General features: G+C 45.1%; 1 protein-coding gene across 1 annotated transcript; it reads left to right on the forward strand.

Annotated features, from left to right (window-relative positions):
• Positions 1-17,000: 17,000 nt before the first annotated feature.
• Positions 17,001-60,425, forward strand: ONECUT2 (one cut homeobox 2). The gene is made up of 2 exons (XM_009192789.4): positions 17,001-18,251; positions 58,315-60,425. Exons 1-2 carry the CDS (start codon positions 17,024-17,026, stop codon positions 58,599-58,601), a joined length of 1,515 nt encoding a protein of 504 aa, XP_009191053.2. The 5' UTR covers positions 17,001-17,023; the 3' UTR covers positions 58,602-60,425.
• Positions 60,426-60,948: the final 523 nt, after the last annotated feature.

The raw sequence follows: 60,948 nt of genomic DNA on the forward strand, positions 1-60,948 counted from the left end.
CAATAAGGTCTTATATGACAGACCCACAACTAGTATTACACTGAATGGAGAAAAGCTGAAAGATTTTCCTCTAAAATCAGGAACAAGACAAGGATACTCACTTTCTCCTCTTCTATTCCACATAGCACTGGAAGCCTGGAAGTCTTAGCCAGAGTAGTTAGGCAAAAGAAAGAAATTAAAAGTATCCAAGTTGGAAAGGAAGAAGTTAAATTGTTCCTGTTTGCAGAAAACATGATCTTATATATATATTAAAAAAAAACCCTAAAGACTCCACTAAAAAACTATTAGAACTAATAAGCAAATTCACTAAAGTTTCAGGATACAAAGTCAACATACAAAGTTCAGTAGCATTTTCATACACTAACAGCAAAAGATCTGAAAAAGAAATTTAAAAATCCTATTTATAACAGCTACAAAAAATAAAATACTTAGAAATAAATGTAATCAAGGAGGTAAAAGATCTTTACACTGAAAACTATAAAACATTGATGAAAGAAATTGAAGAAGACATAAATGGAAAGATATTCCGTGCTTATGGATTGGAAGAACTAATATCGTTAAAATGGCCATGCTGAAAACCAAACACTGCATGTTCTCACTCATAAGTGGGAGTTGAACAATGAGAACACATGGACACATGGAGAAGAATATCACACACTAGGCCCTGTCAGCGGGGTGGGAGGCTAGGGGAGGGATAGCATTAGGGGAAATACTAATGTAGATGACAGGTTGATGGGTGTAGCAAACCACCATGGTACATGTATACCTATGTAACAAACATGCACATTCTGCACATGTACCCCAGAACTTAAAGTATCGTAATAATAAATTAAAAAATAAAAAAATAAAATTTTATTATAAGTTTGAATAAGGCAATAAATCAATTAAATCATCTTTAAGATATAATTTTTTTAAAAATGGCCTTGCTACCTGATATGGTTTGGATTTGTGTCCCGGCTCAAATCTCATGTCAAATTGGAGGAGGGGCCTGGTGGGAGGTGACTGGATCATGGGGGTGGATTTCCCCCTTGCTGTTCTCGTGATAGTGAGTTACCATGAGATCTGATGGTTTAAATGTGTGTGGCACTCCTCCCTTCTCTCTCTTCTTACTCCACCATGGTAAGATATGCTTGTCTCCCCTTCACCTTCTGCGTTGATTGTAAGTTGCCTAGACCTCCCAGCCACGCTTCCTGTATAGCCTGTGGAACTGTGAGTCAATTAAACCTCTTTTCTTAAAAAATTATACAGTCTGAGGTAGTTTTGTTTGTTTGTTTTGTTTTGTTTTTTTCTGAGACAAAGTCTCACTCTGTTGCCCAGGCTGGAGTGCAGTGGCACAATCTCAGCTCACTGCAACCTCTGCCTTCCAGGTTCAAGCGATTCTCCTGCCTCAGCCTCCTGAGGAGCTGGGATTACAGGCATGCACCACTACGCCCAGCTAATTTTTGTATTTTCAGTAGAGACAGGGTTTCTCCATGTCAGTCAGGCTGGTCTTGAACTCCCGATCTTAGGTGATCCACCCACCTCGACCTCCCAAAGTGCTGGGATTACAGGCATGAGCCACCACACCCAGCCCAGGTAGTTCTTTATAGAAGTATGAAAACGGACTAATAACTAATATACTATCCAAAATGATCTACACATTGGTTGCAATCCCTAGAAAAATACCAATGACATTCTTCACAGAAGTGGAAAAAACAATCCTAAAATTTGTACAGAACCACAAAAGACCCCAGATAGGCAAATCCATCTTAAGCAAAAAGAAGAAACTGGAAGGTATCCTACTAACTGACTTTAAAATATACAGCAAAGCTATAGTAACCAAAACAGTATAGTACTAACATAAAAACAGACACACAGACCAGTGGAATATAATTGAGAGCCTAGAAATAAATCCATGTATCTACAGCCAACTGATTTTCAACAAAGGCACCAAGAGCACATAAAACTGATATTCACATGCAGATTAATGAAATTAGACTCTATTCTTTTACCACATACAAAAATCAACTCAGAGTGAATTAAAGACTTAAATTTCAGACCTGAACTTATGAAGCTTCTGGAAGAGAACACAGGGGAAAATCTCCATGACACAGGTCTGGGCAAGGGCTTTTTGGATAAGACCTCAAAGCACAATCAACAAAAGTAAAAACAGACAAGTGGGATTACATCATACTAAAAAGGTTCTGCACAGCAAAGGAAACAATCAATAGAGTGAAGAGACAACTAACAGAACGGAAGAAAGTATTTGCAAATCAGATATCTGATAAAGAGCTAATATCCAAAATATATAAGGAACTCAAACTACGCAATAACAAGAAAATAAATAATCCTATTTTAAAATGGGCAAAAAACTTGAATAGACATTTCTCCAAAGAACACATACAAATGGCCAACAGATACATGAAAAAATGTTCAAAGCAAGCCAAAGCTCTCTAAACATCAGAAAAATGCAAATTAAAACCACAATGATACATCACTTCATGCCTGTTAGGTCGGCTATCAGCAAAAACATGGAAGAGAACAAGTGTTGCTAAGGATGTGGGGGAAAGGGAAACCTTATACACTGTTGGTAGTATTGTAAAGTTGTAAAGTAGTAAAGTAGTATAACCATTTTGAAACAACAGTATGGAGATTCCTCAAAAAACTAAATATAGAATTACCATGTGGTCCAGCAATCTCACTACTGGGTATACGCCCAAAGGAATTGAAATCAGTATGCTATAGAGATGTCTGCACTCCCATGCTCACTGCAGCACTATTCACAGATAGCTAAGATATGTAAACAACATAAGTGTTCATCAATGGATGAATGGATTTTAAAATGCAGTATACATATGAAATGCAATACTATTCCCCTATTTCAAAAAAATAGGAAATCCTGTCACTTGAGACAACATTGGTGAACCTAGAGGATGATATATTAAATGAAATAAGCCAGGCACAGAGGGACAAATACTATATAATCTCATTCATCTGTGGAAACTAAAAAAGTTGAACTCATAAGTATTATTCTTTTTAATGTTTTAATTATTCTTTTTAATGTTCAATTCAGCAAATCCTGGGATTCAACCAAAGAGATCATCTATTTCAACCTGCCGCCTAATTCAGCTGATTCCTACTAATAGCATCCTAGCCAGGTAGTCAGTTAGGCTTCGCTAAACAGTCATATGAGTGAAGAATTCACTCCTTCATGGGGCAAGCTGCTGTCCTCTAAAACAACTTTAATCATTGGAATCAAAATCAGCCCCTCTGTCACTTTTACCCTTTGGTCCTAACTCTCACTTAGAACAGGAAAAACTACCCCTTCTGCCACGTGACAGCTATGCAAATATTTGAAGTGGCAGCCATGCACCACATTATTGGCCTCTTCTCTAGGCTAAACATTTGCTCTAACTCTTCCACGTAAAGCATGGTTTCCTCTTCCCTCACATCCTAACGACCCATGTAAGCGTTAGTTTATTGATATCTATATTAAAATTAGGTACCTAGAGTTAGATTCATCTCCAGCCCAGAAGACAGGGAATTTGCTACCTTTCTTGCAAGTTGTATACCATATTTCTAGTAATGCAGCCTAAAAATGCATTATCTTTTTTTTCATGCTGCATAATACTGTTGAGTCATTTGCATTTATAGTAAATAAATGCTTCCATCTTTCTCACATGCATTCTTGTCACAATCCAGGAACCTCCCTTGATTTCTATTTTTCAGCTTAAATAAAGGGCTTTATATTGGTCCTTGTTAAATTACATGATGTTGGTTGTAATTCTAACATGCATATTCCATTTTGAATCTTGATTTTGTCTTTCAATATGTTAGCTATGGTTAAAATATTCTCTCTGTCATCTAAAAATCTGATGAGCATCCGTCTAACCTTCAGTAAAGACTTTGCTAAAAATATTGGACAAGATAGGGATCAAGAGCGTCACAGCATTCGACTAGAGACTTCCCCCCAGGATGGTATCCTCAAGTGCTTACTACCTAAAGAGCCAATAATCCACATAGATCAATAGCAGTACCAAGCTTTAGATAACATGTACCAAATGAGGAAGCAAAAACAAACCATAGACATAAAAAAAAAAAAGAAAAAAAAAATCCCACCACCATCAGAAAAGCTTCCATACTTTAGTAATTAATTTCAAACACAACTCTGGCTACAATAGGGTATTTAAAAAGATGTCTTCCCTTTCTCAAAGAATTAAAAACAAAACTGCCATATGATACAGCAATCCCACTACTGGGTATATATCCAAAAGAAATGAAATCAGTATGTTGAAGAGATATCTGTATTCCCATGTTCATTGCAGCATTATTCACAATAGCTACACATGAAATCAACCTAAGTGTCCATCAACAGATAAATGGATAAAGAAAATGTGTTGTTTGTGTATATATATACACACAGTGGAATACTATTCAGCCTTTAAAAAAGAGGAAATCCTTTCATTTGCAACAACATGGATGAACCTTCAGAATATTATATTAAGTGAAATAAGCATAGAAAGACAAATGCCGCCTGATCTCACTTACATGTGAAATCTAAAAAAGTCAAACTCATAGAAGCAGAGAGTAGAATGATGGTTACCAGGGGCTGGGAAGTGGGAGTGGGGGAAGGGAGACATTGGTCAAAGGATACAAAATTTTAGTTAGACAGGAGAAACAAGTTATAGTGATCTACTATACAACATGGTAACTCCAGTTAATAACAATGTACATATTGTATACTTGAAAATCACTAAGAGAGATTTTTTTAACATTCTTGACATAAAAAAAAATAAATATGTAAGGTGGTACAAATGATAATTAGCTCAATTTAGCCATTCCACAATATAGACAAATTTCAAAACATCATGTTGTAAACCACAAACGTATAAAATTTTTGTCAGTTAAAAATATGAGAAAAAATTCTTTCCTTCCTGAAATGTGTGTATATACACACATACATATACTGTGTATATATATATTACATGTATAACATGTATATACAAGATATATAACATAACATCTATATACACACACATACACTAGGATCACAACACAAAATGAATTTCCTACTATGGGTCTCACCCAGAAAGTTTACAAACACAGTATTAAAGTATGAGTGGGATTTGAAGTAGCACAGAGGAGAGGAGAAGCCAAGGAAAAATCTTACCCCATTAAGGATGAATAAATTCCTATAAAATGTAACTCCTTCACTGACCACTGTACTCACCCCACCCCAACTACCCACCACTGTAAGCCACCCCAATATGCAGAAATCAATATTTTAAGTATATATATTTTTAAATGATTGGTATTCCAAGGTATTTCTCACTTTTAAAATTGGTCATATGAGGGCTCAGTTACAAAGCAAGTAACTATGGTTTAATATGCGTTCATTTGATGGACACCCAGTTTTTTAAAAAAACCACCAAGAATACAAATATAAAATATCCAGGGTTTCTGCTGTTTGCTTATATTGTGTAACAAAACTAATGTTAAACATGACCCTCGAAACTATCCTGGCATCCTTCAGTCAGATACTATGATAAGTAATATGAGCCCATAGTAAATTTCACTATAGTTCCACTTGGAAGAAACAAGGTCTAAACAAGGATTTTACCCCATCAAATACTTTTTCCTAACTTCTTGGATGTGAATAACTTAAAATCTCTTCAGAAGAAATACCCACTCAAAAATCTATAGTAAATTTTAAAAAGTCACATAACTCTGAAGCAATTCTGGCTCAGTGATCACTTCAAATTATGACTGTTTCTGTTCCTCTCTCTGTCCTCAGTTTCTTTTGCCTTTCTTGGTCCAAAAATACAGAGAGGAACCAAAAATTCAGTATATAATTTGAAACTAAAAGCAACAAACCCACTCATTGAAGTATAATAGGTCATTTGGAAATAAAATTCATTTTTTAAAAAGAGAATCCTTGTTTGGAATCCATTTTTGGAATATGAAGTCAATCATTATACCTTTATCCCATCAGAAATAGCTTTTTAAGGCCATAACCCCCAAAACTATCTGGATTAAGAATTAAAATATCTAAAGAGCCCATAGGAAATTAACCCAATCATCATAAAAATCCCATTTTAATAAAAGGGGAACCATATCAAATCAGACTTTACATGTGGAAGGGACCTTGAAGAGCATCTACAGAAGCAAATGCAGGCTCTCGGTCACACAGCTAGACAATAATAAGATTGGGACCAGAATGCAGGCCCCGCCTCTTGATCCAGGACTTGTTTCCACTGCATCCTTGACCTTCAGAGGGTGATGGAATAGACCTAATTCCTCCTAAACCGTCATTTATAACTTCCTCTGACCAACATCCAACCATGTCAAAGAGAACAAGAAAAAACAAAAACAAAAACAAAACAAAACAAAAAACAGGTGGAAACTTAGTCCATTACTTTGAGATGGGATCTGAATATTTTTTCTCTTTATACAGAAAATGGAGTTATCATCACCACCTCACTAAAATGTAAGGTTCATGAGAACAGGGACCATATCTAACTTACTCATGGTTCTCTTGTGAGCACTTATGTGGTGACATATTTTTGGGTGCTTTTTATTTATTTGTTTTTGTTTTTACTGCCCACTATTCAAACACTCTATTTTGAGGTGACTCCCTAAAGTGTGCAATACAGGTGAAATGCAGTGCCCCCTTCTCAGTCCCTGGCGGCTAGGACTCTTGTATATGCTCTAGGAGAGGTCACACCCTAATTGGCTCTTATAGAAGTGACACAAAAACATAGGACAGTGTGGAAGTTACTCTTAGCTGCGGCAGCAGCAGCAGAGACAAGTGGGTCAGCAGAGGCTCCCTAACCAGTCTCCTGCAGGGCATGATCTTTGCTTTGTTCCTATTCCTAGTCTCCCTTGGAACTAGGAATTGGTTCCTGCTTGACTCTCCTGCCTTCCTATCACTTCTGTGAATTATTTGGTTTCTTTCTCAGACGTTCTTTCCTACTTGTTTGTCTAAGGCAGCTTCTGTTGCTTGCAACCAAAAATTCGAATAGGCACATAGTAAGCACTCAAATAAGTCTTAAATGAACATAAAATTAATGAATCATTATCATAATTTTTGTAGAACACTTCACAATTTCCAAGCACTCTCTCATATCCTAATTACTGCACCTGGTTACTGTCTCATTTGTCTTCCAGTTAAGTTATTAATATTTAACAAGGGCAAATCCTTCTTGATGCAAGAGTTAAGTTAAAGAAAATTTTAAAAATCTAAACCAGGCTTAGACATGATTTTTCCAAAGTATGCTATGCAATCTCATGGTATTAGGTACCACTATGAATGGTATCATTTAAGTAAAAAGGAAGCCTAAAAAATGAAATTTAGAATACAAGCTGGGGAGTAAGAACTGGAAAGTATAGGGCATGAAATAAAATTTAAAACTTTTTGAAGGAGGCTGGGTGGGGTAGCTCATGCCTGTAATTCCAGCACTTTGGGAGGCCAAGGTGGGTGGATCACCTGAGGTCAGGAGTTCGAGACCAGCCTGGCCAAGATGCTGAAACTCCCATCTCTACTAAAAATACAAAAAATTAGCCAGGCATGGTGGTGCGTGCCTGTAATCTCAGCTACTCAGGAGGCTAAGGTACGGGAGGCAGAAGTTGCAGTGAGCCAAGATTGCACCACTGCACTCCAGCCTGGGCAACAGAGTGAGACTCTGTCTCAAAAAAAAAAAAAAAAAAAAAAAAAAGCTTTTTGAAGGAAATTTGATATGCAAATAGTTGCACAGAAGAGATTTAGAAATGGTAACTGAAACTTCAAATATGAGCTGGCATTCACCAGGTACAGTGGAGGCAGAAGCGGTTCAGACACTGAAGGAGCAACAACATCTACAAAGGCAAAAACTATGTCCTTTCAAAACACAAAGAATTTTTGCTTTAATCATATAGCTCTAACCAAGGTGGGGAGGGTTGTGAATTCTTAAAAATGTCTCCACTCACCCCACCTCACTTCACTAGAAATTGAAGTCAACCATAACCCACACCCTTCTCCAAGAATTAAATGGGAAATTTTATAATTACAAATGGTATTTCAAAACTTGATGTTTCAGAATTCCATTAATAATTCCACTACCTTGTTATCAAATTATGTTGATAAAGTAAAGAATTTGACACGGTGCATCCTATTTGGTCTCTGTCAACACGAAGTCCCCACACCAGGTTTCCCCAGTCTGATAGTTGGAAAACCGTTACAAAATCCATTAGTCCATCTCAGTAAGGAAGACAGAAAAGGCCATTTTGCGTGCAGTGACCTATCCTAAGCCCCATGGATTATGAAGCAGGAGATGTAGTGGCGAGGCTCCCTTTTTACTCTTTGTATCTGATCTCCAAGGAGTCAGTGCTCAACTCTTTCCAGGATAAAGTCTGAAGAACACATTTCACCAACAAAAAAGATAGTAAATACTTGACTCGTTTCAGAGAGAGAAAAACATGAAACACTGAGGATGAAGCGTTTAAATCTTTCATGTTTTTGGACAACACAGTCTATATGTTTCCTGCATAATTTATGATTTCTTTAAACTATAGTATTAAAAATAATTTCAAATTGTAATGAAAAGTCATTTGGCTTTAAAACCACCCAGGAAGAGGATATCAAATGCATATACTAAAAGACTACGATGCGGCTTCCAGTGCTTTTCTGATATAGATCATAATAATTTAAAAAGGCTTTTGTCAGGCTGTCTGAATACATCAAATACTTCCTCATTTCTGTGTCTACTGTGAGACTCTAACTATAGTGGCTTCTCTAGCAGGTATTCTCCGCGCAACTGTGCCAAATCGCTCTGAGGACACCCAGATTCTCTTTCTCAAAACAGACATTCCGGACTGGGTCCTAGAACAGGGAGAGGGGCGTTGACCCCCCACTGCCCTCTGGTTCTCCGCGCACCAGGACTTGTTGCTCCGGCGGGAACTCGCGCGGATCCACCGGCTCGGCACATCCTGCCTACAAGGAGGGCGGTGTGTGCTGGGAGCTGGGCCCCGGGCCGAGTAGTCCGTGCCGCAGCGGAGAGCTCCGGCCAGCGCGGCCTCACCAGTAGCTGACCTTCGCCCGGCCCGGCCCGGCCCGGCCTAGAGCCCGGCCGCGGTCTCCCTAGGCCTCTCTAGACCGGGCGCCGCTTCAGCGAGGACCGGAAGCGCCTGCCGCCCTCCCTTCCGCCTCCAGGCCGCGGGCGCCAGGCCGGGAGCGGGCTGGGGATGCCCTGGGAGTGCGCTGGGGGCCGCCCTCTTCCCCGCAAGCCCGGAGGGGGCGTCCCTCCCGCCCCCACCTCGTCTTCAGTTCCCCAAGTGCTTCCGCCGCCGCGTGGGTAGGAGAACAGACCCGAGCCGGGAGCCAGGCCTGAGGCCCCTCGAGCACCAGCCACGTCTGGCCCGCCGGGCCTAGCGCGGAGAGAGGCCCTGGGGCTTGGCGGCCGGGGCCGGGAGAGGTCGCACGGCCGAGGACACCCGAGGGCCCGGGCTGCCTCCCCCCCCTTTCCCGCCCCTCCCCTCGGCCCTGGAATCAATAGTGGCCGCTGACTTTTCACGACAATTGCAGCTGTCTAATTCATCAGCGAATAATTAAATCAGAGGCCGCCGGGCCTGCCTGGAGTTGGAGACGAGGGGTCGCTCCTCTCAGATCCTCTCAAATTGGGGAGCCAGTGGGCAGCGCGGAGGGCGGACAGGCCTCGCCCTGCGCGGAGGCTGCGAGAGTCGCCTGGGCCCGGCACCATTCCGAGTGTGGGGGGAAGTAAGCCCCCAAGTGTGGGGAGCAAAAGGGAGTACGAGGGCACAGGCGGGGGCCCCGCCGAGGCTGGACTCCCTGGTCAGCCGGGCTCTCCTGACCGCTGCGTGGTCCGGGTGCCCGGCGTGGAGCTGCGGCCGTGGGGCCCGCAGACACCCTCCTCGCGCAGACTTCGCGAAGGGCGCGGAACTCCACCCTCGCGAGGCGCTTTGCCTTTGAGGAAGATGGAGACAGTCGGGAGAAGCGCCTAGAAACCGCATTGATTTAGACATCAATCCTGGCCGGCTCCCTCCGCCTCCTGAGCTGCGGGGCCGCGCCGCCCGGTCCCCGAGAAGCGGGCCTAGGGGCCGCCGGGCTCCGCCGAGCCGGCGACGGTAGCGGCCTGCGCCGCCACCCCGCGCCCGCAGCCTCGACGCCGCCGCCGCCACGCCAACAACGATTCCTCGAGGCCAACAGGTTACTCACAGTCCTCCGAGTCTGCAGCGCCGTCCGCGTCGCTCTCCCAACCCGGTCGGCGGGACGCCCTCTGAGCTCGTGATCTCTCGAGGCCGCCGAGTCCACTGAGCCCGGCCGGGGCGCTGGTTCGCGTGGACCGCGGGGAGCGGGTCCCGCTTCTCCAATGACCACGGCCCCGGCGGCTGCGAAACGGCCACCTCCGACCCTTGAGTCCGCCAGAGTCGCTTTCCGTTCCACGTTTGCAAGCAAAACATTCGTAATAATGACATCGAGGCACTTTTCCAAACTAAAATGATCCTAAAATAATCTGAATGTACTCTGTTACTTTTGATCGTGTTACCCCAAAAGGTCAGCTCAGATTCACTTGGTTCTTTAATTTCTTTGGGAGATGATACTCGAGGAATCTGAAAAAATATACGATTTTTAAAAACGATCTGATTCGCATACCTATTTCAACCTCTCGGTTGGCTTTGTTAGTTTCCAAATAGAAATATCCCCTTTTTGAAATCAGAGATATTTCTCAGATTTAAAATCTAGTCAAGTCTTTTTTTTTAATACTCCGTATGAAATTTTTTCCATGGTAGCTAGATAATTGAAATTATACACAAAGATTTTTTAACTCTTGGATTTTCATTGGAAGGGGAAGTAATAGTTTTTGTACTAATGCCTAAACAATACTGAATCTTCAATCAAAAATTATTCCCAGAGCAAATAAATGATAGTTTTTAAGAGGGCAATAAATAAAAGCAACACCCGTGCTTTTTGTCTCAGGGCAACTTGAAAACAGCTCCACTTTCAGGGAGTTAAATTTGTCCTTTTTACAATCAACTGCAACTTTTGCCTTCCTTTGGAAAGGACAACAAAAAGATTTCACGCACAACTTGACCGGAACAAAGGGACATCATGCCAGTTTTTCTTTTGTGGGGTGACAACTGGAGGAAAGGAAAAGTTTATTTTAACCATACTTGAGTCATACTTTTGGAACGCTCCTTTAAAAAGAAAATGTGACGGCAGATCTCACAACTTAAAAATCGAAGCTATGGGGCTTTGGGGCAGAAGGGACAAATAGCGGGAACAAAACTGAAAGTCGGTGAGGAGAAATTTTGTCTTCGTTCTCAAACTATGTTGCCTATTTAAAATGCAACTTTCTTCTAGAGCAAAATCCCCGTTCCCCTAAGAGCTGTGCTCCCCCCCTCCGCAAAAAGAAGCCCTTGGGTATTTGCAGGTTCGAATCCTCAACCTTCCCTCCTTTGAATTTCATCTTCCCAAAAGAGTAGAATTATTTCTCCCACCAGCTTCTGCAGCGTTAGCAGCCGAAAAATCGGGTGGGTGGGGCGTTTCAGAAAGGGTCTGCAGTTGGCCCCGAATTCGGAGGAAGGAAAGTCCCTGGAAGGGACCGCAGTTCCAGCCCCCGGTCCTGGGGACCGGTCCAGATCAGAGGCCCTGCCACCCACTTCCACCCAAACTGCTCACGGGAGGGGGCTGTGGAAACCCAGAAAGGGCAGGGAGCCGAAAAAGCAAAGAAATGTGTGTGTGTGTGTGTGTGTGTGCGCGCGCGCGCGTGTGTATGTGTGTGTGTGTGTCGGGGAAGTAAGCGGTTCCCGAAGACACAAAACTTCAACAGTCCCCTATCTATATGGGTAGAGGAGGGCGATCAAGGTCGGCCGCGCTGGTGTTCTTTAAAACTAGACAGGTGGACGCGCTAGCAGCTTAGCTAGGCAGAGCTGGGATTGCAGTTTCCCCTGCAGACTGACACTCCCTGGAGCAGGTGCCAGAGCTCTTTGGGGTGGGGTCTCCTCCCCTTTCCCCTCCCTCAAGCCTGCCCACTCCCGGTGTCTGGACTACGGAGGAAATTGTGGTTTGCTTCCCGCGGCCCTACTCTCCACCTTCTAATCCAGGTGCTGGGCTTGGGGCTCCGAGAGAACCTTCCCACAGCAGGCAGGGCTCCTGTAGCTTCTTTTTCCTTTCCCTAAGAGGCCGGATGAGGGTGAGAACAAGACTGACAACCCCACATCTGTCCCTGCCCCCACGCAAAGTATCTTTTGTCAACCAAAAAGTTAAGGGCAGTCCCCTGCCAGCTCTGCTAACCTGGCGTTTTGAATTTTAACAAGATTAACGGAGAAGCAGGAGACAAAAAAGGACGCGTTTGGCCTCACCACCCAGAAAAACAAACAAAAAACTTCCCAAGATCCAACTGCAAATTTGAAAAGTGACGGTGAATTTCTGAGCTGAGAGGCCAAAGAGAGTTAGTGGGGCCGGGCTTCGCTTAGTTTTATTCTCCCTAGGCTCAACCAGCCCGAGCTTTCAGACAGAAGAAAACTGAAGCTAATGAAGATCTCAAACGGCCACAATTCCGAGGGCCCCTTTTCCGCCACAAGCACCCACTGTCCCATCTGCACGTGTAATCACAGACACTTGCCGTGTCTTCATCACCAGGGGATCCCAGGAAAGGGGAGAAAATTCTCTGTCGTGAAAAGGAACCTTGAGTTATCACTACTATTATTTGTGTATAGCGACCTAAGAGTTTCCTTGTCCTCTTCAAATTCCCCTACAATATTGAAACAGCATTTGTTGTCCCATTCTTACAAATGCTTGAGGCCTTTCTGGAAAACCATTACCATTCAATGGCTAGAAAATTGCTCTCCTTCCTTTAAAAAAAAAAAAAAAAAAAAAAAGGCAGGCGCAGAAGCAGCTATAACAGACAACAAAAACTTTCTCCTGCATAATCCTCGCCCTCAGAATGACAAAGAAATGATATTGACTTACCCCCGAACGGATGATGTGTTTGATAAGGGGGGGGGACCTTTGTGTTTTTTTTTTTTTTTTTGAAGATTTCTGTTGAGGAGCTGCACAGACAGCTGCAATTCATGGGCGACGCTGATTGCCAGAAACGCTATGGATTGGCATGGGGTCTGCAGCTCACAGATCCCTGATCAATACCCCTACACTCACACGCCAGATGGTTTGGGGAGGGGCAAAAATAAAATAGTCCAAATCAACCCACCATTATGTTTTTGTGTGTGTGTATTGCTCTGATAAACCTAGTTGTAGCATAAATGTGTTCTACCCTGACACAAAACCTGACAAGATTTCAAGCATTGGGGTAGAAATTAGCAGCCCTCCTCTACCCTAGATTTGGGTCGTGGTTACTGTTTTATACTAAAAACAAAGCTATTGGGCCCCTTATGCAGATTGGGTTTACTTGTAGTCTGTTTATCTTTTTCTGTGAATAATTTATAAAGTCTCTCTTTTAATTGAATGTTCACCTCTCTGTGTGTGTCTCTCTGTACCTAAAAACAATTTTAATGTGGAAAACACATATGAAAAACTCCGATAGTAAATATTTTTATTTTCCTGCAATTGCTAACTCAAGTTCAGAATTTTTTTTTCTTTTACAGTGCAATAGCCTACAATAGCCTTGTTGTCGAAGCTGCATTTTATTTTCATGCTGCTTTTGACCCATTTAAGTTTCTGATCTTCAAGAAAATTGGACCTGTGAATGTGGCATGCTAAGTAAAATCCAGGTCCTGATATAATGCTTGGTATAACTGTTTGTCCAGATTCTAATAGCCATGAACTAGCACTTATCATACCACATTTCTATACAGTGTGTTTGGAAATCAATGCTGGTGGGGAGGGGGGAGAAGAGCAGTGTGACTTCAAATTAAAAGACAAAATTCCAAGTTGCAGAACTTCTGAAGGTTAAAGTATGGATGCTAAACAAGGGGCAGTTAGAAAGCAACTTTCCCTTATATTTTCTTAAAGAACTATAGAGAAAGAAACATCAAAAATATTTCAAAAAATACTTAAAATTGTATTAGTATTGATACAATTGTCTTGAAGTAGAAAATAAATATTGTTCTTTTTTAGAAAGAAAGGGAAAAGGGCATCCAAACCTAATTCAGTAAAAATTAGGGTGCTCACTAAACAAGCACATCCATTTTCCTTTTAAATGGATTTTGAGTTGAAACATAAAACCTCAAACCACCATTAGAAAAACAACGTGAAAAATCTGCCTTAATTCTAGCCCAATGAAATTATACACAAAGAAGCCAATACGATTTCATGATTTCCCTGAGATCGCCAATATTGATCGAGGGAAGGCGGAGGGATGGTGGGAGTGAGGGAGGAGGGAGGGAGGAAGGAAGGAAGCGAGGCAGAGAGAAAATGCAGCTCACCTTTCTGCTCCCAGGCACACCGAAATATAATTCCCAAGAGCAGGTTTATCTTGGTGTCCTGGCAAATAAGTTTAACATTTTGAAAATTTATTTAAATGGCAATTTATATACGTAGGTTTCTGTATGGAGGAAGCATCAGCTTAGGGTAACTGGCCACTCCTTGAGCCTGAAGCCAGCGTAACAGCAGAGGCTACCTTAGCACTGGGGCATATCAGACCCACTACTTCCCAGTTCTGCTTCTCTCCTGCTTCTCTCCCTGTGCACTCGTGGACCAAGAGCAGGTTGCACTCTCGTGAACTTTTGTTCGACTCAGTATTATATTTCAAACATTAACTAATTCAAATCATCCCAAGTGTCCAGCTGCCATATATAATAAGGTAGGGAGTGCGAAGAGAGACAGTAGGAGGGGTTGAGGAGGAGAGGAAAAACAGACAAACCAAAACCTGAGTTATTTTACCTGTCTCCTGTTGTGACACTAGAGATGTGAGCAACCAGAAAAGTATGTCTGGCAAACCAGGGGATCTGCCGCTTTCTTACTCAGGCTTTGATAACACAGAGAAGACGCTATTTGAAAGAATAATTGGCAGCGTATTGGCCAGAGCTCAATAAAGTTGATCTATGAATAACGTCACTGTAAATTCATGTGACAGGGTGGGGGTGGGGGTGTTGCTCTGAAGCTGGAAGAAAGAGGAGGGCGGCAGAAAAGGTCACTGAGACTAAGAACTGTTTTCCAAATGAATTAAATCTTTCTCTAGCACCAAGAAGGGACATACAGTATTCCGAGCTGTGCCCTTGTTTTCTTATCAAGTTTTCTCTAACAGCTGGAAGTGGTTGAAGGGGGCTGTCTTAAGGAGACCCCCTGCTCTTCTTTTGACAGCTGATCAAAAGAAAATAGGTCACGCTTCTCAAACTTATGTCCACCCTGTCCTTAATTACTGTCTCTTTAAACAAAGGCAACATCTGCGCAACCTCAGCTAGCTTGAATCTTCGGAGGCAAACAGAGCGCAACCTGCTTTGGAAGAATCTGTTACTTTTAAGGCTTTATGCCGGGGGGTTGGCCTCTCTGTCTTCAACCACCCCTCCACCCCCACTCGGGCTGCAGAAATCTCCAACTCCTCTGTCCCCCAGTTCCACTCCCACCTCCAGACCTGGGGTAGCTAAACAACGGAAATTCTAGAAAGACGTTGGTGCACTTTTTAAAGCCTTGGCTTGCGAGCGTGCTCCGGCTGGCCGGTTGCTGGCCTTTCCAGAAACAAGGTTTGAATATGCAGATGTCAGCCAGGACTCCTTTTCGTCTGCCCACCGCCGTTCCGCTCTCGGGATTGGAGAGAAGCGGGTGTGTGTGTGTGTATGTGTGTGTGTGTAGTGTGTATTAGGAGAAAGGTCCGCGGGTGCCGTCCCAGCTGGTTTGCTTACTCTCTGCCCCCGGGAGAAGTTTGCTCACTACGGACACCAGCGACCCTCCTCACCTCCACCCCGCTAGTTCTACACTCTCCCCACTTCTTTCCAAGTCGCTGATGCAGAAAGCACTTGGTCACCTTGAAACGGCAGCTCCCGGAATTCTAGTTTTGTTTTGCAATCTAGCAGGGCTCTTCGGAAGCCTCATAACTGAGATTTATGGGCTCACCGGGTAATTAAATGATGTTATTGTGTTACCTTTGCATGCGTTACGGCTGCCCGCGCCGCCCGTGGGCCGCCGGCCGGTCGCAGCTCGCTGGCGGCGAGGGCGCTACAGTTCCTCTGGCCCCATAGATTATGCACGCCCCGGCCTCGGGAATTTACCGTGCATTAGAATACATTAGCGCCTGCATTTTAAAAGGCTAAACTAGTGGCTCCCAGCTAGGGACTCTCGGGAAGTGGCTTGTTAGCGACGAGTGTTCGTCTACACTGGCACATAGCGGAGTCTTTTGCTCCCGGCTTACTCGCCTCCAGGGAAGCTTTGGGGTGAGGCGAAGGCGACTGAAGCAATGCCCCTTCACCCAGATCGCAGCTGCCCAGGGGGGACACAGCGCGGCATCTTTCACCGAATCTCTCTCGCTCGCACTCCAGCCTCCCTCTCTCCAGCGACCCCCCCTTCCCCTCCCTCCCTCTCCTTGACGTTTGATTCCAGTAGCAAAGGAGGAAAAAAGGCACCGAGCCGTCAGCCAAACCTGAAAAGCGCCGCCCCGCCCCCTTCACAGCCATTGGTAGCTTCCCGTAGAAGGCCCGCCTCCGGGGGTAGATGCGGCCTTGGAGTGGCTGCGCGTGGCGCCCGTCGGGCGTGGCCCCGCCCCAGGTCCGGGAGGGTAGGTTGGCTGCCCCGGCGAGCGGCAGAGCCCTTCTGGACAGCTCCCGCTCACCCAAACAGAAGACGTCGGCGCCGGAGCGGGCTCGGACATGGCGAGGCTGCGCGCCGGCCCAAGCAGCGGGGCCCGGTGATCCCTCCCTCCCTCCCCGTCCCCTCCCCTCTCCCGCACACACGCCCCGTCCGCCCCCACCCCGCCCCCACCCCGGGCGAGCCCGCCCGCAGCCCCGGGGCGCACACCCGCACGCGCGCTCCACTCCACTCCCTCCCGCACTCCCGCCCCCCCCCCCCGACTCCCGCGGCCGAGCCCCGCCACGCGCGCCTTGCCCGCCCGCCGGCCGCCCCCGCCGCCCCTGCAGCCCCAGGGCCCCGATGGACTGAATGAAGGCTGCCTACACCGCTTATCGATGCCTCACCAAAGACCTAGAAGGCTGCGCCATGAACCCGGAGCTGACAATGGAAAGTCTGGGCACTTTGCACGGGCCGGCCGGCGGCGGCAGTGGCGGGGGCGGCGGCGGGGGCGGCGGGGGCGGCGGCGGGGGCCCGGGCCATGAGCAGGAGCTGCTGGCCAGCCCCAGCCCCCACCACGCGGGCCGCGGCGCCGCTGGCTCGCTGCGGGGCCCTCCGCCGCCTCCGACCGCGCACCAGGAGCTGGGCACGGCGGCAGCGGCGGCAGCGGCGGCGTCGCGCTCGGCCATGGTCACCAGCATGGCCTCGATCCTGGACGGCGGCGACTACCGGCCCGAGCTCTCCATTCCGCTGCACCACGCCATGAGCATGTCCTGCGACTCGTCTCCGCCTGGCATGGGCATGAGCAACACCTACACCACGCTGACGCCGCTTCAGCCGCTGCCACCCATCTCCACCGTGTCTGACAAGTTCCACCACCCGCACCCGCACCACCATCCGCACCACCACCACCACCACCACCACCAGCGCCTGTCCGGCAACGTCAGCGGCAGCTTCACCCTCATGCGCGACGAGCGCGGGCTCCCGGCCATGAACAACCTCTACAGCCCCTACAAGGAGATGCCCGGCATGAGCCAGAGCCTGTCCCCGCTGGCCGCCACGCCGCTGGGCAACGGGCTAGGCGGCCTCCACAATGCGCAGCAGAGTCTGCCCAACTACGGTCCGCCGGGCCACGACAAAATGCTCAGCCCCAACTTCGACGCGCACCACACTGCCATGCTGACCCGCGGTGAGCAACACCTGTCCCGCGGCCTGGGCACCCCGCCTGCGGCCATGATGTCGCACCTCAACGGCCTGCACCACCCGGGCCACACTCAGTCTCACGGGCCGGTGCTGGCCCCCAGTCGCGAGCGGCCACCCTCATCCTCATCGGGCTCGCAGGTGGCCACGTCGGGCCAGCTGGAGGAGATCAACACCAAAGAGGTGGCCCAGCGCATCACCGCGGAGCTGAAGCGCTACAGTATCCCCCAGGCGATCTTCGCGCAGAGGGTGCTGTGCCGGTCTCAGGGGACTCTCTCCGACCTGCTCCGGAATCCAAAACCGTGGAGTAAACTCAAATCTGGCAGGGAGACCTTCCGCAGGATGTGGAAGTGGCTTCAGGAACCCGAGTTCCAGCGCATGTCCGCCTTACGCCTGGCAGGTAAGGCCGGGGCTCACCAGGGGCCAGGCTGCTAGGAAGAGGGCTCCTGGTCCGGTGCTTGTGGCCCAGGTCTGCGCCCCGAATCACTTATCTTGATTCTTTCCTTCTCTTTCCTATACACTTCCTCTTTCTTCTCGTTTTTAATTTCTTCTTCCATTTTCTCTTTCTCTTCTGCTCTTCCCCTACTTTCTCTTCTCCCTTTTCTTTTTCTTTCTTACTCTCTCCTTGGCCCTGAGCTTTCATTGACCGAGCCCGCCCCCGTTATATTCGCCCTCCTCTCAATGTGCCAACCTTTGCCCTCTGTCCGATCTTCCCAGGTACTGGAAGGCGGAATGGGCGTGTGCGTTTTCCTCTAGGAGGCCTGTCTTTCCAAGACTCACAAAAACCGGAACCTGCCCTTATTCAAAACCCTGTGCACTTCAAGTCTTTTTCAGACAACACATTTCAATTTTCCGGGCTGGCTAGTCTCCCTGTGCAGAGGCAGTTGAGAGGCTTTGCTCTGCAGAGGGAAGAGAGCTCTCTACTCTCCCACCCACCATATAGGCAAACTTATTTGGTCATTGGCCAAAGGCACAGCCTTGCCCGCGCGGGGAACCGGCGGCCAGGATACAACAGCGCTCCTGGAGACCATCTCTGGCCTTGGCGTTGGGGCAGGGACACTCTGACCGGGCTTGAGGGGCTCGGGCCAGCTCCAATGTCACTACCTACAGCGAGGGCAGGGTGTAAGGTTGAGATGGTCACATTCACCGCTTTAGGAGGACATGGGAGAAGAGACTGAGGTGGAAAGCGCTTTGCCTTGCTCACCGGCCGCCCTTGCCCCGGTCCCAGCGTTTGCTGGGATTTGCCGGGGCTACGAGAGACACTGGGTGCTCGCGGGAAGAGGTGCGGAGAAATTAAAAATTCAGATTAGTTAATGCAGCCCGACCACGGGCTCCAGGCTCCGCCTTTGCATTAAGCGGGTGCTGATTGTGCGCGCCAGGCGACCGCGGGGAGGGCTGGCGGCCCGCGGGAGAGGACGGGTAGAGGCGCGGGTTACATTGTTCTGGAGCCGGCTCGGTTCTTTGTGCCTCCTCTAGCGGCCAAGCTGCGAGGTACAGCCCTCTATTGTTCTAGGAGCACAGAAACCTCCTGTGTGGGCGGCGGGTGCGCGAGCTGGAGGGAAAGATGTGGTAGTTACTGCGACTGGCACGCAGTTGCGCGCTTTTGTGCGCACGGACCCCGCGCGGTGTGCGTGGCGACTGCGCTACCTCTAGGAGCCAGCCACTGGCCCAGAGGGGCAAAATGTCCAGACGCCCCTCACTGGGGAGGACACACTATACCCTATTACAGGCCAGGGTGGGGGGCTTCTCATGGACCGAGTGGAGGGGAGTATCTTTTAGGATTGGCGGGCAGTCTAGGGGAACAATTCGTGGTGGCGATGATTTGCATAGCACCGATCATGGGATGCGCGCGGTTTCGAGCCGACCTCGCACAGCTCGCTTCCGGAGCTGCGAGCTCAGGTTTCTACCCCGGATCCCCAGGGCTTTCCTCGCACCACTGAGCCCAGCTTGTGGGGTGCACTCGACCGATGCCCGACAGGGCTGGGGAATGTGACAGGCAGCAGGTTCACCCCGGCTTGGGGAAGAGGCGTTTCCGCTTTGACAGCATTTTCCTTTGCCGGCTGCTGGTGGATTCCGATTCCCAGTCGGTAATCGCCCCGCAGTGTAGATCTAAGAAGGTAAAGAAAACCTGGTTTCCCTGCAAAGAGCCTCCCCCAAATTGGCGGACTCCGGATACTTTGAGTGGATTTAGAAATGTATGTAATCTTTCTCCTTTAGTTTATTTTTCATTCTCTCCTATAGTTTTCTCTGATTTGCTGTTGATTCGGGGCAAGATAAAGCAGCCAGTAGAGAGTAATAATAATAGCGGCGGGAAATAAACTGGAGGCTTACTGTTAGTTCTTAACATTGTAGTACCCCTTTGTCATAGATCCCCCCAAATGTCCCAGGCCCTTTCCAGTGGGTTTTAGCACCCGCCGGCTTCTTGGCACTGCGAACCAGAAGGATGGTCTTAGACGGGTACAGTTAAAGGCAGGATGACAGCTATTCTACTCCTGCTCATCTCAGAGCGCTGCCGCCCCCTCATGCCTGTCGCGCAAAGAACACAGCTTTTAAAAAACACGTGCCTTCTGCCCATGTAGGTCTGAAAGTGATGTGGAAAGTAATGCTTCGCCTATTAGCGAGTTTCAGCTTTTAAAATGACCCCAAGCATTGCCGAGATGAGAAAGCGTGGCGGCATCCCGGGGGTCTTCAGCCCCACCCGCGCCCGTGGTGCAAGTCTCCAGGGGCAGGCCCGGGAGAGCACTGCCCACTCCGCTAGATTTTCCGCAGAGAAGCGCTGAAACCGCCTTCGTGGGAGACAGAATGCCTCCTCCAGCGAGTGAAAAAGGCCTGCTGAGGACCCCGCTTTGCTCGAGCATTCAAATGTGTGTCTGTTTTATTACCCTGGGTTGAAAAGGGACAAGAGCTTTAGCCTTTTTATCTGGCCATTTTATCAGCAACTACAAGTGTGTTGAGTGGTTATTATTACATAGGAGGCTTTTCAGTTTGGGGTCAGTAGATCAGTCTCTTCAGACACTGAGGCAGAAGCTGGGACTGGTAAGTAGGTATTATGTTCTCGGAGTGCTAGGGGACAGGAGCAAATGGAGAAGAAAAGCGGAGCCTTTATCCGCCGGGAATATCGATCGGAATCCCGCCGGGACGCCGCAGAGGGCCCTCGCCGTTGGGCCTCCGGGGTTTAACAAGCCCAGCGGCTCCGCAGGCGGCTCGGCCGGACTCCCGTGCCTGGAAGACACAGTCCTTGCCCCGCTACCGCCAAACCTGCCTCTTCTGTTTCTCTCTTATAGGTTATAGGTTCCCTTTCTTTCTCATTTTGGCCCCGTCCCCGGGTCCTGCCAAACGGCCAAGCAGGCTGGGGTTTAGGGGGCTCAGAATGAAGAGGTCTGATTTGACCAGCGCACCCTTAGGCGAGGTACTGCCGGTCACTACAGAGGGAGGTCCTTCCTCCCCAACCTGCCGGTGTAGTGACAGCCAAGGGTGGCACTTGAAAGGGGAAAAAACTTCGAAGAAACTCAGATTGCCCCAACATTAGATTTCAGAGAAATTGACTCCAAATGCCCGGATTCGTTCGGAAAGGGCGGCTAGGTGGCAAGTGGTTGCAACCCCGCCAGGTCGGGCCTTTGCAGAGGTTCCCCAAGACTAGCCCTTGCAGGGCGGTTTTCAGCAACCTGACAAGAGGCGGCCAGGACAAATTTCCGCGGGTTCGAGCACACACTGTCAGGCATTGGGCCCCAGAGACCTCTAAACCAAGCACAAACAAGAAGGGAGTGAGAGAACCCAGGCGAGAACTTGAACGGGCGTCCCACTGAGGAAAAGCGAGGCCTCTGTGGCAGGCATGGTTTCTTCTGACGTCCGAAAATCGAGGGGAGCGCCCGACTACATTTCCTGCAGAGGTTTCCGCCTCCAGTGAGCCCGGATCCCCCAGCGGCCTGCTGGAGGCTGGTCTCCAGTCCCCGCCATAGTCCGACGCACGGCCTTCTCCTGGCAGCAAGCTCCCAGCGGCCAGTCTGAAGCCAATTGTGTTCAGGCGGCCGAGGGCCCTTAGCCAACCCACCATGATGTCGCCTGGGCCACCTGACGCCCGCAGCGGTGGGACACGGCCTGGGCAGTGCTCAGTGGCTCCTGCTAGGGGCACCGCGTGCGTGCTTGTCTTCCGCTGCGCCGGGGACGTCCTTGGGTGACACGGGCCGCTGGGCACCTCCCAAGCCGAGGAAAGCGGACCCCCTTCGCAGAGTTTCGCGCCCACCCCCTAACCTCCCACCTCGTCTGTGGCTGCTCGGGCTCCCGACTCAGCCCACCTCTCCTGGCGGTTTAGTTAGGGATCCGAGCTGGAGAGGCTGAACTCAACCCTCGCCAGTACGGAACAGACGATGTGTTTGCCTGCTAGCTGCTTGGATGAATAATTGAAAAGTTCGCTGCAGTCTCTGCTTCGTCAAGTCCCGGGTGCCGGGAGAGCACCTTCCCAACACGCATCAGGGTGGGCGGGAGCGGGCAGAGGAGGCGGGACCCGAGGGAGGAGAGTGAACCCGAGCAGGAGAAGCAGCTGAGGCAACTAGGCGCCCTCGACGCGAGAGGCTGGGCATTTATTTTTATTCTAGGCTTTCCACTGTGTGGTTATGTCACTTTCTCTAACAAATGTGTATATGGAGGGAGATCGATGCTGATAATGTTTAGATGATTAAAAGAGCATTAATGCTGGCAACAATAACGTAAACGTGTGGACCCAGATTTCATTGATCTGGAACTTGATCCGGCGCGTTTCCAGTAAGCCCGACGGCGCGCTCTTCCCAGCAGAGCGCTCGCCAGCGCCACGGCCCCGCGGCTTTCCAGCTGACCCGCTTCGCCAGCTCTGCGCGGGTTCTCCCGTGTGACCGCAGCTCCTCCCACGCGAGGCCCCAGCCGGTCTCTACTTCCCCGAGGTTTTCTCCTCCTCTCGCGGGGCTCCAGTCCCTCTCCACGCCCGCCCCCCACCCCGCCCCTGTGCGCACTCGGCGCTGCTAGCGCTTCCGGCGGTCCCCCTGGGCGGCTGGGTCCGCGAAGCCAATGCGTGGAACGGTGCCCGAGGCTTCCTAACTATCCTGTGCTTGGCCGTTGCCACTGGGCCCTTGTGACCAAGCCCAGGTTTGAAAATGACGTGGCTAAAGCTGCCTGCTAACGGCAGACCTTAATCAGCCGCAGATCCCCTCCCATCCTCATCGGTTCTCGTACTAAAAAAGGCTCACGCGCAGACTTTTTACGCAGGTGCATTCGTTGGACAATTAAACGTGGCCCTAGTAACGAAAGCCTGAACTTCATCCCCCCGAATAGCAGGCTGTGCGCTGGGCTGGTCGGGTCTAACTGGCAGAATCTTGTGTCCTACCTTGGCTGGTACAGGAAGTAAGAGAAGCAAACTGGGGAACCCTTGCCCCACCCCTTCCCAACCCCTGGACCTCCTGGGCCGAGGCCTGGGTCACTGGCCCATCGCGGGTGAGGAGGTGTCCTGTGGGACACCTGCATTGACTGGAAAAGAAACAACTTTAAAGCTCTTCCTTCCTGCTTGTGAGGGACACCACCACACCCTGCCAACCACTCCCCTGGCCAAATGGTGGCTTGTTTTTCCAGAAGGAGCACTAAGGTGAATTTTATGGAAAAAAAAATAAAAGAGCAGGGACCAAAGTAGGGACAGAATGAGAACTAATCGTTCTGGTTTTTTTGAAATTATGAATCCCTCCTGTTGGAGAAGGCTGAGCTTTTCCAAGAGCGGATCTCAATCAGGAGGGAAAGCAGTGTTTTCCAGCCTTCTCCAAGAACAGTAATTAATAAGAGGAAGGAAAGGAGAGATGGGAAAGCAAATCGTGCATTGTTCTGCTTTGAGTTGAGGCAGAGGGTAGGCTGGTGTTTCTTCCTCATCTTCCCACCAGTGTTCCTCCTTAAAGAAGGGAGCTTTGGTACACCACCTTGGTTCCTAGTCAGAATGTGCCCTACCTGACCGTTTTAAACTACAGATTTGTAGTTAAAGATAGCTGGGTAATCAGATATGTAACTAAGGAGGAGGGTAGGTGATTTCCCTTTGGTCTGGCAGACAACTGGCTCCCTCCCCACAGCCCCCACTTGAAAGACTCCTAGGCTCTGGGAGGAGCAAGTGGACCTTTAGAGGATAGAATCATAGACTCTCTTCCACTCCCATCTTAGAATTTCAAGATTGGGCAGGATTCCTGTTGAATGGTGAGGGCCGGGCAAAGAATAAACTGATTACCCCAGATTCTGTGTCCCTACAAGGCACCAGCAACTGCTTCACTCTCCTCTAGAGCCAGGTCTGCCCTGAGCAATAGCACCCTAGGCCAGTTTTACCATCCCAAGCGCCAGACTTCAGCCCTGAGGGAAGGAGAGCCAGCCTCTCCTGCTGTCTTCAAACTGAGGCTTCATTTTACAGTCACCCCCTGATGTGGGAGAGAGCCTCCCCACCAGGTTTTCTGACCTTTAGACGCTTCTTCTCTTCAAAGAAGAGACCAGAGGAACAAGACTGAAGAACTCTCAGGAAGAAAGTCCTGGGCTTCATACTCTATGGCTACTGGCTGAATTTGGCAGAAAGTGTCTTCATGAAAAGTGGTATCATGAAGGGGGATCCCTGGAGCAAGGAAGACCTCAAGGGAGAAGCAGAGAGGTTTAGTTTCTGGGTTCTTGCCAAATGAAGGGAAATTAGGAGGGAATAAATAGAAATAATTGCCTGGATAAAGGGCCCTGAGGAGGAGGGTGAAGATGGAGGCACCCTAGGCCTTAAACTTCATCTAGACTCCCTGGGCTATGCTGACTTCCGACCCTTTTAGGGACCTTTGTTTTTCCTGACTTGGGAAAAGTTCCTTCTTCCGGGGAGACAACTCTTTACTTAGAGGGGAGAGTCCATGATGAGGAAGCCCTCTGGGGTGATTTATGCTGTCAGGTACAGAGCTTCATCAGGTTAACTCACCCTGTGGGGCCCTGTCATCCCCTCTTATCACCCAGGCTTTTTCCCTAACCGACCTCAGTGCCTTCAGGGGAAAGGCTTTTTGATTTCCCAGTCTCATTCAAGGCAATGGCTGAAAAATGTACATAGGTTTTTCTATGGGCAGGTGGGGAAGAGGTAGGGAAGTAGATTGGGTGACCCAGCCCATCTAATGTCTGACATGGTGCAGATGGGCAAGACTTGGAGTCTGGCTGTGAGCTGTGCAGATAGAGATGGCCTCACATTGGGAGCAGGATTCCTAGAAGCTGTGGATGTTTATTATGAAAAACTGTCCCACACAAATTGTCCCAGAGGACAGGGAGGCTCTGCATTCCACCTCGGCGCCTCTTTCACCATTTGAGGATCCCTTACGCTTCTGTAGAAAGCAGACTTTGTTTGGGTTGGAAGCACACCTCCAGTGTAATTTAATCAGCATTGGACTTTGGCTCTTGTAATCAAATATACATATACTTTCTCCTGCAGGAAGAAAAATAATTTCTCTGTAACTGGTATTGACTTGAAGTCATGTAATCTCTGGAAAGCATCACATTTTTAAAGGGAAAGGTAAAATTAAGGGGAAAAGAACCCACAGTGTTAGTGGTTTGCTTTGTCATTACTAAGAAGAGCCAGTTATCTCTTAAGAAAGGGCAGAAGAAGCATTCCTAGAGCACATTCCTAGTGCTGCTCCAATTGTAGATATTTCATTTACAGTTTTCTCTGTGCAGTCAGCCTCAGAGATGGTTAAGGATAGGAAACTAGGTTGACTGGCTCACCAAATTCTAGAATGTGGGCTTTATTACTTATGTTGCATTGACATCCTTGAAGGAACCTGTTTGACAGCTCATTTTTCTGCCCTATTTGGAGAGGCCACAGGCAGCAGCAGCTCCTTGAGTTCCAGCAGGATCTGGATGGGTAGCAAGCCTTTTCTTTAAAGGGTGATTGGCAGCCATTGTCAGCTTGCTTCCCACTCCACCCCAGTGCCCTTGAGCATGAAGCTCTGTGCTAGTGTGTCCCCCTGGAGCAAGCTTGGAGTGCCCACCCCCCAGGGTGAGGTTCTGGGCTTTGCCCAAGTTGAGTCTGTTAGGGAATCTGTTGTAAACACAGATCCATTGATTTGCATTTGTCAGAGAGTAAAGTTAAACCAGTGAAAAGAGAAGCCCTTACCCTTTTATGCAGGGCCAGGGAAACCTTTCATATTGATCCTATTGATCCAACCTTTCCCTTTAAGGAAACCACATAGTTAAAGACCCTCGTTCAATAGATTTACCCTTCGTGCTTGTGATATTCCTTTAAGTGTTCTCATCTAGGATAGCTGGGCATTAAGCCCACACTCCAAACCAAACAAAAATGAAAAGGAGGTGGAAAGAGAGGGGGTCAGGAGGCAGAATTGTGGGAAGTGAAATTAAATCAAACTGAAATGTGTAATGACCCAGTTGGGGATGTTTTCCTCATTCTTCTAAAATGACATGCAGGGATAAAGACAAAATAGGTGCATTTTGGCATCTTTTTTTTTTTTTTTTTTGAGAAAAGGAAATCTGTTTATATGACTAGAGTAAAAATGTCTCAGGAACATCATTTTCTACTGTAAAATTATTTCAACTAAACCACCAGTTTGCTTTATTTAAGCTGGTTCACTTAAAAGCAGTGATGTTGCCACAATTATTTTGGCTCCTTTGTAGCAAATCAGAAAAAGGATTGTCCCCAGAAATGCAATATTTTGGACTCTGTATATGAGCATAAGCACCGAAGTCACTTGAAAAGAGAGGATTTGGAGTTTTTATGTTCTGCTGAAAGTGGGAAGCGGGGTGTAGAACTTCTGTTGTACAGCAGAGTAGATGGAATAGGAATTGCCAGATATTGCTCAGTATCCCTCTTGCTTGCAGATATAAAAATGAAAGTCTCATTTGCCTCCAGAACCACCGGCACAATCCATTTCATTTCTTCCCTGACTTTTTTTTTCCTCTCTAAATAACATGCATTTGTGATTTTTTTCAACACAGTACATGAGCTATTCCTAATTGGCTATCTCTTGGGTTGTTTTTGTACATTCATGTTTGTTTTATGTGATTGGAAAATATTAATGATTTTGTAGGTGAGCTAATGTATTTATCTGCTGAGTGAGTTCAAAGGGCAGAGTTCAGCTATGGTTCAGGTTAATTGAACAGGAAGCAGTGAGCTCTCCAGGCTGTGTTGAACAAGGGATCAGTCCCTTAAAATATCACACTCAGCAAACACAATTTCACTGTCTTCATCCTAAAGTCTGATGTAAGAGGCTCAGATCAACTTGGATCACTTGTTTAAAAAACCAAAGCAAAGCACAGTAACTGCAGCAAAACCCTGGAGTCCCCCTCGGGGAAGAAGAGTTTTCTCATTGGCTAATTGCTTTATTGGTAGCACTGACCTGCAGAGCAGCTGCAGGAGCCTGGAAGAAGGCTTAGGCCTCAGAATAATGTGCTCCATTAGAACAGGGTAAGGCATTTTTTGTTTACTCAACTGGAGCTCCCTGCAAAGTGCCATTAACCCTGGCCCAACTGCTTGTGTACTGCAAAAGCCAAAGGTCACACCAGTCAGTCTGTAGGCTCAACAGCTCTGCCCTGGTAGGAAGGTTGGGGGCGCATCCTGCTGGCACTGCCCTCCCAGGGGCTTGGGCCAGCCCTCTGGGCCCTTTCCAGAGTTTTGACTAAAGCAAGCAGTTGCACAACTAGTTTACATTTCCCAACTGCTGAATCACGTTTTGATGATTAAATAGTTTTGATCTCAGCACCATCAATCACACACATACACAAAATCCCCCCCACTGCCACTCTATTTTCTATTTATGCTCCCTTCATTACTGTGCATTACAATAAACAGAATTGTGCAAACGGTGCTTTTAGCAGGAATACAGTTCGGATAAGTGCTTGAATCAAGGGAAAGACAGACCTCCAAACATGGCTGGGGGGCTGTTTGATGGAAGAAAGGTTTCAAGTGGAGCCGGGGAGCACAGTCAGGGCTTCCACCGCCGGCAGGTGAACTAGAGTGCCACCTGCTGGGTGTCTTCTAACTGCACTAAGCCCTGCACCTTCCACAAGGTCCAATCCCCTTCCTTCACTTTGTTCCTAATATCCTTGTCCCCATTCCCCACCCTCCAGATCACTACCCATGCAAACATTATCTTCCCAGAAGTAGCTTAAAGGGCTTTTTCCTGGTCCTTTGAAACTCTAAGCTCTGCCTCTTCTAATTCATTGCCAAGGAGAAATCAACAGTTCTGCTGTCTTAGATGAGGTGATTTGCCCATCCTGCACATTGAGGTAATAGTCTCCTGCTCAGTTGGACTGTGCTTGGGGGAGGAGAAGCAAAGAAAGCAAAGAATAGCCGTGGGAGGGAAAACGAATGATTATGTGTGGAAGAAAAATGGCTCCGTTGATTGTGCCAGTGAGGGCTGTGCCAACTGTAAGGTGTTCTGCAAAGATAAAATATTGTACAAAGGAGAGAGGATGGGAGAGAATTAGCGTCTACAGGGAGGACATCGAGAAAGAGATATGCCAAATCAGCAAACTAGAGTTGGGCTTTGTGAAATCCCCTGGAAAGAGAAAAAGTGAACCAGCCGTTTTGCAATTGCAAAGAAATGAGCCAGTGAACTAGACTTCGAGCCAGAATGTGGAGCTGGCTGTAGCTCTGTGGGTGGCAGCTATTTCCACACTTGCTTCACATAGACCCCTGCCTGGAGCCCCTGGTAGCAGAGCGCCTGTGGCTGGGTTGCTGCCTCCACACCCCGGCGCAGGCTTCAGGACCACGAACAGCGCCATGGAGGAATGCTGTCTGAGCGAGTTTCCACCTCAGCCTACACAAGGGAGATGAACCTGCTACTGGGGTTAAATCCAGGCAAGAGCTTGACCAGTAACTCCAGCTCTGTAGGTCTCAGCGCCCCAGTGCAGGGACTCATATTTTCCTCTGGAGCCCTGTGGCTTTTCGGTTCTCTGTGTGAGATCAGCAATAATAAGGGGAAGAGGAGGCGGCGTCTGGGTGAGAAGACAAAAGATGCTGAACGACTCTTTCCTTCTGAAGAGGAAGAGCATTTCCACCGCTGGGGGGCGGGGGATTGAACTGTTTTTCTCCATGTTGCTGCCTTCTGCAGGCATGCCACCCTCTACGGGATATTTTAGATTTAGGCTTTCCCTTCGAGTGTTACTGTCTGCCTGCCCCCATGCCCCACCCCCCAGGTATACACAAAGGGATGTTTTTGTTTCCCCAGTTGCATGCACTTGATTTTTGAAAGCATGACTTTCATTACATTTAACAATATTCTCACATTATAGCGGCAGTAATGTCACAGGGAGAGCCACTGTGGAGCATCACCACCTTCGATTAGAAACTGGATTTGATTTCTTGAGAGCCTAGTGATGAGGGTCTTTTTAAGAAAAGCCTTGACACTGCTTCTGCCCCTGACCCCCTCCAAAGGGCCAGAGATGTTGAGTGACCTCCTCCAGGCCACACATTGGAGTCATATGGCACTGGCCAGGGTGAGAGCTGACAGTAGGCACTGACCCCTGACTCTGGCCTTTTTCAATCAGTTGCTCTGCTTTATTTCTGTTTTTATTCCAGAGAAAAGAGATAGGAGGGTCCTTTAGGTCTATGAGCATAACTCACATCTCTTTGGGTTTTGAGTAAAATGGCCCTTGACTTCCTAAAGCTAATTAAAATGTAAAATTTTTGCCTTATTTCAAGTAACTTTAGTTCAGACCTAATTTATTGCTAAGGTGGTTCTCAGGGAGGTGGAGCATTGGAACAGAAAAGTGTGTCTCATTTAAAAGTCAAAGGTGTGATAAATGAGAATTTTTTTTCCCCTGTGACAATTTATCTTCAAGTTCCAGGTGGCTCTTGTGTAAAAGGAGGGAAAGTCCAGCCCAAAACAAAACAAACCTGGTAGAGCATTCAAATTTGATGTTGAAAAAAAATTGTTTCTGTGTGTCTAAATGCCCAAAATTTCGTTCTAAAAATGAGCAGGAACATATCTGAATCAGATATAAAAATGGGTGTTATATATATTTTGTAAGCTTTGACTAAAGAAGTTTCTTCCAGCTGTGTAATCTTTGAATCTGTGGATGTGCCTGTCTCAGGAGTTGTTGGGTTCCACTGTCAAAACCTTTTCCAGTAAAACATGGATTTGGCAACAATAAGTGTAGCCTTTTTGGCCCACTTTATATGCATCACTGCATCTTACTAAAATGAGGCATTACGCTCTGCAAGGACTTGTACTGAATGCATTTCCTTTGTAATGAACTCAATATGCTTTTGAAAAGATATTTTGACAGAACTGCCGCATAAACAAGACCTTTTATATTATCTGTTTTGACTCCAAATACTGAAAAATATGTGGGGTACGATAATTTTATGCTTTTCTGAATTAGTGCCATAGATCCCCAAACCTAAAAGATGTAGGGGAAAAATTCTTCTTGGATGCAATTGCCTCCTAAGTTCATTTAAGTATACCAGAGTTCATTTCAGTTCATATTCAAGGGACAAGAGTGAATTCTGTATTCACTTTCAATGACTAACCCTTCTCATCCTTTCTTTCATTCTTCTGAAGAGGAAGAGGTGCACTTCCTGTTGAAGACCAAATCCTCTCCTGCCTTCTCAGTACTCCATGCTTCCTGTATGTAGATGTCCGTGCCTTTGTGAAGTTTTCTCTGTCCTCCTAAATTGGGATCTCCTTGGACCATCCCTCCCTTTGCATTTATAACATAGATAGGTATCGCCTGCTGTCTTGTCAGGGTTGCCCATTAGATTAAGATCCAGAAGAGGAGGTTAGATACAGCATACAGGAGGCAGCCAATAAATATCTGTTAATAAGTTAATAAATAATTTTCTTTTATATGACACTGTTTCTACCCATTGTATTTCCCCCGTATTATTGTAGATGGCATCTGAAAAGGAATCATCAGCCCCAGCACATCATTTAGGAGAAGCATTTCACAATGGCAAGTTCTCATCAATGTGACTTTCCTCCCAAATTACGATATTATAACCATGTATTAATTCTAAAGGGAATCTCAAAGTAGGGTTGAGTCTTACCCAAATCTTCAGATTATTGCCAATGGAGCAAGATATGTGAAATGATCATCACTAGACACTAGACTAGGGACCCATTTTGCCAGTTGGCTCTAGTTCCCGCAAAGTAACCCTCCCCAGTCAGTCAGTTCTCCTCGTTTTCCTGCTCAGACGTTGTCCTCACTGTCCCGTCCATGTCTTTGCACATTCTGTTCCTTCTGCCTGGAATTCCTTATCTCATCAATCCCTCTCCAGGTCTTATCATTCCTAGCCACCTCCAATCCTCCTTCTCTGAAATCTTCCCAGCTAACTTTGGCCCATTCCTTTCTCTTTATTTCTGAACTCGACTTGCAATCATTGCAAATGACAGAACAGCCTTGTTGACTCTGGTCTTACACTGCTCTCTAGGTCTTTTCTTTGTCTCCCTTTCTTCCCCATGGCTCTGGAGGGGAGATAGCATATCTTTGAGTTCCCCATAGCTGCTGGTCCGTGGTTGAACCCACACCAGGCATTCTTTTTTGAGTAAGTCATTTGATGGCCTCCTATCTATCTTTACGGAAGCCCCTAATTTCAGTCACTCGATGGGAGAATAGGTTGGGTGTGTTTACTTACATCTATCATTCTTTTCTAGCTTCTTCTCTTGAAAGGGGGTATTCTTCTCTTATTTTGCTTTTTGAGCCGGAACCTCACTTTGTCACCCAGGCTGGAGTGCAGTGGCGCAATCTCGGCTCACTGCAATGTCCATCTCCAGGGTTCAATTGATTATCCTGCCTCAGCCTCCTGAGTAGCTGGGATTACAGGCACCTGTCACTACGCCTGGCTAATTTTTGTATTTTTAGTAGAGACAGGGTTTCACCATGCTGGCTAGGCTGGTCTCAAACTCCTGACCTCAAGTGATCCTCCTGCCTTGGCCTCCTAAAGTGTTGGGATTACAGGCGTGAGCCACTGCGCCCAACCTAAAAAAGGGGTATTCTTTTCTGTAAATGTTTTGGTCATTGATGGAAATGTTGGCTTACATAATTTAAAATGGATTTCTGTGTTAATCTGAAATGAGACATAAGCTTAATATAGAGAATACAGGGCTCGTGATGTCTTGGTTAATAGCAAAGGTTGTTCTGCTTCATACAAAGTGCAAAATTTTACCCACCTCAGGTGCCAGCAATCATATCAGCAAATCAGAGAGACTACCTTCCTATTTTAAGTCATTTTAATTATCAGTAAACTAAACTTGCATTTAAACAACCGTTACTTGAGACACTACAAGTGCTTAGGTTATTAATAACTTAAAGTTACCTGTGAAGGAAAAAGCCAGAGGTTAATATTTTTATGTTTTTATTTTTATTTTATATTTTATTCTTTTCCTTTGATGAATCCATTGCTGCCTACACTGTACTGAACTGAGTAGTTAGGAGTGAAAATATATGAACTAGCCCTTGTGCCTCTTTGATTTTACTGTACATTTAAGATTTGAGTGGATATATCCTCACTTACTTTTACAAAATCCATATGGAATTGAGTGAGAACAGAGTTTATTATTATCTCAACTTTAGTTAGAAACTGAAACTAAGATCATTTATTTGCTATACATCTCATGCAGAAATTATATATTTCCTTGTGATATTTCATCTTTTTTTACACTTATGTTTTGACATTCATATTACATGAGTAACAAATTATGAAGACTAAGCATTTATGGACAGAATTTAGTGTTAAATGAAAGCATTCCAGATTTTTATTTTCTGTTGCCTTGAATTGAATGCATTGCTGTGCTGCATGATAACTGGGTAAACAATTGACCTGTGTGACTGTCATTTTTGTGCCTTGCATAACCAAACCAAGTTTCCTTTGACACTAAGGCAGAGACAGGCAGGGTTGAGCTGGGCAGGAAGCAGCTCTGAGGCCTCCCTGAAGGGCCTTAGACTCCCAGTGTGGGTTCTGTTCTCTGGCTACGGCACCATAGCCTAGACATGGCTGGCACCAAAGCCTATACACTTCCTTCTTTAGCCTCCTTTTCTGCCCTCTTCCTAAAGGAAGCGACTGGGACCAGAAAGAGTCCATATTGCTAGCACTGCTCCTCCCTAACCAGTTCTCCATCCAGAGCCTTAGATTCAGGTTTGCACAGGCAGATTCTGGAAAGTCCATTGAAAGAGCAGGGTGCAGAGTAAATAGGTAATGAATTGGAGGGGAAAGGGAGGAAAATTCACAGCAGAGACAGGTGGGCTTTTCTAAGTGGATAAGCTACACCAACTCAAGAATCCAAGTATTCCACCCCTGGAAAGCAAGAGGTGAAAGCAAGTTGGTTCCATTGGTGAAAGCAAGTCACCTGCCTGAGTCCAGAGACAGGGTGGAAGGGCTCTACAAAGTTACATGGCAGGAAGCATGGGCACAGAAAAGGCAAGCATGAGGAATTGGAGGGGGTTTTTGGGTTTTTTTGTTTGTTTGTTTGTTTCATTTTGTTTTGTTTGCATTCTACCTCATGCTACGTATTTTAGCTCATTTATTAATGGAAGATGCCCCTGCTATAGTGATACATGAACATCAAGGATGCCAATAGTATAGGGCTACTTTTGGCAACAGACAGAAGATAAGCGTAGGGGTATTTCACATTCATAAGTAACAAACCTATGCCCACTTTGACAGGAACCATGCCTCTTTGTACTGTGACTGTTTGTGACATGCTTGATCTTCTCGACTAGATCATAGCAAGCAGGGACCCTGAGCTTTGTTCTCTTGCGTCTTCCCTTTAGCCCCACCACAATGCCTAACATATAGTTTGCACTTAGTAAATATGCAAAGCTAAATGATCCCCAGCATCTCACTGCTCTAGGGTCCCAATGGGAGATCCCCTCAAGCCCCAACAGGTGATTGCTTGTAGCTCAACCTGTATTTTATTTTATTTTATTTTATTTTATTTTATTTTATTTTATAGACAGAGTCTTGCTCTGTCACCCAGGCTGGAGTGCAGTAGTGCAATCTCGGCTCACTGCAACCTCCGCCTACTGGGTTCAAGCTATTCTCCTACCTCAGCCTCCCAAGTAGCTGGGATTACAGGTACCCACCATTATGCCCAGATAATTTTCATATTCTTAGTAGAGATGGGGTTTTGCCATGTTGGCCAGGCTGATCTTGAACTCCTGACCTCAGGTGATCCACTCACTTTGGCTTCCCAAAGTGCTGGGATTACAGGTGTATGCCACCATGCCTGGCCTCAACCTGTATTGTAAAATAGGGTTTCAGTTTAAACTTTTAAATTTTGTTCTACTACAATAATTACCAAATTCCAGGGGAGCAAGGTCCAAGCCTGTTGCCTGCAGAAGTTAAGGCATCCAATTCAGATCTCAATTATTCTGTGTCAAGAAAATCTAAACAAGGCGAACACTGCTTAGGGTTTACCAATGAATATAGAAACAAGTTGGAAGTGATATCAAAAAGATCAAAAGGTTCACTCATTTATGACTTGAACAATGTCTCAGTTTTTTTAACCTTAGGTTCTACATCTGGAGCATACTTTTTTAAAAATCATAAGCAGTGTTAAAAAATACTTGGCAGTTTTGTCTTGATTCTTAATGTGAGTGTTAAGGGATGCCGTCCATTAGTGAGTACACGCCAGATCATGTGTTTATTGCATCCTCCTTCTTTCCTGCCTGCCCCTAATGATCTGGTGCACAGAGGGCTACTTGAGCTGACTTATATGGATCTCAGTTGCTGTCATTTGTGCATACTTAATTCAGAGAGGTGATCACATTGATTTCCAAGCCACAGTTTTTAAGACACTGTACTCACGTAGATATCTTAGCTGCTCTATGTTGTCTGAAAAGGAAAACATTTTAAGCCTTTGGAAGCAATTTTGATGGACATTTCATTGTGTTCTATATTACTCACATAATTAAATTTCCTTCACGTCAAAGTCTGTTTAAAATTAAATTGAGAAATATTTTTGAGTTCCATCAGGCAGATAACTTTGTTTAGCTAGATTCGTTCTGCATACTTATGAAATGGCATCCTATGAATCAATACCCAGTGCTCACAGTTCCCCTGAATGTGAAGAACTGGCACCCTTAGTAGGCAGTTGTAGTCTCCTGTAATTCATAACAAGCTGTCCCTAGTTATTGAATGTGTTTACCCTGTAATTCCAGAAAGTCCTTGTGTTTTTATGCCTGTGGTTTGGCAGACTGATTTATTCAGATGCTGAGCATTGTGAACTAAATTCATAACTTCTTTCATGCATTAGCTGGAGTCATAGGACTCTTATTTTACAGACTCACAGTCCAGCTCATAGTGGCTAGCTTTCTTTGGGTCATACCAGAGTCTTATTTGCATGGCCAAAGGGGTAGAATTCCAACTTGGGTTTGAAAGCAAATAGGGTAAATTGTCAGAAGATGTATTCCTGTATGCATCTTTGGAAACAAGACATAGGAACGAACCCTTATTTTTCAACTCTACCCACCCTGCTGAGGACAGAAGAACAAGCCCTCCTCATCTTTTAACCTGCCTCTCCTTGAGACAGCCATTCCATTAAATTCTATGGCAAGGGAATCTATGGTGTTCAAGCTGTAATTGAAGAATTGGTATTCCATAAACGCTGCTTTAATTTAAAAAAAAAATGTTCCAAAGAACTGCTTTTTGTTGCATTGTTAATTAGCCTTTGAACATTTTTGAATTCATTATAACCCTCAAGGTCTGCCAAGGTCTTTATGGTTTCTTGTTTATGGTTTTGCCTCTAAATAACTGTAGGTACATTGTAACACTATTGTGAGCCTTAAGTAAGTTAATGCATATAGATGCTTAGAACAACTGGTAAATAGTAAATACTTGCTAAAATAGCTGCCATTATTATTGATTGATTAATTTTCTGTAACTTCTCCATATATCAGCAGGAAATTTGGCCTGAGTCACCAACGTTCCCATAGTTTTTATACATTAAGAATATTGCCTGGCATTGTCAATGACAGCATGAGCCAAACAGATCCAGTTCGTATCTGAGCCATCATTTACTAGCTCTGTGATGTCAGGCAGGGGACTACTCTTGAAGAGCCTCAGTTCCCTCCTCTGTAGGAGGAGGACAAGGTAGGTCCTGACATTATCTAGTCGGTGTACAGATTAAATGAGATGCCATAGGGTGTATGGCACCTGGTACATTGCCTCCTACCTCCTCAGTTCTGCAGTTAACATCCTATCACACATGGGCACATCTGCACTTCAACATAATTTCTTTGTCATTTTCTCAGGTGAGATTTAGGATGAGTGAGATTGCCAGACTCTACACTCATCACTGGGCATTCTCTTTGCAAACTGGCCAACTATGCAGCCGGACTATTTACTCCCCACCCCCAGTGTCCTTTTAAGACTCCCTTAACAATTATGGGCATTTTGCTAAGCTCATGCTTAGAACCCAGAAGTTGACTGTGCACACAGTAGATTCTGACTGAATCCCTACAGGCTTAGATTGGAATACAGTGCACTTTGCAAGTGTGGTATGTATAGAGCAGACATTCTATATTTGATGGAAGTTCTCATATAAAAATGGCAACTAAGCCAACAAAGCTCAAATCATCTGTCTCTATAATGATCACAGGTTTGAGAGGTCTTATCAGAAAGTTATTTTTATAGATGCCCACGTGGTCATGAGATTAAAAATGCTAAGGAGAATGGCTTCCTCTTTAGCCTCTTTTCTGTTTTTGATATGTCTGGGCCCTGCTTTTTTATCTTGTTCCCCAAATCCATTCACTTAGGTTCTGACTTGGCTCCCCGGAGAGCTCCAGTTTTGGTTTATACCATCATCTTTATTCCCAAATTAGGATCCTTAACAAGGAAAGAGAAAAGAAAGAAAACCTATAGACATCCAGATGTTGCTTTTTCTGAAGTAGTAACTTTATTTGATAATATTTTGAAGCCGTGGGCCGCTGAATTCTCAGCATGCAAGTTTATTTAAACAGTCTCTAATATCCCTTCCTGACCCCAAATTACTTTCAAGCATTAATTGTCCTAGTGGTTTCATGGCCACAGTATTTCATATTCATTAGTGTTTTCATGAAAAATTATAACACTAATTAGAGTGGCTTCCAGTTAATTCACTTGGTGATTCATTACTCTCTCCTTCTTGGTGATCTGCATGTGGTCATCCTGGAGAAAGCATCCAAGGGTAATTGCAGCTCTATTCCCTGAGTGATTGCCTAATGCCATTAGTTCTGATCCACAGGAGCATCTCGGGCAGCTCTGATGGGGTCTGATTATAGCTGCACCCTCGTCCAGCCCTTTGGATTCAGGGAGAAAGGGAAGCCTGCAGTGAGGGACTGATCCTCCTGGAGGGCCCAGGGCAGAAGCGAGGGACGTCTTAGAGAAAAGGAAGTAGGGACAGGAGGGAGTTCAGGATTTGAACATCACTTTAACATCATCTAGAACCTGGTGTAAGGACAGGATAGAGTAAAATCTTCCCTGATAATTTGCACAAAGAGTAAGAAAGGTGGTTTCTCTTCAGTTTCAGCAGACATGTGGCCAGGCACTGAGCTGGAGTTTGGAAACCTTGTTCCCTTCCTCAGAGCTCTGACATCCAGTTCTTCCAATTGAAAGTTTATTTGACCTCATTCCCATTAGGATGGCTGCTGTAAAACAAAATGAAAACAAAAAATAACTAATGTTGGCAAGGATGTGGAGAAATTGGAACGTTGTGTGCTGTTGGTAGGACTGTAAGATGGTGTAGCCACTACGGAAATAGTATGGCAGTTCCTCGGAAATTTAAAGTGTGAATTATCACATGACCCAGAAATACCACTTCTGAGTATATACTCCAAAAGAACCGAAAGCAGGGTCTCAAATAGGTATTTGTACACCCATGTTCACTGCAGTGTTATTCACAACAACCAAAAGGTGGTGGAAGCAATTCAACAGTTCATAACAGGTGAATGGATAAACAAAATATGGAGTTTTCATACAGTGGAATATTATTTAGCCTTAAAAAGGAAGGAAAATCTGACATATACTACAATATGAATGAGTCTTGAGGATACTAAGCTAAGTGAAATAAGCCAATCACCAAAAGACAAATACTGTATGATTTCACTTACATGAAGTATCTGGAATAGTCAAACTCACAGAAATGGAAAGTACAATGGTGCTTGCCAGGTGCCTGAGAGAGGGAAATGGAAAGTTGTTTAATGAGTGTAGAGTTTTAGTTCTGCAAGATACAAAAGTTCTGGAAATTGTACAAGAATGTGAATATACTTAACACTATAGAACTATAACCTTAAAAGTAGTTAAAATGGTAAATTTTGTTATGTATATTTTACCACAATTTCAAAGAAAGATTGTTATATTATATTGCTTGCTCAATTTTTTAAAAAATTAAAAATAAAAACAAAATAGAAAAACAAAAAGCCAGGTGCAGTGGCATGTGCCTGCAGTCCCAGCTACTGAGGAAGCTGAGGTGGGAGGATTGCTTGAGCCTGAGTTCTGGACTGTAGTGCATCAAGCCCATCAATGTCCACACTGAGTTCAGCATCAATATGGTGACTTCCTGGGAGTGGGGTATCACCAGGTTGCTGAGGGAAAAAACAACTACTGCCATGTTGCTTTCACTTCTTTTGGAGTATATACTCAGAAGTGGTATTTCTGGGTCATGTGGTAATTCACACTTTAAATTTCCGAGGAACTGCCATACCATTTCTGTAGTGGCTACACCATCTTACAGTCCCACCAATAACACACAAGGTTCCAATTTTTCCACATCCTCACCAACATTTGTTATTTTTTGTTTTCATTTTGTTTTGACAGCAGCCATCCTAATGGGGATGAGGTCAAATAAACTTTCTTTTTTTTTTTTTTTTTGAGACGGAGTCTCGCTCTGTCACAAAGGCTGGAGTGCAGTGGCCGGATCTCAGCTCACTGCAAGCTCCGCCTCCCGGGTTCACGCCATTCTCCTGCCTCAGCCTCCCGAGTAGCTGAGACTACAGGCGCCCGCCACCACGCCCGGCTAGCTTTTTGTATTTTTTAGTAGAGACGGGTTTCACCTTGTTAGCTGTGATGGTCTCATCTCCTGACTCCTCGTGGATCCTCGGGCCTGGCCTCAGCCTCCTGGAAGTGCTGCATTACAGGTTTGAGCCACGCCATCGCTTCAAACAACCTCTAATTGAAGTGAACTGATGCTTCAGAGTCAGAGAGGGAACCAGGTTTCCAAACCCAGCCTCAGTGCCTGGCTGCTGCCGTCTGAAACTGAAGAGAAACCACCTTCCTTACTCTATGTGCAAATTATCAGGGCAGATTTTACTCTATCCTGTCCTTACCCCAGGTTCTGGAAGATGTTAAAGTGATGTTCAAATCCCTGAACTCCCTCCCCTGCTCCTACTTCCTTTTCTCTAAGACGTCCCTCCCTTCTGCTTCCCTAGACCCCTCCGGAGGACCAGTCCTCACTGCAGGCTTCCCTTTCTCTCTGCATCCAAAGGGCGGTTGTGTTTGCTCAGTAGTGGGATACTGCCTGTGAATAGCCACTGTACTCCAGCAGCTTAAAACTGCATTTCTTAAAAACATTTTTTATCAAAAGTTCTGCCATTCCACTATTCACAATAGCAAAGACTTGGAACCAACCCAAATGTCCATCAATGATAGACTGGATTAAGAAAATGTGGCACATATACACCATGGAATACTATGCAGCCATAAAAAAGGATGAGTTCATGTCCTTTGCAGTGACTGGAGGAAGCTGAAAACCATCATTCTCAGCAAACTATCACAAGGACAGAAAACCAAACACTGCATGTTCTCACTCATAGGTGGGAGTTGAACAATGAGAACACATGGACACAGGGTGGGGAACATCATACACTGGGGCCTGTTGTGGGGTAGGGGGCTGGGGGAGGGATAGCATTAGGAGAAATACCCAATGTAAATGACGAGTTGAAGGGTGCAGCAAACCAACATGGCACATGTATACCTATGCAACAAACCTGCACATTGTGCACATGTACCCTAGAACTTAAAGAACTTAAAGTATAATAATAAAAAAAAGTTCTGTCACTCAAAGAGAACAACATTAATATTTTGCTTTTATTAAAATTATTTTTAATTATTTAAGCAAATGCATTAAAACACTCTACTTATAAAAATCCAAACATTAACGATCAGAATAAAGTCCTCTTTGCCCGTCTCCTTTAATACCAATCTTCTTCATTACTTCCCAGCAGCAATCACTCTTCTGGCTACAAAGAGCAGGTCTGCCAATCCAGGCACATCCAGTGCATTTATTTACCTACATATGCACTCATATAAATTGTATAACTAGGTAGGTAGAAAGACAGATAGGTAGATACCATAGATTAGCGCATTGTTTTCACATAAGTGGCATCACAGTGCATGCATCATTCCAAAGCTCCCTTCTTTCCTTCGATAGTATGCCTACCTAGCTTGTACATATAATTGAGGTTCTCCCAACCCACATTTATTGCATAGTGTCCCATGGCATGGCTATTTTCATTTATTTAGCCATTTCTGTATTGATGGGCAATTAGGCTGTTTACCATTTTTGGTTGTTTGCATTATTTGCTAAGCAGTGATGAGTGAACATCCTTGTACATACCTCCCTGTGTACCCATGGGAATGTTTTTGAGGGTGGACACTGAGAAGCAAAGTGAGAGGTCATGGAGATGCACATACTGTAATTTTGATAGACACTACCACACTGTCTTCGAAATTGGCTCCCCATCAGCAATGGAGGAAAGAGCTCCTATTTCCCCCACACTTGCCAAAAGTTAATATATTAGCCAGTTTACTTTTTTTCACATATTGCCGGATTTAAAAATAACATTTTGTGGTTGCTTAATTTTGTTATATTTTTATGATTTCTAGTGAGTCTTGATGTAGTCATATACTTGCTGGTCATATATATTTCCTTTTCTGAGCATGTCCTGTTCATATCCTTGTTTGGGCATTGCTTTTTATATATTCTGGATGCAAATTTTTGCTTTACACATTACAAATATGGTCTCAGTTCTCCAGTTAAAAGGCATAAAGTGATTGAATGGATAAAGAAACAAGACCCATCTATATGTTGTCTTCAAGAAACCCACTTCACCCATAAAGGCACACATCTACTGAAAGTGAAGGAGTAGAAAAAATATTTCATGCAATTGGAAACCAAAGAAGAGTGGGAGTAACTATACTTATATCAGATAAAATAGACTACAAATCAAAGACTGTGAACAAAGACAAGGAGGGTCACTATATAATGAGAAAAGGGTCAATACAGCAAGGGGATATAACAATAATAAATATCTATGCACCCAACACTAGAGCTCCCAGGTATATAAAGCAAACATTAATAGATCTAAAGAGGGGATAGACTATAATATATTGAAAACATTTTATTCCATGGTATTATTTTGAAACTTAATAAGGATTCTTTTAACTTTGATGTGTCAAATTAATCTTTTTTTATTATTTATTTTTTATGAGACAGAGTTTCACTCTTGTTGCCCAGGCTGGAGTGCAATGGCGGCACAATCTCGACTCACTGCCACCTCTGCCTCCAGGGTTCAAGCAATTCTCCTGCCTCAACCTCCTGAGTAGCTGGGATTACAGGTGCTCGCCACCATGCCTGGCTAAGTTTTGTATTTTTAGTAGAGATGGGGTTTCTCCACGTTGGTCAGGCTGGCCTCGAACTCCTGACCTCAGGTGATCCACCCGCGTCAGCCTCCCAAAATGCTGGGATTACAGGCGTGAGCCACTGCGCCCGGCCAAAATTAATATTTTTGTTGCTGTTGTTTTACTTTATGTGTTTAGCTTCTTCGGTCATTTTTATTTATTTTATTTATTTATTTTTTTAGAGGCAGGATCTCACTCTGTTGCCTAGGCTGAGATGCAGAGGCCCAGTCATAGCTCACTGCAACCTCGAACTCTTGGGCTCAAGCGATCCTCCTACGAAAGCTTCCCAAGCAGCAAGGACTATAGGTGCCTGCCACCACATCTAACTAATTTTATTATTTTTTTTATATAGATGGAGTCTCACTGTGTTACCCAGGCTAGTCTCAAACTCCTGAGCTCAAGCAATCGCCCCGCCTCAGCCTGTGTGCTGGGATTATAGGCATGAGCCACCATGCCTGGCCTTGGGTCATTTTTAAACATTTGAATCTTTATTCTTTAATTTGTCTGAAGTTACTTTTTATAAATTATAGGAAATTGGAATCTATTTCTTTTAAATCTCAAATGGATAGCCAACCAATCCAACAGTTTCTGAACAATTCATCTCTTCTCCCTATTTGAAATGTACTACTATCAGTTTCTGCACTCCATTCTGTTTTATGGATCTACTAATTTCTGTGTCAACATCATACTATTTAAATTATTTTTGCTTTATAATATATCTTGAACTCTGATAGAATACATTTTCTCTCCTCATCTTCTGTTTCTACATCTTCTTAGCCTTCCTTGTATTTTCACTTTTCCATAGGAATTATAGAATCAGCTTGAGTTTGTATATTATTTTGATCTTCTCAATTATACAGAGTGCACAGAGTTCTATTTATTCAAATCCTTTTTTTTTTTTTTTTTTTGAGATGGGATCTCACTCTGTTGCTTAGGCCTGAGTACAGTGGCACAATCACAGCTCACTGCAGCCTTGACCTCCCTAACTCAGGTGATCCTCCTGCTTCAGCCTCCTGAATAACTGGGACTACAGGCACACCCACCACACCTGGCTAATTTTTTGTATTTTTTGTAGAGACAGGGTCTCACATTCTTACCCAGTCTGGTCTCAAATGCCTGAGTTCAAGTGATCCTCCCACCTCAGCTTCCCTGGTATTACGGCGTGAGCCACCATACCTGGATCCCAAATCTTTATTTATGTCCTCAGCAAGTAAAAGTAAGTTTTAGTTTTGGCCTTTTTATTTTTTGGTTAGAGTTATATCTAGTTATTTGTTACTGTTGTGAAGGTTTTTTTCTGTTGTGCTTTGGTTTCATAGTTCTTTCTACTCGAGTATCCTAACCACTATAGTTTAGCATTGCTGTTTTTTTTTTTAACTTCATATAAACAGACTCACTATATGTGTATTTCTTTGTATCTGATTTCTTTTTTCCAACATTGTCTTCATGCTGTTATGTGTTGCTGCATGTAGTAGCGGTCATTCCTTCTTTTTCATAACTCTATAATATTCCACTAAACTCATATGCCACAATTAATTCTCCTGTCAATGGGCATTTGGATTGTTTCCAGTTTTATTACAGAGCTGCTCTGAACATTCTTGTACATGTACATGCATCCTAATGTACTTAACCATACATTTCTGTGGAGTTTTCTTAATTTGAGTTTCTTCAGAAGCAGATCCTGAAACAAGAATTCAAGTAAGCGTAGTTTATTTGAAAGGTGATTCCAGAAAACACTAGTAAAAGATTGGAGAAGCAAGACAGAGGAGGGAAGAAGCCCAATAAGAGTCACTTGCATGAAGCACATTACTAGAGTGGGCAACTGGAGCTTAATCCTGCTGAGTAACTCTGTGAAACTCCATAGAAAACATGCCTTAGAGTTGTTCCAGCTGAAGAACAAGGGTGCTGGGGTATTTAACTGGCAGCTCCAATCATTCACTAATTGAGGGAATCTCCTGGACCCTTCCCCAGCCCTTCTGGCCTGCACTGCATGTGGGCAGGGCAGGCTCTGGCAGCCAGAGAAGGCCCTCAGGTGAAGAGCTGAAGGTACTGGCAGTTAGAAGTTGGGCTGGCGTGCCCCACAGTGGTGAAGGCCAAGAGAGTGTGGCAGCACATGACAGAGTTTGCTATAAGAGAGTCTTTCCATGCGCAGAATTTCTGGATCATAGGGCACATATATATTCAACCATTGTGGATACTGCCAAACAGTCTTCCAATCTGTTGTCCCATTTTGCGCTCCCACCAGCAGCCTAGGAGAACTCCCACAGGGTTGTGTCCTTGCTGGCTCTTGGTATTGACTTTTACATTTAAGCCATTTTGGTAGGTGTGTAATGTTGTCTAATTTGCAGTTCCTGGATTACTGATAATTTTGAGCATCTTTTCATGTAATTTTTGAAAATTTGGATTTCTTCTGTGAAGTGCCTATTCAAGTCTCTGGCCTGTTTTTCTATTGGAATGTTTGGCATTTCCTTATTGATTTCCAGAAGATTTTATATATTCTGGATTCAGGCCCTGTGGCAGTCATATGTGTTGAAAATATCTGTGGCTCTCCTTTTTACTATCATTCGTGTCTTTTGAAAAACAGAAGTTCTTAAATTTTTTTTAAGAGACAGGGTCTCACTCTGTCACCTAGGCTGGAGTATAGTGGCATGATCATAGCTCGCTGCAGCTTTCACCTTCTGGGCTCAAGCAGTCCTCCTGCCTCAACCTTCCAAGTAGCTGGGACTACTATAGGTATACACCACCACTGCCGGCTAACTTCTTAAAATTAGTTTTTGTGGAGACAGGGTCTCACTATGTTGCCCAGGAGAAGTTCTTAATTTTCATGAATATATAAATATTTTTCCTTTAGGGTAGTACTTTTTGAGTACTAAGAAACCTTTCCTGTGATTATGAAGAATTACCCTATGTTATTTTCTTTTTCTTTTTTTTGAGACAGAGTTTTGCTCTTGTTGCCCAGGCTAGAGAGCAATGGTTCAATCTTGGCTCACTGGAACCTCTGCCTCCTGGGTTCAAGGGATTGTCCTGCCTCAGCCTCCCGAGTAACTGGGACTACAGGCATCTGCCACTGCACCTGGCTAATTTTTGTATTTTTAGTTGACATGGAGTTTCACTGTGTTGGCCAGGCTGATCTTGAACTCCTGACCTCAAGTGATCTGCCCGCCTCAGCCTCCCGAAATACTGGGATTACAGGCATGAGCCACCGTGCTCGGCCTACCCTATGTTATTTTCTAAAAACTTTATTGTTTTGCCATCCATACTAAGATCTGTAATCCATGTAGAGCTTATTTTTTGTGTATGACATGAGGTAGGGATCAAGAATTACATCGTGCCACGATGCCTGTCCAGTTATTCCAGCTCCGTTACAGGAGAGAACACATGTTCCTCATGTTCGGCATATCCAATCTTGTCATTGAATCCAGTGTCCATATGTGTATGGAGCTGTTTCTGGGTTTCTGCTCTTTTCCACTGGTCTGGCGTTGTATGTCCTTGTTGCAGTATTATACCATCCATTGTAGCCTCATTAAAGATCTTGGTAGTTGAAACAGAAAGTTGTCCTACATTGTTCTTTTTCATCTAGAATAGCTTAACTATTCTTTGATTTTTCTGCATTCCCAGTTAAATTTCAGAGTCAGCTTGTCAAACTCAAGCTTTCTTTCCTTTCCTCTTGAAAGGAAAGAAAGAAGGAAGGAAGAGAGGGAGAGAAATCTGCTGGGATTCTGATTAGAGATTTTATTGTACCTGTAGATCAATATGGAAAGAATTAAAACTCTTTACAATATTGAGTTTTCCAGTCAATTTACTTAGGTGTTCTTTAATTTCTCTAACAAAGTTTTGTAGTTTTCCCTGTCAAAGTCTTATATACCTATTGCTAGATGTATTCTATGTACATTCTTGATGTTTTGATCCTATTGTAAATGATATCATTTTCATTTACTGTTTGATGTGTTATAGAGAAATATAATCAATTTTGTCTACTGACTTGAGTCTTAGAATCTTACTATATAGAGAAATACAATCAATTTTGTCTACTGACTTGAGTCTTAGAATCTTCCTAAATTCTCATACTAATTCTAACAGTTCATCTTGTATTCTCTTGGATTTTTAAGTACACACAATCAATATTGATTTTCTATATTCATCTTGAAACTGGCCACCTTACTGAACTTTCTTATTAGTTCTAGTAATTTGCCTTTCAAAATTTTGAGTTTTCTAGGTTACAAAACCAAAAAAAAAAAAAAAAAAAAGCCCTCATATTAACTTATAATTACGAGGATTCTGTTTCTGGCTGAAGACACTGTTAAGTAAAAGAAGTATGGAGTCACACTACCTGAATTTGAATCCCAGCCCATTATTTACTATGTAATTTTAAGTAATTTTCTTAATCCTCTGTATGTTGGTATCATTAATTATAAGCTGCCTCATAGGGTGGTTGTAAAAATTAAATGAGTTTATACACTTAGAATTGTGCCTGTCAAATAGTAAGCACTCAACTTATATAAGCTTTTGCCATTTCATCAGTTTCCTAAATTCCTTTATAAATTTTCTTTCTAAATTTTCACTTCTTATTTATTTTTTCTTATTTTATTGTATTGGCTCCTTTTCCGATATAACACTGAATCATAGTGGTGCTTATACACCTCATCTGAAATTTTAACACTTTGAAACATTTCTTTCTAGTTTTTTTTTGTTGTTATTTTTTGGGTTTTGGTTTTTTTAATAGGCATGTTGTTTTGTTTTGCTTTTCATGTTTGATATATCTGAAATTGTCTTTGACTGGACTTCCGAATCTGGTGGTAAACTATGCAAGACAGAGATACTTTTCCAAAGGAATGTCTTTTGTTCAAACTGTATTATTCACATAAAGATGAAAAGTAATGATGAAACAATTTGTTTTTAAACATCGCGATTTGGTTGTGAATGGAGACACCGATCCTTTCTCCTTCCTGCAGATTCATTAGTGTAGTCTTAACGAAGAGGTGCTCTTCATTCATGTAATAAAACGTTTTAGGATGTTTGGAATGAGCTCAGGGATATTTGTAGCCACATAGGGCTGTTGGCCAATTCTTTTTTAAGAAAATATCACATTCTTGAGCTTTTAAGTTTGATTAAATTCTTAGTAAGCTAGAGTATGTCTTCAAGTTAGTTTTCTTTTCATAGAAAGCCTATAGCTAGAATTTTTGAGTCATTAAATAACTAAGAAAGCCTTTCTACAGGAAAGACCACCTGAACTGCATAAAATTCTAGCATTACCTCCACAGTGTCAGTTTTGCTCTTAATTTCCTCCAGTGCCACTACTGTATTTCTCATTTTCTTGCAAAGTTTAAAAATCTTACTCCTCTTTTTTTTGGGGGGAGTGGGGAGAGGGTTGTTTGTTTGTTTTGAGACAGGGTCTCGTTCTGTCACCCAGGCTGGAGTGCAGTGGCATGATTGCGGCTCACCACAGCCTCAATCCCCTGGGCTCAATCCTTCTCCCTGCTTCAGTCTCCTGAGTAGCTGGGACCACAGGTGCACACTACCCACGCCTGGCTAATTTTTGTACTTTCTGTAGATACAGGGTTTCACCATGTTGCCCAGGCTGGTCACAAATTCCTGAGCTCAAGCAATCCACCTGCCTTGGCCTCCCAAAGTGCTGGGATTACAGGCATGAGCCACATCCTCTAGCCCATCTTTTATCTTACTACTTTTTCATGACATATGGTTACTTACAAATGGCTGTCTGTTTTCTTCTTAATAATTTTCTGTTTCTGTTTCATAAAAGCCACCTCTTTTGCATCATATCGTTATATCAAATGATTCTCTAAAATGTTCTTTAAGTTTCTAGAAGATATTATCGGTTAAATTTTCTCTGGTTTTCGGATGAGGATCCCTTTTTGTCTTCTACTAGTTTTTCAGTTGTCTCTTTCATCCTGTTTATTCATTCTCAAATGAGAAGAGACTCATTCTGGCTTGCCATGGTCAATAGAAAGGGTGTATGTTTTGCTCATGACCTCCTTTCTGGACGTTAGTGCACTCATTCTCTAAGCCCTATACTAAATCTTAGCCAGTTGATACACCTAACCAAGCCTCCATCTAACCAGCTTCCTTGTTGTGTGGCCCTGCTGAACTGATGTGCACTCATCTTCTGCATCCGATCCTGGGATACTGAGAAGCTGATCAAATGGAATACACGTGACAACCCCCAGTATACTGCACGTCGAGGGTTCCTCTTGTCCCTGTGCTCACACTGAGTGCTCTGGAAACTACTTCTCTGAGGAAGTGATGTACCAGCCTTGGTGTCCCTCCTCTACCCTGCAATTTTTTTTTCCTAGTTGTTTTCTGAGAGTTGCAGTTCTTAACTGGCAGGCGGAAGGGAGTGGGGAGCACTCTGGCTCTTTCAAAAGGCAGCACCTACCAAGTAGATGGATGGCTGCTGAATTTAAATTTCTTAACAGTTAGAGGACACAGGTGTTATTTTTTCAATCCTGATGTCCCTTTTCAACCTATTTCCATTGGCCTTGTGTTTCGGTAAAAATTCTCCAGACCTTCCAAAACAGACTGACTGCAGTCCTAGATTTTGGTGTGCTAAGTTTTATGTTTCGTTATAGGACTTCGAGACGATTTTAGTAGGAAGTTGAAGAAGCTGCCCCATGCTCTCCTAGCCATTTTAAGCAAGATGCAATATCTGGAATTAAATATTTGTTTTTAGCAACTCACCACTTCCTGGATGGCTTGCAAGAATGCAGCTTGGCAGCAGAGCTAAAGATCCCTCTTTGCCAGGCTTCTGCATAGGCAGAAGAGATGACCAGGAACTGTGATTTCAAAGGCTGAGTGCCCCAAATGATTTATTCTGATAGGAAGGTGGGAAATAAAAACCCCACTGGACTAGACAGGAGGGACTATGGGTTCTCAGGGCTGTGTCACTGCATAGGTGACCTAGCTGGGGTTCTGATCTCTTATTTCTAAAAGCAAAGTTAGACCAAGTGCTCTTTAAAATCCTGCCTTTCTAGAAGTCTGTGGTTTTACCAGCTGGCCTGGACCATCTGCTATTAGAAGCCTGTTCTTTGAGGCTTCTCATGTTTGTTAGCGCCTCTGCTGGAGGGAAGCAGAGGTAAGAGGTTCATCTCCACTTGGTGTGCAGGCTCCAGTGTGCTTCCTACAGGCAGCACCTGTGGGCAGCTACGGGGGCCTGAACCTTCCCCTGGGAGATTTGCCCGCGGGGGGCACTCTGGGCCTTTGTCAGGCCCCGCCTCCATATAACAAAGTTGTGAGACATCCAAGAGCCCTCATTTCCTGAGTCCCCTTCAGTGACTTTGTATTGAAAGTAAAAATAGAGACAGGAAATAAAACTTGTTTTTTTCAGAGAATGTCTTTGAAGTTTGGGAACGCAGAATGGTCACTGTGTAGTCTGCCTCCATCCGACAGTAAGTGGACACTGGGGAGTTGCTCTAACGCTTGTCAAGACCAGCTTGCTCAACACCCAAGTGAAAGCAGAGGCGGCGGTGTGGAGAAAGAGCAGGGATTTGCCGTTTATCATCCACGTTTCCTTTTTTTTTTTTTTTTTCCCCAGAGTGCAGTGGGCAATCTTGGCTCACTGCAAGCTCGGTCTCCTGGGTTCATGCCATTCTCCTGCCTCAGCCTCCTGTGTAGCTGGGACTATAGGCGCCCGCCACCACGCCCAGCTAATTTTTGTATTTTTAGTAGAGACGGGGTTTCACCGTGTTAGCCAGGATGGTCTCGATCTACTGACCTCGTGATCCACCCACCTCAGTCTCCTAAAGTGCTGGGATTACAGGCCTCATGAGCCACCATACTCAGCCCTTTTTTTTTTTTTTTTAAAGACAGTCTTACTTTGCCACCCAGGTGGGAGTGCAGAGTGGCGTGATCTTGGCTCACTGCAATCTCCGCCTCCCGGGTTCAAGTGATTCTCCTGCCTCGGTCTCTCGAGTATCTGGGATTACAGGCACATGCTACCACACCCGGCTAATTTTTTTGATTTTTAGTAGAGATGGGGTTTCACCATGTTGGTCATGATGGTCTCGATCTCCTGACCTCGTGATCTCCCAAAGTGGTGGGGTTACAAGTGTGAGCCACCTCGCCTGGCCTATCATCCACATTTTCTAGACGAGTGTAAGAGTGTACTACAGGAAATCCCCCCAGGGTCAGAGATTTGTCCTGTGTCAGAGGTGAAGCCCAAGACACAGCTCACACCAACATTCCAGGGCAGTGCCAAGCCTCCCAGGCTCCAGGCAGCTCAGAACTTGGGGACTTTACCCTCACCCTCCAGCATCTCCAGAATGATGGGAGTGTATATGTGTGCATCGCGCATGGCCCCTTTTGCCTTCTTGTTCCTTCTCTCTCCTCTCTCCTTTTTCGTCTTGCTCCGCCATTCTCCCGCCCACAGTATCTGCTCTAATAAGCCAAGCGGCAGTGCTCCAACTAGCCCATAGGTGGTTCACACTGGAGTACCTTGTGCAGGATAATTTGCCAAATGGGTTAGAGGTCTGTCTTGCCAGGGCTGTGCATACACCCACAATTAGAAGGGAGTGAAAGGAGGAGGGGAGCCTAACAACCAAGAATGGCTCCACATCCATTTGCACAGCATCCACCCCGTCTCTGCCCTTGGCCTCCCAAATGGATGTTGGTCTGGGCGTCACTGGCTCCACTGCCTGTGTGTATTGGCATCTGGTACATGAAGACCAAGTTTCTGAGGAAAGCCAGCTCTCAACCTTGAAACAAAGGCATTAGGTTTCTCGTCTCACTCAGGTCAGGCACGTTTGGAGAAATGAGGGCCAAGTTAGAGTTTAGTTCTAGGGGTGGTTGGAGGCAGAGGGCAGGTTCATGGTACTGGCTCCATGGTCATCTGAACCTAAGTGACCTTTGGTGATGCATCAGAAATCACAATGAAGCAAGGAAACCTGCAAGGCATCTAACTGGGAACTATGTATAGTTTCCAAAATTTAGGGAGCACAAAATAATCCAATAAAGATTTTAAGACAGCCCCTCCCCCCGCATCAAGGCCTGGCTCCTCCCAAGTGGGTGATCAGTGCTTCTGGCACCAGCTGGCCCTGAGTGGTCAGTGGAGCTGCTTAGAACCTAAGCCCCAAGTTTTGTGTGTTAGGCCCCCGCTCCCAAGGTCCCTGTGGCAATGTGCTGGCACCTAATTATTTGCGGACCCTGAGAAGCATGCGTTGCTGAGATTTACCAGCATTTATGACTTACTGAACATCAAATATTTATTAGCAGAGGGTACAGTTCTTCTATTTTCTTTCTTCCTTGTTTGAATTCAAGGAATCTTACGGTTTTTATTTTAAAGGCTCTTGATCATGCAGATTCATTCCAAAGGAAGGGTACTCTCCTGGACACCATCACCTCTCCATAGTCTTGTCATTCTATCAGTACTGAAGGGCCACCAGTTCACAGCAGGGAAGTAAAGGGGGGTTATTTCCATTCGTCTTACCTCAAACACCTATAGGTTTCTTAGGGAACAAGCCCAGAGGTACAAATGTGAACCTACTTTTGTAATTGATTTTTCCAACATAACCCCAATTGACTGCCTTAGTTAATCTTTCCAACAGAACTGCAGCCCCTATGTCCTCCCGGGAGAGTGCCCTCCTTAGTGGAAAGGGTCATGCTCTCCACTTTGCACAAGCCTTCCTAGGAGGGGAGCTGCGAGCTCTTCAGCTGAAAGGTGAAAAGGCCTCTTCTGCAGGCATACTTTTCAAACCTGTATCCTTGGAGGCTGAGTGTTTGCTGACAAATGCACACCCTAGATGGTCTCTCTCCCTGCCCCCACCCTTGCCCTGGCAAGATCACATTGAACTATTGAGGGAAAGTATTTACTGAATGCAGAGAGAATAGAGCACTTCTGCATTATTTATGAGGGGCTAACAATGCCCATCATATGTAGAATGTATTTGGACATAAATTAGTGATGTGAGGAAACTCCAGTGGCCCAAAACCTATTAGCATCTCTGACACATATGTAAAAACACGTCGTAGTCTAACCTCTTATATGAGGCTGGGAACTGGCTATGAGACAGCCTCACAAAGAAAACAAACATCTTTAACCTTTTGTTTGCCATTAGCCCTCTGGGCAGTTTGTCTACTATTAAGTAAGACTTGGAATCATGAATTCTTAACTTCTCCTTACACACCTTCTTTCTGCTTTCTCTAAGGAAGGAAGGAAGAATGTGCACATTTCCTGAGTGTCTATTGTGTGCGAAATGTTACAGCAAACCTCTTGATGTCCTGGAGTGCTGGGCATCCCCACTCTATAGGATCAGGAAACTAAGGCTCACAGTCCTGCAGCTGATAAGTGGCTGACAGGGAGTAGGAAACAGGGTCTTGGCTTCCATCTGGGCTTCTTACAGTCCATTTGACTCACCCCTGGGCAGGAAGGCAAAGGTCGTTCTTGGCTTCTGTATCAGTTATCTGTCACCACAATAATGCTGCAAAACATAGAACCACAACATGGGTGGTATAAAACAATAAAAATCTATTTTTGCCCAGAAGCCTGTTTGTTGGCTGGGTGTGTCTGCTGATACAGGCTGTGCTTGGCTAATCTCAGCTGGACTCAAGTGTGCATCTTTGTTCAACTGCTGGGTCAGCTGGGGCTGGCCCGTCAAGGATGGCCTGGGCCAGGACAGCCCATCCAAGTTGAGTGGGGAGTTTCAGTTCCAGGGCAGCGAGGACTGGAGGATTCTGACCCATTGTTGAGTTGCTCTTACTTCACAGGCTTCCCAGAAACTGTGGAGGCTGGGAAGGGGTTTTCCAAGATCAAATCCAGGATCCAGTGCTAATTGGGTCACTCTAAAGAAACCCGTTTCCTTCACCAAGAATAAAATGGGAATCCATACCTCTGCCCCACCTTCCTGTCAAAGATGTTGTGGAAAGAAATTCCCAGTGGGGGATCCAGACTTTGGCTTCAGCTGGGACTCACCTCACTGTGCCTTCAGTTCGCTATGTGAAACTGACAACCCTGGACTGGACAAAACACTGAGGTTCTATGGCTCTGTGAGGAGGACCAAGCTAAGAGAGACAAAAGATATTCAGGTGCCTTGAAGAGCTAGCACCACTGCACCTGTGGAACCAGGTGTCAAGGTGACATATGATTCCAGGGTAATTCCCCAACCTGTATCTGCCTCCCTGAACCAACCAGATACTGTCCCCCTTACCTTACCCTCCACACCACACACACGCAACCGAAGTCACTCTACCCTGCCTCCAGGAATGGGCCCTCCCTCATCTCTCTCCTTGCTTCCCCTCCCCACGAGCACAGAGGCCCTGGCTTCCAACACCCCATTATTGCTCAGTATCCAAATATCCAAAGACCTTTGTTACTAGAAGGAAAATGCATGATGGGTGAAAAGCAGCCTTTCTGGCCAGAGAATCTACTCAGTTACTGACCACGCAGTTGGCGGCAAGGCCCCTCCCCAAGCTGAGAGAGAAGGGAGAGCACAGGACCCCACGGGGCCTTTCCTGTCCTCTGTGATGTTCTGTGGTCTCACACAATCCCTCACCCTGTCCTGCCTCCCTTTGCATCCTCTATGGAGGGGAATCATCCCTGGCTTGATGAGCATTGCTGCACTCCTCTGACCACACACCTTTGTGCTGCCCGTGGGTAGGCGATGGACAGGGCCAGGGCCGGTTAGTCCGGGTGTCAGAGGGCAGCTGAGCTCCTAGAACACCCAGGAGCAGCCACTCTGGAGGCAAAGTAGACCTGGCCGCAGGATTGGTTTGGCATGGGGAAGGCATGGAGAAAGGGTCAGTTGTGAAGAGACATTGTCTCTCTCCAGGTTAGAGCTGGGGAAGATCAGCTATGGGGAGCAGCACATTCTTAGAAGTGCACTTTCTTTGTCCTGTTTCTGACCTCCTGAGGGACAAAAGTCCAGTGGCCGCCAGGGAGAAAGCAAGTTGGTGTCTCAAGATCTCAGAGAGGGTTTGTGCCCAAGGCCAGGGCTTCCCTTATCTTACCCTGGGAACCCAGTGGTTTGAAAAATTTATCTACCAAGGAACCTATATTTTTAGGCAGTAGCTGTCTGCCATCCTTGTTAATCACAGATTATACACGGATGTGTACATGCCTGCCAGTACGAGGTCCTGGGCCACAGGACAAAACCAGCATGACCAATCTGAGTCAATATTATTTATTTCAAAAAATGGGGAAAGGCACTATAACCTGCATAGGTAGCCTTATTGTAGGTAAACAAATGACTCCTCTTCGTCTTTGAAATGGAAGCGAGTGCTTGGCGTTCCACGTGGTCCTACATAGGACCTGCTTCCCTGTGAGAGGGAGGGAGGTCAAGAATGGCTGAGGGCTTTTGGGGTCTACACCCACCTCCCCATCAGGCAGTGGCACATCAGCTCCTGACATGCCCTCCCTGCTTTCCTCCTAAAAGAGAGAGGAGAAGAAACAGATCCAAATGGTCTAGACAGGGCTGGGCTAACCTCGCACCTTCCATGGCAGAACTGGCTTTCGGCAGCTGGAGTCCAGGAGACCCTGACCAGCCTGTGACTGTGTCAAGACCGAATCCATCAGTGCCACTGGAACACCTGCTGTTTCGTTGGGTTTCTGTTGCATCCTTGGGTTGGAGGGAGCTATTGACACTTTCCTAGCTGTTCAAAAATGGGCACATGTCAACTATAGAGTGTAGTAACTGAACAGCACCAAAGTCATTTGTGCTCTGCTTGTGCCTGCAAGCACACCTGGCTCCACAGCCCGGGTCTGAGGATGCTGAGGTCAAAGCCTCACGCCAGCTCCCAGATGTCAGCGGATCTGTCTAGTTTTTCTTAGACTTTCAAGGCAGGTGTTCTCCCTCCTGTTCTTATTTTCCTTTAGCTCCTGACCAACTGCTTTTGTCAAAATCAATGGCTGGCAATTGCTAGCTATAAAACCCTGGGCAACATATGGACATACTGCCTCATTATTTGGAGTATTTGGACTTGCCATACACTTCTAGACTGCAAGCTACAGCTTTGCATTTGCTGCTGTGGCATCTGGTGGCTTCCGAAGGCTGTTGGGAAGGCATAGGCAGGATGTATTGATCTGCGCTCTCTGTGCAGTTTGCTTCACGTTAAGTCTTTAAAATTTTTTCTTACATTAAATATGTGTGTATACATATATCTTTAATTTTAAATATATATATCTCACACAAAATAGAATCTGACAAGCCAATGTAAACCTGTACCCACACTGTCTAATCACCCTATTAAAAGCACAAATACAGCATTATCTGAAGAATAATCAATATTGGTATGAAAATTGAGAGCTATGTGGTTAATCCAAAGGAGCGTGAATTGACAGAGGATCTCAGCCAATGTTTGCAGAAGATATTTGCCTGGATTTTGTTATCAGGAGATTATCATGCTTCACTATTTATTCAGAATCCTCCAGATGAAGGCTTGGCACCAATTGTCCCCGGGGTAGGGTCAGGGACGGTTGTCCAGGGACCTGAAGTGGCAGTAGGGGCAAGCATAGTGACTTCTACATCTTAAAAGGGGCTGCAGAGGTTTATAGAAGCACAGATTCCAGAACCTCGCCCCACATGGTGAAAATCAGAATTTCTGGGGTTGGAGACCCAGAGGCTGCCCTGCAAAGAGGTCCCCTGTGATGTGCAGTCGGGTGTGGGTGCCGTTCCCTCCAAGAGAAATGTTTGTTCTTTCTTTCCCCGGGTCTGCAGCAAACCTGGGATGTGGTGTCAGTGCCTTCACTTATACTCCAAGGTTTCCATGTATTTCCTTTTTAAATGAAAATCATTTTGCCTGATTTGCCTAGCTCAGAGTTACTGGGGTAATACAATGGGAAGGAAAGTGTGAAGTGAAGATGTACCTGTTATCTCACTTAAGCCTCTCTAGAGTTGAGCACTTATTTCCTTATTCAGATGAGGAACACAGGCACCAAGAGGCTAAGTAATTTGCAAGGCCCCAGGTCTTAGAGGTGGGGAAGCCCAGGTTTGAATCCAGAGCTTTCCATTGCATAACATGCTCCTCTGAGACTAGAAATCAGGCAGACCCTTGCAGCTCAAACCGAGGCATGTGGAGCAGCAGCAGCAGCATCACCTGGATGCTAATGAGAAATGCAGAATCCCAGGCCCTGTCCAGGCTGACTACATGAGAATCTGCATTTTGATGAGCCCTCCAGATGATTCCTATGCATCTTAAAGTCTAGCAGCACTGCTGTAGAGGACTTCAGATTGAGCAACAGAGAGTAGACCTCAAAATAAGGTTCCCCTGCAAAGGCTATTTTTGTTTGTTACCACCACACAGGAATCATCAGAATCCAACAAAAATATGCAGTCCTCACAGGAATGAGCAAAGAAGGAATCATTACCAGTAAGCTGTTGGAGGAAGGATGGCAGTGAGCAGTCTTAGCCCTTTCTGTCTGAGCTCCCATTGCAGGGGAAGTGCTCCTCATTCAAGAAAGTCAAAATGCCCCAAGAGCATGAGTTTTAAGATGAAAACAAATTGTTTTTATGTGGATGTGTTGTGTGTGTTTAATTTTTGAAGACAGTATGAATACTTTTAGAAATGAGAGGAGGAAAAATCGGGAAGAAAGACTTTAGCCAAGCGGATACAGCCTAGCAGCTTTACCATTCAGGAGCTCTCCTCTACCTGCCTTTTGAGAGTATCAGTGCATTTTGATTATTTCAGGAGTGACTCCTTTATATTACTTTATAGCACACGGTATCCAGCAGGGAGGGCGGCCAGTTAGGTAGAAGGAAATTCAGCTTCCAAGTATCTCTCCCATAAGTGTTTGTCCTCAGGTTAAATCCTGTCTTAGTCTGTTAAGGCTCCAGTAACAATCACAACAATAAAATACCATGACTTACTGCTTATAAACAACAGAAGTTTGTTTCTCACAGTTCTGAAGGCTAGGACGTCCAAGATTAAGGTGCCAGCGGATTCAGTGTGGGGCAATAGTCTGGGTCCTGGTTCATAGAGAAGTCTTTCTCACTGTGTCCTCCCATGGTGGAAGGGGCAAGAGGTCTCTCTCAGGCTTATTTTATAAGGGCACTAACCCTATTCATGAGGGCTCTAACTTCAGACCCAGTCAACTCCCAAAGGCCCCACCTCTTAATACCATGACCTTGGATGTTAGGATTGCAACATATGAATTTTCGGGGGGGACGTAAACATTCAGACACCGTAGCAGACCCTCCACATAAGATGCTGCCTGCAGAACACAATTAGGAAATGCTGTGCCCAAAAGCCAGGAAACAAAATATACAAGCCAGGGCTTTGAGAAGCATAGGAAAGCATCTGAGTAGCACCCTGGGTGCCAGGCTTGGGGGAATGTCAGTCCAGTGCAAAGGGATTCTCAACCTCTGGCCAGAATATCCAGTGGGATGGATTCTGAGGGTGACTGCCCTGTCTGGGCCTCTGCTCCTTCCTGGCCTTTCCCCAGTTCTTTCTGTTGAGGCTACATTCTCACCACACCCCTAGGAGAGCTAGGACTTATTTCAAGTGATTTTTTTTTTTTTTTTTTTGAGATGGAGTCTCGCCCTGTCACCCAGGCTGGAATGCAATAGCGTGATCTTGGCTCACTGCAACCTCCACCTCCTGGGTTCAAGCGATTCTCCTGCCTCAGCATCCCAAGTAGCTGGGATTACAGGTGTGTGGCACCACGCCCAGCTAATTTTTTGTATCTTTAGTAGAGATGAGGTTTCACTATGTTGGCCAGGCTGGTCGCAAACTCCTGACCTCATGATCTGCCTGCCTTGGCCTCCCAAAGTGCTGGGATTACAGGTGTGAGCCACCGCACCTGGCCATTTCAGGTGATTGTAACACATGTTCTCATGTTTTAACATTGTGATTTATAATACTGTATTTAATCTTTATGGGTCACTTTTCTGAGCCACCGAACCCATCTGTGAAGTGTACAGATTCCCTGAAAGAGTCAAGAAGTCATTTGTCCTCATTTTCCCAAACATTCATTGTATCCATGGCTCCAAAAAGAATCAGTCAGGAATACTACAGAGGCCCGGTTGCTGCCTTCTAGGAACTTGTAGGCTAAGGGAGAGGTTGTGACACATAATGTCCTTGACTGCATATGTCAACCCAGGCATGGATACTCATTTCTGCTAAATCAAAGAGACTCCACATATACTAACATATCTACAAGCCTGAAGTCCTATTGTAGTGTTGGGCTTCTTCCCCTACCCTCTTCCCCTGTCTTCTTGTACTGGCTTCCAATTTCAAACTAGCCAAATGAGAACTGGCTAAACCAATTTTTCTAGTCTTTCTCTCCCTTGGTCTTCTGTTTTGTTTTGTTCTAATTTTTCAAAAGTCTGGACGAAAGGAATTTGGGTTGGGATAATACCATCATTCTGTCACTTCTAATTTCATTCTGTTAACAATTTTTAGAGTCACCTGGGTAGAAGCTTTGATTTTGAAAAACTACGCACTTTTAAGTTTTGACTCCAGAAGGTAATTTCAACTCAGCTGTAAACAATTCAAGAGGGTGAATATGAAAGAGGAACTGTCTCATCAGGCTTCCCCCATCCCGGGGTCTGGAGTCCTCCCTGCCTTCGTGGCACCTGATTTCGGAGATAAATAATTTCATTTATCTCTGGATAAATGGTATGCTGGAGGAGAGGGGAGGTAAAAGGGAAAGACAACTGCAGTTAGTTCAAAACCAGACTGTGAAACAGCCCTGCTGCTTTCTCCTTTCTCCCATCCCCCACTCACTCACTGATGCCTTCCATCACCCGGAGATTACGGGAAAGGCTGGTTATTGACAGCTGGGCAATTTGCACAATAAAGTTTAACGGTTTACATCTCTCTGTACAACTTTGTCAATGTTTTCCATGGATCACGTTCTCGGGTGAGCCCACTGACTCCTCTCCTTCTTCTCTTTCCCTTCAAGCGTGCAAACGCAAAGAGCAAGAACCAAACAAAGACAGGAACAATTCCCAGAAGAAATCCCGCCTGGTGTTCACTGACCTCCAACGCCGAACACTCTTCGCCATCTTCAAGGAGAACAAACGCCCGTCGAAGGAGATGCAGATCACCATTTCCCAGCAGCTGGGCCTGGAGCTCACAACCGTCAGCAACTTCTTCATGAACGCCCGGCGCCGCAGCCTGGAGAAGTGGCAAGATGATCTGAGCACAGGGGGCTCCTCGTCCACCTCCAGCACGTGTACCAAAGCATGATGGAAAGACTCTCACTTGGGCACAAGTCACCTCCAAATGAGGACAACAGATACCAAAAGAAAACAAAGGAAAAAGACACCGGATTCCTAGCTGGGGCCCTTCACTGGTGATTTGAAAGCACAATTATCTTGCAAAGAAACTTCTATTCTAGCTGTAATCATAGGCCAGGTGTTCTTTTTTTTTGTTTTTAATAGCTATGGAGTCCAAGTGCAAGCTGAAAAATTAATCTCTTAGAACCAGACACTGTTCTCAGCATGCTAAGCATCCCAGAAACCCAAATGGGGCCTTCCTGGAGCAAGTTAATTCCAGTATGGTGTCAGCCAAGCTCAGGATTGCTTAGAATGTCATCCGTCCCACTTCAGGTCCTGTCAGCTTCTTGCAGTCGAGTTCCTATGACTAACAATAGGAATTTGGCCTATGTGAGGACTCTGAGTTTAGGCTTCCAAGATACAACAATAAGAGAAGAATCTAGCAACAAGAATGACCTCATTTGTTTTCCACATGCTTAGCCTCATTATACCACGGTATGTCCAAGTTCACAGCCATAACATAAAAAACATCAGAATGGTAATTACTGAGCACAAGTTTTAAATATGGACGTTAAAAAAAAATCCAAGGACCTGTTTTTCCAACCCAGGCATCTTTTCATTGAATGATTTAGAAAGCTTTAAGTTGATCCAGCTTACAATTTTTTTTTTTTTCTTTACCTCCTGGAAATCTTATGTGGTCTTGGATCCGTCAAAACACCAGTCAGTTCACTTGAGCTCAAAGTATCAAGCACAACAAAGATAAACAGAAGTAAGGAAGGTTCTGGGTTCACCACATCTGCATTTTTACCACATCTGGATTGTGAAGTCATTAGGGAATTGATGAGAATATGGCTTCAAGCACATTTTGCAGTTTGCTACAAATTCTGTTGTACATAATGCAGACGCACACTCAGGAGGCCAATTTAACTGTTAACAGTACATGGAGCAAATGCAGCATTTTAAAAGATCTAGGTTTTTTTAAGATCATTAATGTGTCCTTCTTGGTTGATCAGTCATCTGGTCCCTCCTACTGTGCGTTATGACCACCACGTAATCCATTCCCACTCTTTCTGATTTGGGGTTTTTCCTCATCCATCCCATTTAGTAGGGATGTTTTCCATGTTTTCTAGCAAGAAAAAGAAATCAATCAATCAAACAAACCTGCATACATGTTACTCATGACTGTCATCTAATCCTAAATCTCTTCTGTTGTTGAATCATCCTTGCAAAACAGCTGAATAAATCTGGAGAAAACACAGCACACCAAAGAAGCAGAATACTGCAAACCAAAGACATTTATGACTTGTCATTTTCTAGCCTAAAAATACTGTGATTACTTTTAGAAATCAGAAAACCTCTGCAACTCTGAATGGCATTTGGCGCATCATCGGGCTGAATGGACCAGCTACGCCAGGGACGTTAGCCAAGCCACCCAGGGGAGTGGCTTTGCCACACCAGTTGTCACCTTCCCATAGCAAGTGGAAGAGCGCCCACAGAACTCTGAGAGATTGCGGAGGTCACAATGTGCATATTTACCAGTGAATGGCCCTGGGTGGGGCCACATGGGGGTGTTCAAAGCAAGCCAAACACTGCAATGATTCTTTACAGACACTTGAGACTGACTTTTTTATGAATTACTTAATCGAAACCAAAGAAACTTTTTCTGCACCTACTTCTGCAACAAACAAAACTGTCCCATTAAAATGAATAAATAAATCTGTAAATCATTGGAAATCACCACCAATAAGAAGGAAGCACGCCAGAAAATAAACGAAAACCAAAAAAAAAAAAAAAACAGCGAGACACACTGTGTTCAAACAGACCTCTTGGGACATTTTTTGGAAGCAGATTTTAAAGAAAGGGTTGAGACAAAGATAGAAATAAGGAAGAGCCTCAGTGGCTGCTGCTTCATTTGACAACTCACGCGGTAATCTTAAAGTTGAAGATTGTCTTTAATTTGTGCCTATGCAGTTTTTCAAAAGAACACGGAACAGAGCAACAGAAACCTCAACAGCTACAATACCAAAGATGAGGATTTCTCACACCTTTTGTTTCAGTTCATTATCTCCTCTTGCCTGGCTAAAATACTAATAGCGCCATTGATCTGTATAAAGGTAATCAATTATGTTTCTCTGAGCAACAAAAGGAAAGGGCCATTTATTTGATTTTATTGTTTCCCTTTAATTTTGTTTTATGGTTTTTTACCCCAACATGGAATCTCTCAAAAGTTTCCATGGACTCCAAGTTTCAGATGTTGGAATATTGAACAGTTCTCTGCTCAGCAGAGAGTAGGGAATAACATTATCACTTGAATGTTC

Source organism: Papio anubis, chromosome 19, assembly GCF_008728515.1.
Source record: "Papio anubis isolate 15944 chromosome 19, Panubis1.0, whole genome shotgun sequence".
NCBI classification, from domain to species: domain Eukaryota; kingdom Metazoa; phylum Chordata; class Mammalia; order Primates; family Cercopithecidae; genus Papio; species Papio anubis.

Coding starts and splice junctions, on each gene's coding strand:
- ONECUT2 (XM_009192789.4), top strand. CDS start 17,024: ATGAAGGCTGCCTACACCGCTTATCGATGCCTCACCAAAGACCTAGAA. Junction 18,252..58,314: donor GTCCGCCTTACGCCTGGCAG/GTAAGGCCGGGG, acceptor TTTCCCTTCAAG/CGTGCAAACGCAAAGAGCAA.